This window comes from Megalops cyprinoides, chromosome 3 (genome assembly GCF_013368585.1).
Source record: "Megalops cyprinoides isolate fMegCyp1 chromosome 3, fMegCyp1.pri, whole genome shotgun sequence".
NCBI lineage: Eukaryota > Metazoa > Chordata > Actinopteri > Elopiformes > Megalopidae > Megalops > Megalops cyprinoides.
In genome coordinates this window covers 42,457,044-42,517,991 of record NC_050585.1, presented here as the reverse complement: position 1 = coordinate 42,517,991, position 60,948 = coordinate 42,457,044, and the positions used below count along the sequence as shown (strand labels likewise).

The window sequence follows — 60,948 nt, the reverse complement described above, 5'->3', positions numbered from 1 at the left end:
TATCATTAGAGAGTTATCTGAAGAAACAACCAAAGACATTGTAACTAAATAATGAACTACAGCTGGTTATTAGAGATGCTGGACGCCCTAGGGGTCCACTCAAGGGAAGCATCATGCGTGTGGATAAAACACAGCTATTGGCCTAACTGAAATGCACTGTAAGCATATGAAGGCTTGGTTTGGGCCATAGCTATTTGTCTCTGTGTAGTGAGGGCACATCAGTGGAGTTAATAGCTGCTACAAGCCTTAAACATAGTGCTTGCGAAAGGAGGCAAGCTCATCGATTGGAATTCGAGGCATATTGACAAAAGATCTTTTCACTGCTCGACACCCGAAATGCATCCATGTCCTCCCCTGTTTTACGTTATGTAATCTAATACAGACCTAAATATGTAGCGGAGGGCGAGAGCAGTCACCCCACCTGGCCTCGAACCCAGGTCGACAGGATACCAAATCTGCAGCTTGACCGCAACAGCAAAGAGCCAGGCTTGTTGGTATGGTAGTCATAGCGCATTCTCAGCAGTAGTGACAGCACTCTGTCACAGTACCTAATGAAAAACATTAAAACAAGCTTGCGTAGGCCTTCCTCTAAACAGTTGGAGGTTTCAAGATATAGGTTTTGAACATAGCATAGATAGAGACATAGCAGCTTCTATTGAAATAACCACATATTATAAACTGCATATCCATCAGTAAAGCACCTGAAATATTAAAAAACATTTTAATGAACCGTTTAATGTAGTTTAAAAAAAAGTACAATTTTAACAGACTTAAGACTGCAAAGATAAATGTCCTTTTTAGGAAACAGGCCTTTTTTGCCATTTTTATATTTCCATAAACTAATAGTGTTTTTAGCTAGGATCCCACCCTTACAACATACACTTGAGCTTCACAGAAAAATCATAAATCATATTCTATTTAACTAGTCTATATTGAAGAATATATATTTTTTTAAAAATCACTAAAGGATTTGGTCATTTTTAATGTATAATGCCTAAGAAGTGCGGTAACTCCTGACCTGCTAGTGTGCAGTCAGTGCATCTGGAGTACGCCAGCACGGCAGTTTGTTTGCAAGGGCCCAGGCACGCACCCCCTTTGGAGCAACCGGAGTTCTCCCCTCCATGTGCTCAGTCCCACTCGGAGTGATCTTTAAGCAGCAATGTGACCCAGTCCCCCAGCACACCACCCTCCTAGTTTCATTAGCAGTCCTCCTGTATCCCATCAGCCCCCTGGACTCCATTCATCACACTTCATATCCTTGCGTCTCTCACACACATGCACACAGACATACTATGTTAAATATAACCTGCATGCTCTGTAAGAAATACTGAATTACTGTAGTCTCCCTTCAGTTAATGTAATTCTCATGAAGAAAAAGGGAATGCCTTTCCCCATCAGTCAGGCACTCTCAGACCGACAGAAGAGACAGCCAGGAAAATTACATATGGATGAAAAACTTTTAACAAAAAAAAAAAAATAAAACCACCAAGATTGTCATCTGTGTTTAAAACACCCTTTCAGTCTTATATTTAATCATTTGTTTATTAAATTATTTTTCTAATATTAACAACCCACTTCAGGCAGCAGGATTTCAGTAGAAAGTATAAAGGCTATTTCACTTTAACACGGGCAAGCAGTAGAGGGCGGTTTCCCGAATGTGTCTCCAGCAGGATGTAATGGCAACAAACAGAAACCAAATGAGCCAAAAGCTCTTTTGCGGTCCTTGCTTCCTCCCCAGGTACTGTTCAAAAAACAGTCTTTAGTAATGCAATAATTTATTTCTCGCACATCAAAAGATATGTACACAGACCATCGCAGACCGTTACGCTTCTTCGAGTCACGGTGTTTAGTATGAACAGTGTGAGGTAATGTCAGGAGTTACATCTGCTAGGTTAAAAACAGGGAGGGATGGGGACCTGGAAGGCAAGAAAAGAGCAGTTTTTGTTAAAATTAATCACTCTTTCTCTGCAAGGTGGAAACGGCAAACCCCAGCAATGCAGGGGAGGAAACGGGAGAGCGTTTCTCTCTCCATCTTTTTTTTTTTTTTTTAATTCGCTCATTCACACTCAGTTCCTGCCAGTTACAGAATGCCCGCATACACCCCTCCCAACAGAAGAGAATATGTACGCATGTCTATACATACATACACATACATATGTATATAATGTAATATAAAAGGAACTGAAGGGTGATGGTATCATTCTCTGCTCTTCAAGTAGTCTGTGTGCAGCGCCTTTGGACTCATTCGCAGCTGCACCGTCTGGCAAGCTTCTCCCCCCACAGCTCCTCTCGCTGTCTTATTTGCCGAAGTTGCCGAAATTGGCGAAGGCGTCTTGTTTGGGATGCACCATGGCGGGGGTCATGCCCTGGCCCACGCCCACGCCCATCAGCGGCAGGCCCATGCCCATGTTGCCGGGGAGACCCATACCCGGCTGCATGCCCATATTCATGTTCATTCCCATAATCCCCTGTCCGAGCGGCCCTCCTCCGGCGGGGGCCGCGCCCATCCCCGCGGTGCCCGTCGCCATGGCGGCGGGCATCCCCATGGCCATCCCCGTGCCCGCCATCATGGGGTTGGCGGGCGGCCTGGCGGGCACGGTCGCAGGCGTAGGTGTCGGCTGGGTGCCGAGGTTCAGTCCGGCGAAGCTCTGGGCGACCATGTTCAGGGGAGGCTGGACACCTAGAGGGAGGGGACAGGCAGAAGAGGTGAATGAGGGCACAGGGAGAGGGGCGGAGAGAGGACAGCCTTCAGAGACACCCTGTCAAGCTGTGGCTTTTCCACTGAGCGCTTCCAGATGGGAGCACAAGGCCATTGAGACAGCCTCTTACAGCCATCTATGGCCCAGTCACTGGGGAGACATTCCGTGCCTGCACAAGATCCAGCACGGGCCCCCCTCTCGTAAAAAAGGCAGATCAGAGGACATGATTCCAGATGGCTTTTACTGGATGTGCTGGGTCCCAGAGTGGGGCCGAGTGAGGCTTCCTGTCAGAGAGACGGGTCAACAGCGCAAGGCCAGCAGGGACCAGCCTGGCAACTCCATTTAGAATAGCACAGACACCATGTCATGTGACCCGGGGGGGTGTTCAGGAAGCCAGCCCCAAGAGCCCAGTACACATGACCTTTAACCCATGCACGTGTACGTGTGTGTGTGTGTGTGTGTGTGTGTGTGTGTGTGTGTGTGTGTGTGTGTGTGTGTGTGTGTACTTGGGAGAAGAGAGTGACTGTGGGCAGGTGAGCTTACTGCTTGGATGAGAGTGATGATGGCGCTCACGTAGATGCTCACCTTGCTGCTGGATCATGGTGTTGAGGGTGGGCTGGGAGGGCTTGGGCGGCTGCATGCCCGGAGACAGGAAGTCCAGGCTGATGTTGACGCTGGGGTCCGACCACGTCGATGGCAGTGAGGCCTTCCCCACCGGCTTCTGCCCCCCCATCTGCTGGGCCAGTAATGGGCCCCCCAGGTTCGGCATAGGACCCCCGAAGTTCTGCAAGGGCTGATGAAGATAAGAGCATGTTCCTAACTGTTGTTAACATCAATGACATTTTACAATTGTTCCAAGATGAATGGTTTAGACAGCGCACTGCAAATGAACCCATCGCGTCCTCACAGTTTTGGGTAGTCCTGAAACGCTTTAAGTGCACTCAGATATGTCAGCCTTATAACGCACGTTGTAGAATGGTTTAAAGACAGGAAAGTGACACATGGAAAACCTTTTCCGGAAATTACACCTGAAATGGAATCACATTTGTTATATTTCAGTTAGAGAATGAAGGCAGCTTTTTCCCCAGTTATAACAACAAAAACTTTCAGATAAAAATAAAAAGAGTCCCACTTGCTGCATGCACACCTCAGTGACAACTCTCCCCAGTGGAGGATGATGGGGGGGGGAAAAAAAGTATGCGCCTTGGCTCATCATCCCTCTCTCCCACTGCTCCCAAACCTGAGTCACTACCTCTTTCCCTCTTATGGAAGCCCACAATGCATTGTAGTACCCACATTTCAGTAACAGGGACACAAGAAGCAAGATAAGTCAAGAGAAACATACAGGGATAAAGGAAATGAAGTTAGATTTTTAGTGTCAGTAGACACAGTAAACGCTACAATTGTCTATGACAAAAAGAATTTTCAACATTTTCAACATTCTGCAGCTGATCCCTAAAAACTCCTTGACACCACTTCCATACCACAGCAGACACTCTTGAAAGCAGAGACAGTAGAGCACGCGGTGTAATTTGTGTTTCTGGCTTGTGTTTCAGCGCCCTTTCGCACACCCCATGTTTTAGACCCCTGCGGTGAGTCGCACGCCGTACCTGTGATCTGGACATGGGCAGGCCCGAGCCGGCGCCCACGCTCTGTGTGCTACGCATGGCGAAGTTCAGACTTTGGGAGGCGGTGAGGGAGGTCTGGGAGGAACCGATCAGGTCGAAGAGGTCAGCCGAGGGCGGGGGGGACACCTGGGCGGGGGCGGGGGGCTGCTGCATGCTGGCGAAGAGGTCCGTCCCGCTGCCACCCAGGGGCTGGGACGCGGGGGCGGCCGGCTGGCAGGAGGGGAATGCCTTCCAGTCCCCAAACTCACCATTCCCGCTGGGCACTGAACCTGGGGTGAGAGAGAGGAGGGAGAGCAGGGGTCACCAACCAGAGAAGGGCAGGGGTTAAGGGTACTGGACCAAAACACACTGGTCCAAACCCTACTCTGGACTGTCTCCATTCTGTGACGCCAGAGAAGACAGTTTCCGCTGTGCTGTTCTGCACCTTCTCATATGGCTTGTGGTATTGCTTCTTTCTGAAGGCCTGACGCAGGGGCACGCACCTGTGCATGCTGGTTTTTTGCTTCATGATCCACTCTCATTTAATTACCGCAGTCAGTTCTTTTTCAGGTTTCAGTTCTAAAACTTTTTTCAAACAAAAGGTGAAGAAACATCCAATAAGTAGCATATTTAGGAAAAAAAAGTGTGAAACTTGCCATCCATCAAGTAAATGCTCTTCCTTTTACCATTATGTCACTCTACGCACTTCTGTAACATTGAATGCCATCCTGTCCACATTCAGACCTTTCAGTGGTCCAGAGTGGCTACAATACAATATCAGGAGTGCCTAGACTTTATCTCCATAATGCATCACCTCTCACCAAGTTTATGATGAGGTTACTGCATTCTGAGGAGCTAATGACTGACAGCAAGTAGACAGCAGGCCATACCTGAATATCCTGCACTGGACTGGGTTACTTCCAGTGAAAGTGCATATATTCCTTGTGTGCCACCTTTGGTATGACCGATCACCTAAAAGTTGTTCTCTGTGTAACTTCACCTCTCAATAAAACATGTGCTGTCTCGCCACCTGTTAGTCCACCCCCCCGGCGTTCTGCTTCTGCCTCAGAGCCCTCGCCCTCTCCACATGTCTGGTGTCAGAGCGCATTTCGCGTGGCCCGTCAGAGGGAGGCGGAGTCCCGAGGGCAGAGCCGGGGGGGTGTCTGAAGGAGACGCGGAGCGCCACTGATCCTGGCTGACAGGAGAGCCCGCACCCGCGCCCCCCCCCCCCTCCGCCGGACGGACCAACTCGGGCACGCCTCGCACAGGGGTTCTACTGCGCCCCTCCTCATCAACTTCCCAAATGATATACGTCTCTCATTCGCTTCCTTTTGTCCTGAATGCCTACGCTCCCTTACCACATACTGCATTTTAGTCCGTTTTCTTATTAGCGCTTCACACATGCTGTGTTTATGCAAATATCTGTCTTCTTCACAAAAAGTAAACCAATCAGAATTTCTCTCTGTCTGTCACAATGTGTGTGTGTGTGGGTGGTATGTTTTATATTAATTTATTATTATTTATTCTCTCACATATTCACACACACACACAAACTTTTTTATATATACATGTGTATATAATATGGAAAGCAAACACATCCGAGTCTAAAGTAAAATCCAGATTTAAAGTAATTTCCCTGACAGCTCTGCTCTGTCAGACTGTCACCCCTCTCTGTCAGTCACGCTCTCTCCCTCTCTGTCCCGCTCTCCTCACAGGACGAGGGGAGATGGATCGTGTCTAACGGGAGCTGAAACGTGTCTGTCCTCATTACCCTCAGAGAGTGGCGTCTCCATCTGGACCGCTCCCCCTCTCATTAATATTTCAGCGCTTTTTCGAGCGGCAGTCCCGTAAACAGCAGCGGGGCGGCCCAGAGCAGTGAGAGCGCCGTCCCTCCTGAAGTTTTCTCATGCTGCTGCTCTTACTGCCAGATCCTGGGCCACTTGTAATGCGGCAACTGGCTTTGATTGGCATTTTCCTCTCTCGCTTGTCTGGTTCAGGTATTAGGTGAATGCAAGGCTTGCTCTCCATCTGAGTCATGCGAGACAGCAGGTGTCTGTCTGAGTGGATGACAGTCTGGTGGTAAGAAACTGCTAGAGGAGGTTGTTTAGGTGAGGTGTGGGGCAGCAGGCCAGAGGACACTTACCGCCTCCAGTGGGGAAACTGGCAGAGGCAGCTGGAGATGAGAAATCCGCAAATCCACCAATCAGATCTGAGCTTCCACCTGGGGGGGAGAGAGAAAAGTGTGTTGGGAAAATAACACCAATCATCTTACTGATGGACACTGTCACCAGTGTCTGTTACCATGGGAATGCTGGAACCCCCCTAAATACGGCCTCTGAGATGCAGATGCCTTGCTAGAGTTAACATGTGCATGCACACGTACACGCACATGCACATACACACAAACATCCACTCCTGTGTGTACATACTTTCAAATACTATTATACACCCCTGTGCGTATGCACTCACACACCTCACCTACATACAAGTGCATGCTCTCACACACACACACACACACACACACACACACACGTCTGCAGTGTTCCAGGTGGACAGATGAGAACGTGGCTTTGGCCTGGTCCCCGTTCGCCCGGCCCCTGAGCTCAGGTCAATGCTGCTTCCTGGGCCTCGGCGAGCGTGTGGTGGCGGGGGACACGGCCCAGCTGTTCGGGGGACGTGACGAGAGGTGACAGCAGCATCTGCGCAGCACTCCGTTTCCACATCTGGCCCTACGGACGAGGGGCGCCAGAGCCACGACATGCCAGAGCCCACACGGGGCACTTAGCCCCCCTCGCCAGGGCCATTTTAGGGTCCCAGCCACTACGAGCATGTCAGATTCTCTACAGGGAATGACTGACTTATTCATCTACATATCCTAACGAGCTCAGGGCCGTGACGATGAGATGGGAAACCCAGGGGTGACATATGCTGTGACGTATGTTGCAAACTGCACAGCAGGGTGCAGAAGTGTGTAGAGCAAACTTTGCAATCCTCTTCAACACAAGTGGAAAGTCGCTTATTTATTAATAAATTATCATTTGTTATGCAACTTAAAAGTCATGCAATTTCCTTTTTGTTAATTTTATTACAATGTTAGGGTGTAAATCACCATGTTATTTTATGACTCACCATAAGTGCAGAAGTGGCAACAGGCAGCTAAAAGTCTGCTGTGGTACGATGTGTTTCACCTGAAGTACTAACACACTATCCCACAATGCCGTGCTACCGCGATAGAGACAACCAGGTAACCTCACAGAGTGATCTCACCTGCTGGTGCCGTCTGACTGGACCCGGAGTCCACCATCAGTAGGTCGGCAAGGCCACTGCTGGAGGTCTGGCTGACTCCAGAATCCGTTGTCTGGACCCGAGAACCAAAGGGTGAAGAGAGGGGGAAATGAACACACTTAGAGCCAAGAAACCTTAGGGTTTAGGTCAGGTTCCACACTGCAGTTCCAACAGCTGTCACCAGATGGCAGCATAAGCCTTAGAAGCAGCAACAGAAGACTCACTTTCCTGCCGGATTTAAAAACCACACACTCTGGTATTTTAACAACAGCCTTCTCTAAATGATTTGATCGCCTGAATGAGTGTGCAGCCAAAAAAACACCTTTTATAATGTCAACAGGGGTCTCTGAGAAATCATCCCATAAGCAGAACATTTCTAATTGCATTCTAAATGATTATAAAAACATTCCACTTAAAAAATATTTATGAAATTACTGAATCGATTTTCAGGTTTAATGGCATCTTTCCCTGCCGATGAAAGTGCCATTGTGAGACAGGGGACAAGGAACTGGATATGCGACCTGCGCCCTTTAGCAAACACCTTAGCCTGAGGCTTCAGTAAAACAGAAACTTTAACTGGCCCTGGATTAGTGCCTCTGGTACCCAGTCAAATGAACCTGAATAAAATCTGTTCTAACTGCAGGCCGTGAGTCTGAGTCAGAGCCAGCTGAGCTGGAGCATTCAGTGACCTCTGAAAGCAATGTCTCTCTGTGAATCATACGGACACGTCCAAACAGATGTTCTACACAGCGAAACAAAGCTCATTCTGACATGATACCCACAATTAGCATTCACACAGTGACAGTGTTACTTAGTGAGCTCTGTTACAGGAGACAGGCAGGTTTGTCTGCTATACTCTGACCAGCCCATTTCTAATCCAAATACAGTGAGCTGAGCTCTTGAAGTCTATTCAACTATGCCATTAATATGACCGATCAGTCTTTCTGCTGTTGTCTGATAATCAATAACTGACCTTGCAGTCATGGAAATGAAATTGTAGATATGTTTCAGAGCCCTGATGCTGGCTGTGTTAAGTAACATGGGGGCGGTAGTGTTGTATAGTGGTAAAGAGCAGGGCTTGTAACCAAAAGGTTGCTGGTTGGATTACTGCTCCCCTGGACACGGTATCCAACCCAGAACTGCCTCAGTAAACATCCAGCTGTATACATAGATGACATGTAAAAATGTACCCTATGTCATTCTGGATAAGAGCATTTGCTAAATGATAATGTCACGTAATAATGTAACGCTTCACAGAGAGCGGTGAGCGTCTTTTCTAACGCTTTTCAGTGGGAGTGATGGGGCGGGTGATGGGAGAGCCGGCCCACCTTGGTGTTTTCGGGGCTGCTCTTCTCCCCCGTGTAGTGCGCGGCCGCCCCCAGGTCTACAGTTTTGGTGGGGACGCCCCCACGTTTGCGCGTGGTGGTAGTGGTGGTGGTCTCTGTGGCGTGCGTGATGTGGATGCTCTTGGTGGTCACCGTCTCCTCCTCGTCCTTGAACTCTGACTTTGTGGTCCGACCATTCTGGGACACACGGTCGCGGTCCTCCTCGTTGTCGCTGCATTAAAAAAAACCCCAGAGATTTAACACAGGCCTGTGGAGACAACCGTTCAGAAAGGACTGGTCTGTGCAAGGACTGAAGCGAGTGGTTTTCTCACACTTTAGACCCTATTAAAACTAAAACAGGAATTCTAGTGGCTACATGATCTTCCTGAAACACACTCTATACCAACAGTGCCCTCTCGCAATCATTTAAAGCCATAATTCTCAGGTTCTCAATCTCTCAATTCTCAAATCTTAGAATTCTAGAATTCCACCTGTATTATGAATGTGTCTGAAGCTTGTGCATTGGAGGAGAGGAAATGATGTCATGTTTGCAGGGCTCAGCAGCGGTGTTTCCTCTGAAGCGTGAGCTTGTGCGTCAGGGCACAGGAAGTGAGAGGGAAGAGAATGCAGGACGCACACGTGCGCGCCCGGTCACTGGGTCCCCCCCCCTCACCTGCAGCGGTCCGGCGAGTCGTCGCGGTCCTTCTTGCGGAACTTGTTGATGGTGTCGTCGATGGTGCTGCCGATCTTGTCGCTGATCTCCCCCAGCTTCTCGCTGAAGGGGAAGGCGCCCTTGCTCTTGTCCCAGTCCTCGTCCCACTTCCCTTTGGAGTCCGAGTCGAAGCGGTCTCCCGCTGCAGAGGACAAGAAGCCAGAGGTTATGCACTCCGCCCAGCCCTGCTGGCACACAGAGTCTCTCTTTCCCCTAGAGCTACTCAGGTATGGTAGGCCACCGTGACGGACAGAGCAACCGTCATGACTGCCGTGTGTGCCAATATCAAGACACCATTAGAGACCAGTGGCTCATTTATCCTATCATCTTATAACCTATCATCACATATTCACCATAGCATTACATATTCACCACAGCATTACATATTCACCACAGCCCCACATATTCACCTGACCATTACATACTCATTCTACAATCACATATTCACACTAAGAATTCCGTATTCACCCTACCATTTCATTTACCCCACAGTATTACATATTCACCATATCATCACGTATTCACTCTACAATTACATCTTAACTGCACCCTTAGCAACTGGAACAGGATATCATACCTCAACACCCCCAATATCTCTAAATGTTCTCTTTCAAATAAAATTTTATGGAAAAGAATGCGGATTATCAGTTTTTGAACTTCATAATGCTTACAATGTGAAGTCACATCAACTGCTGAAGCATTTCAGATGGGACTCCTTGCCTCAAACTCAAGATGTTCAAATGCATAAATGTTAAAGGAATCTGTAGCTATAAATTGTGAAGTCAAAAATGATGCCAATGTGATATTTCATAACAAGGAAGGAAAATTCAGTCCAGAAAAGCCCCATTCCACAGTTTCAACCATGTGACACTGCTTCAAGCCCTGCCCTGCCATCAACTGTAAATCAGAACACTAAAGTAATTAAGCAAGAATCACAGCACCAGTATTAAAGATATGAACTCTTTCCTTTTTCCTTTTGATGATCAGATTCCTCAAAGGCAGACATGAATTATGCATGCCATAAAATGGTTGGGGCAAAGATTTTTGAGTGTTGCATAATGCTCAGTGTTAATGAAATAGCAGGGGACCTTCAATCCCCAAAGACAGGTGAGTTTCTCACCTCAAAGCACCCAATACAAAAAAAATAGTCACCAAAGTAGTATGATTTGTTTTGGGTAAATGAACACTGTGGACCCCGTTGAGGCCTTTGTGTAATTAAAGGGCAGTCTGAGTCCGGGGGTCAGAAGGGCCCCAATCCAAAGACCAGCCGCCCGAATGTGGAAACGTGAGTAATGAGAGGGGTTAAGGGGCAACACGCTGCAAGCTGCCAGAAATGGAAGCTTCTAGAGAGAGGAACCCCGTCCAAAGACCCGCTCAGGCTGAGAACGCAGTGACGAAGGTTTGCTCCAGCAACACAGCGAGACCGAAGCCCAGCTGACCCAGCGCACGGCGACCTGCTGAAGCACGGCCAGCCTGACCGAGAGAGAGAACGCCAAGCGCCTCAGCGATTCCCACTGCTGCAGAAACCAACCGATACCGACCTGCACGTATCTGATCATATTCTGCTACTGCCTATTCAGAACAGAGCTCCTGTATCTGTATGCTGTGCAATTTCACTGGAGAGCTCCTGCCAGTGTCCTGTTCATGTTTTAGGATTACTTCACATGCTGTAATTGAAGTCTTCGGCTTTCATGCAGGAAATACCAAAGGCCTCATCAAAAGAAAACCCTCCAAGTCACAGCTGTTTCAATATGAGCAGTGGCACCTATGGTTGATGTTCTGTCTGTACCCACCAGTAGCTGAATAGCATTGTATCACTGTAATACACAGTACAATGGAGTTGCTGTTATTACAGCGTAATGTGTGTGTTTGGGGCCTGGATGAAGGGCCGGCCCTCCTGTCCCTGATGCCACTCACTGTGCCTGTACCCTCCCACGCTGTCCGAGGACACCCCGATGTATTTGTCCTTGTTCTTCTTGGCCTTCTTCCTCTCCTCCCGGAGCCTGTCATCGTCCTGCACGAACTCCACCATCTCCTTCACCTTCTGCCGCACGTTGATGCCCTGGTCCTTCCCGTTCTCATCTGGGGGGGGGGGGGGGGGGAGGGGGAGGGAAGGGTTGAGAGGGGAGGGGGGGGGGAGAGTGACATCAACATGACATCACAGCAACCAGCTGCAAACAGTCTCAAATCAGCTTGCTTCACTGCATCGCTTCCTCTCAGCTCCAAAATTAACTTGTGCCCTTTTCAAGGCCCGGAGCCACTGGCTGTCCGTAATGGCAGCAGGATGGTGTAGTGGTAAGGGGCAGGTCTGGAAACTGAAAGGTTTCTGGATGAATTCCCCAGCTGGGGCATTGCTATTGTACCCTTGGGCAAAGTACTTTGCCCAGGAATTGCTTCAGTGTATGTATCCAGCTTTAACAATGGATAAAACTGTAAACTACGCAAGTTGCTCGGATTAAGAGTGTCTGCTAAATGACAATAACATAACGAAACGTAACGTAATACAAGGATAAAGGTACACTGGCACTATAAGCCCCCCCCACCCAGATTAACCCTTTCGCACAAGTTCTGAAATGTTTCCAACCCCCCCCCCCCCCCCCCCGTGTGACTTATTTTATACTATGTAGCGCATGTGTTATGTTACATGGGTTGTTATGTTTTCATTACTGTGATTAAGCATCTCATACTTTAAACTGCCTCATCTGCTATGCTTTCTAACTTTAAATCACTGTTCCCTCAAAGGTAACATTAGATAGAATTTCTTATGTGAATCTGCATTGAAAAAGAAATAATCATATCGCATTTGTGGAACGTTTTTATGTGAAAAAGCAGTGGGTTTAGAATGAATGTTGCTTTGTTGTGTCACTTGTAAACAGCCATTCTGATCTACTGTTCTAATCACACTGGCCACGGTACGGATAGAATAAGGGAGAGGAACGTCTGCATGTTCAGAGAGCACTGTGCCCTCTCCCCCGGCCTGCAGCTAGGAGCCTGTGCCCCTTCTTCAGCATGTGAACACTTTACTCCCCGCCACTCCACTGGGAACAGGCCTGGGTGCTGCTTCACACTCAAAGCTCACACATCTCACCAGCTCCCACCACCACAGCACAGCAAACTCAGCTGAAACGAACACAGACACACCGCTGCATCACAGAGGGTATTCCTCCTACTCAAGGCTCCTTTGAATTCTGACGCACACTTAGGTGTTACTGCGTGACTGCCAGGGCCGGTGGGTAACAAGCAGGGGTTTCTCCACAGCCGGATGTACGGATGTGTTTGTTTGGTGTTCCAGCCTATGTGTGGGGTGCGCATTTCATCAGCTCCGCCATACATCAACAATAAAGCGGCTCCTTCGGGCTGTTTTCACGGAGTCTTCAATTAGAACACTCCCACACCCACCCACCCGCCCGCAGTTCTCTGGTCCCTCACACATGGAGGGGGCCTTGGCTCTAATGAACTCCCTGGGGTCTCGCTCGGGGAATCCATGCGCTCACTATGGAGGAGGATGCGATCACGGCGTAATTGGCATGACAGGCAGGGGCACCCCCTCCTTCCCACAAGCCTTTGCTGCAGTGCTTATCGTAATCCACATCACTGTTTGCTCGGCGGATGCTCTCCTCCAGGGTAACTTACATTTTCACAATGCCCATTCATACAGCTGGATGGAGCCATTTATTTGAAGTCCCCTTGCTCAGGGGTGAAATGGCAATACAGGGAATTGAACATGCATCATTTTGGTTTTGAGCCCAGCTCCTAATCTGTTATCCGGTGCCGCACTTACCGATGAAGTGGTAGTTCTCCATGGAGCGCAGGTCGTAGATGTGTTCCCTGGCGCTGGTGACGACCCGTTCGGACCCGTTTCTGATGAGGTATGCCAGCAGCAGTAAGGCCTGGGGGGGGGGACAGACACACCGTGCAAACGTTTCAAACGGAGCAAACTCTCTCCCCTCCCTTCCTCACTCGCTCACAGAGGGACCCGCTCCAGCCCCCTCTCCTCCCTCCACTTCCATCCCCAGCGCAAACCGACAATGCTGCTTTCGCTGGCTGGCTGAAATGTCATAACTGGCACAGTCTTCCACAGCGAGGTGGTGTCTCTTTAAGGGCCAGCGGAAGGCCCCAGGATGTGTTGTGAGTAATTACATGCAGAAGCATCTTCAGTATGTGACTCGATTATCCACAGCAGAGCCGGGAAGGCCGCCCCTGCATTCTGAGCTCTCCCTGTGCCTCCGTGTGAGAGAAATACGCACAACCCCCACCTTCTCTGATACGAACAACACTCTGGGAAAGAGAGAGACCAGTGCAGTCTCATTAAATTACATTATTATCATTTAACTGTAATGTAATGCTCTTATCCAGAGTGACTTACATAGGTTACAGTTTTTACATGTTATCCATTTATACAGCTGGATATTTACTGAGGCAATTCAGGGTTAGGTACCTTCCCCAAGGGTACAGCAGCACTGTTCCAGAGGGGAATCAAACCAGCAATCCTTTGGTTACAAACCCTGCTCCCTACCACTATGCTACATTTCTACCCCTAGTTTCCTACACTAAAGCCTGCTTCCATCCCCACATAAACCACAGAGCACATAGAGGCTCATGGGTAAGGACTTCCACTACTCTGTGCTACATCAAACCATGCCACACCCACTTAGAGGGACAGACACGCCCCCTCAACACCCGCCCCCCCACACCAGTTAAGTCAGATTTACATAAAAACGCTCCAAGCCTGTCAGACAGTCTAGCTGTGCAAATGAGTAGCGTTTATTCATTTCTTTATGAAGTCATGAATTCCTCAGGGAAATGAAGGCACTAGATGCTGCAGAGGAGTCAGATCAAAGAAGGCCCTGTGAAGCCCTGACGTGCCACCGTAGCCTGCTTCACATTACAGGACAACCTCACTGGAAATGCAGCTGTTAACTTCTACCTTGCTGACTGCAATCGTCCATATAGAAGAGCACCTCTTCTGGAACTCAAACAAATTAGAAATACTTTCCCAGCCAACCACATGCTAGCTAACTCTCATACAAAGTCCAGAATACATTGGCCAGCCTCCCTTTCTCTCTGTAGAATGTAGATCATCTGAGCTGTTGGACTGTGTCATTCTGCTGAATCTGAATTTAAATCCATTTTTATCAGTGCAACAGTCTAAACAGGCAGGAAGGTGTCACCAGCCTCACAGTGCATTCTGGGTGCTGAAGGCAGACAAGTTCAAAGCAAAATGGAGCAAACTTAGCAGACTAAAATTTGAAGAAATGTATCCATTTCAATAAAGAGTGAATGGCTTAAACATTTCAGCCACCAGTACATGCTTTGAAGCTTCATACAGAGATCGGGAAAAATCTGACTTGTTAAGAGCGAGCAATAAATTAAGTGTGTATTAATTCATTCCTTCACACTGTAGAGAGCACGGCATTCCTGACAGGCAGCAACATCGATTAATAACTGGAAAGACATGCAAAATGAAACATGTTCCTTGCATTTCAATGCACATACCTACTACACTGTAAGGCCAGGAAGCATTTTCAGTTCTCAGTTAAAGTTAAAATCGATTGATTGTCTGCTTTTTAGATGCCCTTGATCCGTGCTGCCTTGCTAGACCAAGCTACTATTTCACATTAATTAATACATTGGAAGGCTTCACCTGTGCAACCACCGGGGAATCAAACCCACAACCTCCTGGCGAGAGGTCTAGTCCCCCGGACACCCCCAAGGCCACCCTGCCGCCACACTGACCTTGTAAACTCTTCTCCAGTTCTTCTTGTTGTCCTTCAGCATCCGGGACCACAGCATGTTCATCACCTCTGGGAACTGCTCATACATGAAGGTGGATCTGAGACACAGAGAGGCAAAATCAGTGACTCCTTCACCCAAGGCCATTCACAGAGCTTATAATTCCCCCCATATCATTCATTGGATTCCACCTCAATTCCAACCCCCTAAAACCTGCTACTTGTATTACTTGCTGTTTATGTTATGTGTAGCATCGCAATGTGTTACGGATTCTGTGATCCAGTGACTGTGGTGTATGGTAGTGTGTGTGCTTGGCTTTGCTTTCTTTCTAGGCTGTCTAGTCAGGTTGGCAAGTTAACTCATGGTATGACTTGAATGGTGCTGTGCTCACATGCGCTGGTGTGGGAGTGTTGTTAGCCTGGTCTGACACTGTTGCTCATTCAACTTGAATGGACACACTTCTGTTCTTTTGTGCTGGGAGCTGCTCTGGATAAGAGTGTCTGCTAAATGAATGCAATGTAATTTATACAGCTGGGTATTTCCTGCAGCAGCTGTGCTTTGCTCAAGAGTAAGACAGCAGTGAAAATCAAACCTCAGCATTCTGATTCCAGGCCCAGTTTCTGAACCACTACAACACACTGCCATCCCCCATACAAATGATTAACTCGAAGAAACAATTAACTAAATGAGCGAGCACTTGAAAAATATGCATTGGCAACACTGTCGATATGCATGAGTTACAGGCTGCTCAGAAATATCTATATCAATACAGAGTATATTATAGCAGTGCCAGACATCCATGACATCAATAACTGCTATAACAGTTGTCATGAAGCCAGCTGCTTGGCCAGGTTCCTGAGAGACAATACAGAGTCCCATGCTGGGAGGAAGCAGGACTGTATTAAATGTCACAGCGGGTACACGCACAGTAAAGATAGCCAGCCACCAGATGGACAGGGTACATGCAAACAGGATTGTGTAGGAAATAGCCGCCCCCCCCCCCCCAACCCACACACACACACACACACACACACACACACACACACACACACACACACACACACACACTCACACACTCAGTAAGGGAGACTCACTTGGCAATCTCTCCCATTAGCTGCCCAGAGGGCCCCCAGGGGTCGTCGTTGGTGGCCTCTCGAACCTTGGACTCGATCTCGGAGTAGTTCATCACCACATTGGTGCTGCAAGAGGAAGGAAGGAAGAAGAACTAATAAGCACACAAGTGACACAGGCAGGAAAGCACGTGCAGCGGTTAGAACAGCCCTCGTGATCACCGGGTGGCCGGGCTGGTGGTCTGTGGTGAGCAGGGCTCATCGCTGGAGGGGGGGTGGGGGTCCCAGAAACTCCCAGGTGTTTCATGCATTCTGCTCCTGGCCCAGCCCCCACCTGAGAGACAATGAGAGGTCTGGAGATCGTCCTCAGCTAAAACCGGGCAAGGGATTCTACAGCAAAATCACAGAGATTTTCAGGATCCCCACCAGGGCTCATATTCCCCCCATTCCGGTCCCCAGACCCGTCAATCAAACTGGGAGCGCTGGAACCAGCTGGACTGAGAGGTTTTTGTCAGAAATCCACAGTCCGAGGTTTTAAATGACAAGGATTTGCAAACCCTAATCCTTACATTACATTACGTTATTGTCATTTAGCAGACGCTCTTATCCAGAATAAATGTCAGACAAACCAAAATGCCTGGCAGTCTGCCCAAGCCACAGAGATCACGAGGTGCTGCTCTTCCTGTCCCGTGACTCACGCCGTGCGCCCCTCCTGCAACCCCCCTGACCCTGCACCCCTGCCCGAATTTCCCACATCCAGGATGAGAGCCAAGACCACACTGATTATGGGACAGAACTGGTTACAACTGGACTGTGGCCAGGGAATTGGGGGGAGCAGAAACGATAAGTACAAATAAAGCAGGTGTCACCAAGCTGACTCTCTATACAACAGTCACCCTCAGACCCTGCCAAACGGCAGTGTTTACTGTGACTCTCATTGTTTGATGAAAACCCAGAAATGTCAGGCCTTGACACCATTCACCTGTCTACAAGGACAAGCCAAACTACAAACACAGGACATGATCCAGCATGGCTGGAAAGTAAAAATTATTTGGTAATAAGCTTAAATAATATTAAGTATGACAGCAAACACTACACAAAATGTAACACTTAAAAATGGAAGAACAAAGGGACAACTTAAAACTTCAACCTGTCTGATTGGTCGAGTTGAACCTGAACATTGCCTAACCATGTATTTATCTCATCCGTGATGGCCAGACAAGCCTTAAAATTATGGCTTGCATTTTGCACATCTCAATTCATCTGATATTCTGAAACCCTACAGCTCTGAAGATCACTCGATAATGAACTGAGCCTGGCTCGTCTTTCCCCGAGCACCGCGCAAGACTCCGCTTCTGTGTAAATAATGAGTCACTGCGCTGACAGTCTGAACACTTTCAGGCAGGAAACTCATAAGATCAGTGCATTTCACGCAGCGTTCCGGGGCTCTAATTCATTAATATAGATGAGAAAGTAAATAAAACTGGCTATATCTGTCTCATGTTAATTAACAAACAGCCTACTTTAAATACTGTTCCAAGTACCTGATCACAGATCTCATTTCTGAGTGTATGAATCATCAAATTCCTGACAGCACACAGGAACGCACATTAGGTTCAACTGAAACAACACAAGTGCACCAATCATCACAAAGTAGAAAAACAGATAGAAAGACAGAGATACAGGCTCACAACAGACTTGGTTAAACTACTGTTCTGGATTACCATGGGGTTAACCATTTGTGTGCACAGGACCTCACTGCAGATGATGATATGTGGGCATGTGTTCCGCCTAGATTTGTGCTCCCTCATTAATGAAGAGCATTAAAAAATAAGCAGAGAGAGTAATGCTCTATGTATGAACGCATCCATTTTTAAGTGTTATTTTTGACCCTCCTGGGCTTCCATTTTGTCACACGGGATGGCCATGTCTCTTAAACATGCAGTGTAAGCGGGCGATGTAATCTGTCCCAGGCCAACACACAGGTCGATGTGGAGGCTGGCTCTCTGCCCCATAACACCAAGGCACGCAGCTGTGAGCACTTTCCCCGTCATCATTAACATTATTAAGACGGAGAGCCGGGCTCTCAGCAGCGCGAGATTCTGGGAGCCATCAGAGCTGGAGCGAGACAGGGCGAGGCCACGTCAGAACAAGGCCAGGAGCAACAGCCCAATCCCGGAGGGTCCGCTCCGGCACTAATCCCAGGACTCTGGGAGCCATTAGAGTCAGAGTTTAAAACTGGAAGGTTCCATCACTCACATGTGTGCACCACACACCACCACAATCACACGTGTTCCTTACTCACGCTGCAACTCGAACCTAGACTCCTCCTCACAGCCAGGTGCTTAGACTCCATACGAGACTGACAAAAGTACTGTCACGCCATTTTCTCTTTGCAAGTCAAATATCCGGGAAACGTGTAAGCAGCAGGTGTGGTTTAACGTGAGTGTGCATATTTTACTGAACTGCGTACCCTTAATCCACCCAGACACTCACATGTGTAGGATCGCTCTCCACAGGTTTCAAAGCCACAGATGCTGCATTGGGGCGGGGCCTGTGGCAGAGCTGCTGTTGGTGGGAGGTTTGCTTGCAATTCCGCTGAGCGCTCAGCGAGAGAGAGAGAGTCCCTCCTGCACACGGTGCATTCTCCGAGAGAACTGTGTGCTGTTTACGCGAAGAATACTCTGAATATCCATTCCAAAATGGATGTAAATTCAGATTCAGCAGAATGACACAGACCAACAGCTCAGCTGATTTTCAGTATTCTACAGAGAGAAAGAGGGGTGAGAAAATGTGTTCTGGGCTTTGCATGAGAGTTAACCAACATAGGACTGTTTGGGAAAGTATTTCAAATCTGCCTGTGTTCCTTATTAACTCAAAACACCTCTTCTATACGGCCGCTTGCAGTTGGAGAGATGAGACATTAACAGCCACATTTCCGGTGAGGCTGCCATTTAATGTGAGGCAGGCTACGGTGGCACGTCAGGGCTTCACATGGCCTTCTTTGATCTGACTCCTCTGCAGCATCTAGTGCCTTCATTTCCCTGAGGAATTCATAACTTCATAATGAAATGAATAAATGCCACTCATTTGCACAGAGACAGTGTCTGATGGGCTTGGAGCGTTTTTATGTAAATCTGACTTAACTGGTGTGAGGTTGGGGGGCGTGTCTATCCCTTGAACAGGCATGTGTGGGATGGTGTAGCACAGAGCCTCCCGCACCATAGACCCGCTGCAGTAGGAGTCCTTACCCATGAGCCTCTGCACACTTTGTGCTTTTAGTCCTCTGAGGGCTTCAGAGGTTTAGTGCAGGAGACTGGGGCAGCAGTGCACCACAGCAGTAAGCAGCAGGGCTCGTAACCGAAAGGCTGCAGGTTGGATTCCCCGCTGGGACACTGCTGCTGTACCCTTAGTCAAGGTACTTGTCCTACAATTGCCTCACAGGTCGCTCTGGAAGACAGCATCTGCTAAATGACAATAATGTAACGTAAAGTAATGAACAGACCAACCGTTGGCACCAGGTTCAAATCTCGGATTTGGACGCCGTCCCACCGACGCAAGTAGAGGGGTCAATCCTACCTTGGTAAACAAATTCAATCTGGAATGCTAAAGCCCTTGGCAGAACCGCCAGGTCCGCAGTGGCCTACACAGGTTAATTGACTTTTAGGCCCGTTTCCCGAGGTCTGGATTTTAGGCTGCTTACATCCCACAGAATGCAGGTCTGAGACTGCCTGGGGCAACTTGCACTGCCTGGGGTGTTAGAGACTGAATATTAAACCTGCACCTCAGTGTACAGATCCAAACCAGAGCACCATTACATTACATTACATTCATTTAGCAGACACTCTTATCCAGAGTGACTTCCAGCACAAAAGAACAGAAGTGTCTCCATTCAAGTTGAATGACCAACAGTCCCAGACCAGCAACAGTGAGCATAATACTATTCAAGCCCTACCACATGTTAATTTAGGCTGGCCTGACTAGACAAGGGAAGCCAAGTATAATACCACACATCAGTCACTAGATCACAGAATCCAAAACACATTGTGATACTAATCGTAACATAAACAACAAGTATGACATGTGACACAAACAGCAGGTGTCTGGGGGTGGGGACTGAGGTGGAAGCAAGATGCAGTCTGGACCTTTAGGAGGACCTCCCAACCTTCAGGGTTTTTCTGCTCAGTGGCACTGTGCATATGACCCTGAAGCCTCATGGGAAAACGCACAGATGGGAATTTGGCTAATCTAGCCCAAGCACAGCCATGGGGTCAGCACCTCGCAAGGTCAAGGGTCAAGTGATGGGGGTCTGACGGCGGCCAAGGACAGATGGGAGGACAATGGGCTGGTATCGGCACCATGCGGCAGGAAACTGGAGCTTATAAGCAATCGGATAGATGTGCCAACATTCAAACTGTCTATGTGTGTGTGCCTTTCTGTATGTTTTTTGTGTTTGCTCAGAGGCACACAAAGGCATACACCAAGACAGACAGACAGAGGCACATGTACAGACAGACACATGCAAAACCACACACAAAGGCACACACGAATGCACGCACACGCATGATCAAATCAAAGAACCAGCATTCAAACGGTCTGTGTGTGCGTGCGTGCGTGTGTGTGTTTGTGCGATTACACCTGTGCTCCGTGCTGTTCCTCTGAAAGAGCAGGGGGAGCGCAGCCACCCCTGCTGGGTTCAGACAGATAAGCCCTAGCAGCAGCGGAATGAGCCAAGGTCTGACGCTGCTCTCAGAACAGTGCTGTGGAGCAGGCAGGCTTATCTGCAGCACTGTTCAAAGCAGCGGTGTGTGTGTGTGTGTGTGTGTGTGTGTGTGTGTGTGTGTGTGTGTGTGTGTGTGTGTCTGGCCTGAGCTCCTTTCACAGCAGACAAAGCTCACACACATGCACACACGTACAGATACACACAAACAAAGAGTTAAAGATACAAATACATACATACACATATACAGTACACACACACACACACACACACACAGGTATCTATACACGCACGCACACATGCACACACAAAGAGTTACAGATACAGATACACACATACACACACGTATACAGACCCACACACCAGGAAAATGCAGGTCACAGTGTCATTTCCTGCTGACAGTGAAACTGTCGCAGTAACAAACCCTAACAAACAGACAAAAGGACGCTGCATGCATTTTGCACGATCTTTTGAACCCAGGCCAATGATGAACACCCACAGACTGATTTGTGGGGGTGGGGGGCAGGATTTAGATGGAATTCTGCACTAAACCCACAGGTTACAGTGGCTGAAAGCATGAGTGACCCCCTCGTTCACATGAGTGTGGCACACATGACCACGATCACATGTTCCCCGAGCTCACAGTGGAACTCTACCCTAGACTCCTCTTCACAGCCAGGTGCTACGATTATGAGACTGACGGTAAGCACTGTCACACCTCTTGCTCTTTGCACATCAAATATCCAGGAAATGAGTAAGCAGTAGCAAATGAGCAGTAGGTGTGATTTGATGCGAGCGTGCGTATTTTACTGAACTGCGTACCCTTAATCCACCTAGATGCTCACAGATGATCACTCTCCACAGGTTTCACTGCAGTAAGCTGTTCACACAGATCTCATTCACAGTAATTTCGTGACTCGCAACCAAGCTTTCAAAGCACCCTGACCGGGCTGCACGCCAGCCAACTATTATTTCACTCACTTATCTAACAATAACCATGAAAGCTCATGAGTACCTTTCCCACTAGACACATGCAAGTATGATTTGTGAAAATCAAAAGTGAGCAGAACATGTGGTGCGTGAATGAGAACATCCACAGAAGGCTTGTCAGTTTATTCTGTCCCTCCAAATACGCTGCCTTAGTGAACAGATGAGGCTTAGCATGCACACAGAGTCATCAGACTTTGGCATTTACCTGAAAGCGCCGGTCTGTTCACATTCTGCCCTTGCAAAATCGCAAAATGCAAAATCACGCCTGTGGTCGTTCAGATGGCTTTGCGCTTTTCTGCAGGGCGCTGGAACATCGAGTCTTGCTGCACCATGAAGGGCAGGGGGTATTTCCATAACACACGTTCAGTAATAACAATAACAGCAACAACAGTTCTGTGCTGCAGAAAGTGTCAGCACAACTGTGAGAGAAAGGAGCACCTCTCCACAGCAAGGAAGGGTAAGGCCGAGAGAACCACAGCCCCATGAATCACGCATGCTGGCGCTTTAAGGTGAGCATGCATGAACGTCGCGTGCAGGAATGCGCAGGGCTGCGTAGATTTCCAGCAGATGCGCATACACAGGCCGCAGTAGAGCTGCGCAGCTCAGGACATGTAATGCTGATTACACCGTGAAAGATTCACACAGAGGTAGGAAGCAGGTAGCTGGAAACAAGAAACTGCAAGCAGGAAGCGGGAGGCCGCTTCTGTGCTGCGGTGAGGCCCTGGGTTTCCCGGTCTGTGCCTGTCTGTTCCCCCTCTCCCTGTAGGAGTGGGACACTTCCGCATTCACACACGACACTGTCCCATAGAAGCCCGATTCTGGGGACGAAAGGCCCGTCCGCAGCTGCGGTCTTACAGCACCCACGAAAGCCAGCTGCCACCCCCGCGCAGCTGCCCCTGCGGGCACCCGCCTCCGTGCAGAGGAGGGGATGGGGACGGCGGTGACGGTGACGGAGAGGGGTACCGGAGCAGGAAATCACAGGGGCGATGGAGGTTACTGACAATCACGAGAAGCGAGAGTTCTGGGTGGGGGGGAAACCTTAAGGGAAGGCCTATAGGGACGCCCGCTGCCAGGCTGGTATCAGACATGCGCCCCTGATGCCGGGAGGAGTCGCTCACCGCACCGCTCATTACGAACGCATCCCCAGCACGGCTGGCAGGACCACACTGAAGGACCACAGAGCACTGAGCTTTGCAAGTGAAAACAGCAAACTCACCAGCTCCAAGGCCAGGGAAGGCATTAGGAGGGTGAGTCCATTTCAGGTCAACTGATTGACCAGGGAGGCCCGATTCCTGTAATCTCAAATTGACAAAATGTCCCGGTGACACAGGTCATCAGGCAGACTTACTCTGTAGGTGCACCTGCTCAAATCGGAGGTTTCCATTTTAGGTAGGTGTTACATTAAAGCTTGCTGTATGAACCAGTGAATGCACCTGTGTGGCAATCATCAGCACTGTACAGAGCTCTGGAATAGCCAGAGCCATGCTTTATAGCAGGGGTGGCCAACCCTCTCCTGGAGAGCCACATGTCCTGCATGTTTTAGATCTCTCCCTGCTCCAACACAGCTGATTCAAACGATCAGTTTGTTATTCAGCAGCTTCAGGAGTTCATAACGAGTTGATCATTTGAATCAGCTGTGTTGGAGCAGGGAGAGATCTAAAGCATGCAGGACATGTGGCTCTCCAGGAGAGGGTTGGCCACCCCTGCTTTATAGGAATGTGGATCAGCTATAGTCATAGATACAATATCTAGTACTGTGCACCTACAGGCAGAACCATTCAAATGCAGCAATAAGACTAATAATGATTTCTATCTGTGTTAATGAGGAATGAAATGACAAGTGACACTTTCTGCCTGTCGGTCTGACTGACAGAGTTTGTTTCACTTGGCCAGCGAGAAACTGAATCTGCAAGAGACTGATAATTACCAGCCAACGGGAAACTCTGCTGCCCGTCCGAGCCTACTGTGCGCGTCTGAAGCTAACATGTCTGGGGAGCAGCCATGGCTCCATGGGAAGTCATGGTTCTCCTTCAAAATCCCTCAATATCATTTGAATTCAGCCATGTATTACAACTTATTTTACACGTTACGTGTACAAATGGTCCTGGGCCTCATCCCTGGCTGTACGCTCGGCTGGGCCTGAGTGAGGTGGCAAAGCGATTAGCGCACACAGCATGGGGTAGCACGCTACAGGGAGGGAGGGGCACACGATCTGATCTCACTCTGGCAGTGTGGGCGGGGAGGGGAAGGGGGGGTGGGGCTGTCGCAGCTTTTGAGGGGCAGTATCAGCCGAACAGAGGCGAGGCTGATTTCCCACCCTTTGAGGAGCAGGGTAATGATAACGAGCAGGCGGAGAACTCTTTCAGCTGCCTGCTTTCAGATAAAGGAAGTCAGAGCAAAGGAGACGCAAGAGGATGTTTCTTGATCGGCCCCTTGCATGGCCTCCTCTCCGCTATCACCGAATGTGATCTGTGCATGCCCTTTCCAGCTGCACTGAATCAAGACAGACCTCCAAACAAAAGCCTTCAGTATCACTGAATAAGGTGGATCTCAGAACAAAAGCCCCCAGTATCACTGAATGGGGGAGATCTCAGAACAAATGTCCCCACTATCACTGAATGAGGCACATCTCCAAACAAAAACCACTAGTATCTCTGAATGTGATATATTTCTGAATAGTCCTTTATCCCAATTAACAGCTGGAGCTGTGCCAACTCTAAACTGAAGGCGTACTTTCATACACTCCCCTTACATCTATTTAACTCGGACTCCATTGCTATTGATCTACACTTTAATCATGTCTTCACATTCTTCCTAAGCAGGAATATCGATGCTTGTGTTAACTTGGCACGTCCATTCACTGAATCTTCTCTTGTTGCACACATTAATAAGATCATTCATTTCAAAGGGAGTCAGAGCTCCACAGAGGAAAAACAGAGCAAGGCAAAACATGCCATAAAAGTTTCCTTAAAAGTTTCTAACAAATACTGGACAAAATGCAGGAAATTGTACTGAGTGACCCACAAAAAGAACTTTCCAATAAACAGTGCTTTCTGCTGTAAAGGACACACAGCCATCCTCTCCTCTCCATCCAGTGGACTCCTTTCCAAGAGTGAACAGACTGGCGCTCTGAGAAGTTTGACCCTCCTGGGCTTCCATTGCGGACCCTGGCAGCTGAAGCCTGGCAGGCTAACTGCAGCTTCAGGTGTAAGATGGCTGCTGAACACAGAAGCACACCTGGCCACCTTACGGACACAGGTGGAGTGCAGGCCGCCACGCTGTCCCCGTGTGGGGCGTGTTTACCTGTGGAGGAACACAGGTGTGGTTCTGGCATGCACTATCTAAGGTGCAGAGGGTAGAGTGGGGGGGGCATGCCCGGGGGGTACGTTATCCAGGCAGGGCAGAGGCACCTCCCTGTAACGGTCTCAGGGCGAAGCACCTGCTGAGCAGGTCCCCCCCCCGGCTCCCTCCACTATGCCCAGGAGGCTCTGGATCATTTAAGGACAAAGCTGAAACTGTTACTGACGCAACAAAAGAGAGCCTACCAGTTTCATCCGCCTAAGTAGAGTGGGATACCACACAGAGCAAAAAATAAAAACAGTTCAAGCGGTATTTACACGCCAGCGCCAGACCCAAGCTCTGATAAACTACATTTGGCTGCAATACAAACTAGTAAAATACATGAGCCAGACTGAAAATAAAACAGATTAGTGATCGCTACGCTTTTAAAACTGTGGGGGGTGCTTCCTGTTCTCACGGGCTGGGTGCCAGCCACTAGCCCTCTGCAGCTCAGACAGCACAGCCAAACAGCTCCCGGCTTGGCCCTGGCCTGGACCACCTCAGCCTGCATCAGCCTACATCAGCCCACATAGGACCTCTTTAACCATGTGCACTCACTGTACCCCCAAAGGCAGCTGCCTTCTACCAAAGGATGGACACTTGGAAAAGCAGACGGACCCACAATTACATGCTTCTGGTTCCCTATCCTATTTCTGGCTGTGGCAAGATCCCTGACAACTTTCCACATGACAAGCCAAGAAAGTTCTACCTTTCAGCACACAAAGGGACAGCCTGAACAGGGCCTCACTGACTGGCGTAAAGCTGGACAGAGACAGCTTTCTTTGTAGGCTACTTGTGCCACTTAAGCACTGAGGGGGGGAAAGCAAGGGGATTTGGGGAACATTCTGTTCCTTTGGATTATTCTTTTTTTTACCTACCATACCGAAAGACAACAAACAGGAAGCAGAACTTATTTTATCTGTGTCATCTCTCTCGAGAAGCCGTAATCAAACAGTTCAAAGAGAAACCTCAGATCTTATCTCAAAACACAGCACAAAAAACAAGAGGTGTCAGCAGTCCTGTCTTCCTTCAGATTTCAAAAAGCAGCGTTTTTTTCCCCTTCCTATCAGAGGGAAATGGCACATATTGATTCATGGGGCAGAGCCGTGTTTATTAGTTTTGCTTGACATTAGCGCTTCCTGCACATGCCGCAAAGCGGTGGGATGAGTAGGGACTACTGATGCAACCTGCGTTTCTGCTCCGCATTCCTGGGGGGGGAGAAACATCCAAGACGACGACAGCTGGTCGGAGGAAGTCAGCTTTTGGCAGGTGGAGTTCAAAGGAAATGTCCCGTGAACCCTTAAGGCTGAAACCCATCTTAATGCTCGACTTGTTCCAATTCCTCAAGCGGGGCCACCTCGCCCGTGTAGGGGGGGGGTCTCTGTGGGGTGAGCGCACAGCTGGCTGAGGCCTACTTCTCCACTAATGACTGTGGTGGAAGTAAACATGATCTAGGCCTGCTTTTCACCTGCCTTTAGCTCAAATGGGTGATTCTACCGAGGTTTACTAAAACAGTGGTGTTCAACTACAGGCGATGGTATCCTCACCATCACCCGCACTGCTGCCACACAGCCCATTAATGGGCAACTCGGTGCAGCATTAGCCAAGCCCCATTACATTTTCTACCATACCACTGAATCAAAAAACAGCATCGACAACAAACCCGAACACCCACCCAAAACCACGTGTGCTACCTGATCTGGTACAGAGACACGGGCTATGGCTACCTTTAGGCAGCTGTAATGACCAAACTTCAATGCGGGATAGGAGTCACTGCAGAGCTACCCTTTTTGTCCAGCTCACTGGCTCACACCAGACAGAATGCCCAGCTCACTGGCTGCAACCAAATGGAATACCCAATTGGAGGACATGCATGGCCACAGAGGAGCAGGGTTCGGTCATGTGATAGTGGGATAAGTGACATGACTCACCTCAAAAGTTCCCTGCACCAGTTTAAAATCCTGGGAAGGAGGATCTGCGCAACACTGCTCTTGTACCTTGCTTGCTGTGGGCCAGTAAGGGTTTAGCAGGGATGAGAGCAGAGCGCTCAAATCGCCAACAGACACCTGACAGTCTTCTGATCACCGCTGACACATGCTCCCTGAGGCACGCCGATGTGATAACATTTCAGGCTGAGGCCTGTGAAAGCCGTGACATTACTCCTGTAAAAGTACAGTCCAGCAGTGACAACGGCCACCTCTTCTCAGCTCAAATCAGACTTGCTTATCCAATACTGTCAGCATCAGTATCCGAGCCCAAAGAGAGACAGAGAGAGGACTGATCACTATGCACAAAGCTGCATTGGGAAGCATGGAGCTTTGAAAAACACCTGGTGGTGACCAATTACATTCTGAACGGCAGACCTGTTTTGTGCAGGAAGGAAAAAAGTCATCTCCCAGCTATTAATCCCCAGAATGTTGTTGTAAAATGGGTATGTTCTGAGCACGGGCGGCAGTGCAGCACAGCAATAAGGTGCAGGACTTGTAACCGAAAGGCTGCTGGTTCGATTCCTCGCTGGGGCACTGCTGTTGTACCCTTGGGCAAGGTACTTTTAACCCAGAATTGCCTCAGTAAAATATTCAGCTGTATAAATTGATTACATGAAAAAAACTGGAATCTATGTAAGTCGCTCTTTTTAAGAGCTAAATAAGAGTACTGTAATGTCTCTGTGACAGTGAGAGGGAGCAGGTTCTTTGTAGAGTTATGGAAAGCACTTTAGAAACGCTGACACAAGTGACGCTCAGCTTCCAGCACAACCCTCCAAGCCGCCGACAGCATCCGGGGTAGAGTGTGCCAGAGCCAAGGCAGAGCGACTCCACAGCTTTGAAGAACGTCTTGTGGAGCGCCCGTCCTTGAACATGCTGTCCTTAGGTGCCTCAGAGTCACAGCGGCAGGGGAGCATCAAAGGCTTGTTTGGGCGGGAGGAGAAGGCTCACATTACGGTGACGCACTCATTATAGCCACGCCCCTCTCCTCCAGCCCGACTGGCCGCCTTTCTGCTACGGGCCCTTTCAGGGGTCACCTGTCATTCCACTCTACTGTGGGCCCTAAAACAAACGCGACCCTGTGTGAGAGTGTGTGTGGGTGGGTGGGTGCTGCTGACACCAGTTGAAAAGTGAGACAACCTCCTGCTTGACACGGATCCTTTCAGCAAGACTGGCGCCCACCCACTCGCTCTCCACTTTGGTGGACTCTGTACAGCGTTTTTGCTCAAACTCACAAAAAGTTGAGTCATCTTTCCATAAAAGATTGTTAGTCCTTAGTCCGTAGAATGGATGACGAATGCACAAGAAAGCATGTACAGGAACTCAAAAAAAAAAGACGGTCTTCCTTACAACCAGCAGGGATACTGTGTCCGAAGTGAAATGGGATAGCACAGCGCAGTGTGCCAAAGCTTACGGACTCAGAAGGGTGTTATTGTATCAGTGGAGCTACACACCCTAGTGCTGGAAGGGGGGTGTATGTTGCCCTGCAAGGTGGCAGTCTTTCTGCCACCTAATCTAGGCAACCCAGAGCAGAACTGTTGCACACAAATGACACTCCAACTTTGACCCCTTGCTTGCCATGGTGTTGCATTATGTTGGAGGGAATGACACAAATCCAGCAATACTTGGGTTTCTATGAGGTTTTCAGGAGAGCTCTCTGCAGCAAGCAGCTGTTGTTCTATACCTGTGGTTTACACAGGAAGTCCTCAAAACACTTTAAAACAAGGGACTGGGTCAGTAAAGTTGTGTTCTGGTTATCTTATGTGATTATCAAGAAATTTAAATAGGACAGGAAAAAATAACCCCACAGACTTGTGTGCTTTCAACTGCCACAACTCTGCAAAAATCTACAATGGTCATATAAATTTTGATTTAGCAGACAGGACTTGTATATGACCTTTTTGTGTTGCAACAGGACACACTCTGGCATTTCAAAGCTATAAGTTTACATTTACCTTCACTGAAAGAGTGCTCTCAGAGACCGTAAGGGCTAGCTGGAGCATTTCCGTACAAACAAAGGGGTTTTTTTGTTTTTACCCCACCACCTCTCACTCCATGTACCGGCCATCTGGCACCACTCTACCGACCTTGCAACCGTACACCACAGTATCCGCCGAAAGGTTTCCAAGACAAGAAATCAGTGTGCCGGAGGCTTTCATCTGAAACAAGGAAAAGTCACACAGCAACACTGTGTGCCTGGAAAAAAGCTAAGCATCTGTTCTGTCGCCTCTTGGGAGAAATGTGGCATGAACGCTATGAAATACGCAGCGAAAAATCACACATTAGCGTCAGCGTCTATCACAGGAGCTTAAAAACTTCTGTGATACCGAACGTGTTTTCTACTCATGTGGAAAGATGAACTTAATTACCACGTCAAATTCCACTCAAAGACAAGGCAAATCACCTACTAGGCAAATCTTACCTTACCGTTATTAGTTATGCTATTCAGTGTTAGTAATTAATGCAATCATACCTATATAATGTTAGAGTACCCTAAATTGAGCCCTATAAGAGCAGTCAAAGTTTATACAGACGCAGCTATTTTTTCCCCGATCAATTAACCACACAATAAGTATCCACTCCAGACGCAATTCAGAAGAATAGCTCTTAACTTCTGGCTGAACTAACTAGCTGGCAAATTAACTACCACCTCAGCCTTCAATGACGGGTAAATGGTTTACCCGGCTCAAGAATATTATTTTAGTCCGGCTGAGCGGGAATGCGTAGGCATGGCAGCCAGCCACACTAAGTAGCTAGCCGGTCAGCTAATTATCCTGCTAACTGGCGTATTTAACAGAATTTGACAGTTGTTATTCGAGCCGTTACGTTCTTATTCACATTTTGCACGATTTCTGCTTTTAGCCTGCGAAAAGGCTAACCCCACTGATCTGGTACTCCTGCAACTGGCTAGTGTAGATTTCTAAAGTTAAACAATGTTGGATGCTGATATGCCAGTTTAAAACCCGTTAGGTAGGTACACCGTTACATTGCGTAAGCACATCTTCAAAAGCGACGATGTGCGATACAAACAACGCCTGGTAAAGCACTGATCGAAACTAGATCGATATCTATACTAAGAAAACAAAGCCGTACATCGCAAGCTAGCTGGCCATTCTCAATAGCAAAATTATTCAGGGCCTAGATGACAGGTTAGCTAGAAAGCTAAATGGCTAGTTTACAAAATAGCCTCGCTGTAGAGCCAATGAAGTAAAAACGGGCGTTTTCTGATAATTTTCCACAAACAGTAAGACAAGGACTATATCGGTCTAACGTATGATATGATTTTTGCACAGAAACCCAGACAACCGGTGCGCGTAGCTAGGAAGCCTAATTGGCTAGTACACACGACCAGGAGAAAGCATGCTAGCCAGCTAGAAGTGCTTTTTCCTCCCTTGCATCTGAGTGACTATAGGGGTCCACAGGGAAGGGAGCAGAGGTAATATGAAATGAGTGTGCTGATCTATTGCACAAATTATTTAATTCATAAACTGATTCCCACTTATAACAGTCAGGGTATAGCCATGATGGGCTTGTATCAGCTGAGACCACGGCGTGACGTCACGGACTGGATGCGCGTCTCCTTGCTGACAGGTACTACCTGGGGCCTCTCAATAACACAAAAAAATCCCACTACGCATGGAAATACTGCAAGAATACTCACGCTTTATCCACCAGTTCCCTGACTTTCCACATATTCAGCATCTTGGCTCTCTATCAGGGGCGCTCCGCCTCGGTCGCACGGCGTCCAGTCCGTTTACGCCAACAGATGGACTTGGATTTCTGTCACCAGCACCCAAAACCCCCAGCTCCTTTCCACTCCTCCGGCTTTCTCAGCGGCAGCGGGACCGGGCAGGTTACTACGGAGACGTCCTTGAAACGTCATCCATACGCACGGAGACGCGGAGTTGCGTGTCGGTTATTGTAGTGTGAAAGAACTACAGGAATTGTAGTTCGGCAGAGGAGATCTGTCTCGCAGGTCGATGTTCTTGCGATGTTTTTTTTTTATTATTATCTGTCTGTATTGTCTATTTCCTGTTGACGGTATTTCGGCGTCACGACTTCAAAATCTAGATAAACAGAACACCAATTAGCGTTTGCAGTTTTTTTTAATTGTTACTGTTCAGTCAGTGTACTATTGGCATTTTAGATATGCAGAGTATCACGTCATCGCTACACGTTTGTGTACAATTTGGCTGACGCATACATAATATAGATGCAAGTGAAATAACTGGCACAGACGCTCCATAACGGCAAGAGAGGCTACAAACTCTTCCATTACATTACGTTATTGTCATTTAGCGGATGGTCTTACATAAGTTACAATTTTTATGTAATTCACTTACATAGCTGGATATTTACTGAGACATTTATGGGTTAGTTATGTTGCCCCCCTAGGCTGGTTACAGCAGCAGTAGCCCAGCAGGGAATCAAACCAGCAACCTTTCAGTTATGAGCCCTGCCCTCTACCACTATGCTACACTGCTGCCCCTTCCAAAGCCTATTGATTGCCTATTATGTGTGAATTTTGTTTTCTAAATGTCACTGTACTGTTCATTGTATCAAACTGATAATTCTGACTCTGAAAAAGTTTTATGTTCAATCTATGGTCACTAAATCCATGACTAGGCAAAGAAATGCATGATTACTTCACAAAATTCCAGAATTAAGAATTTCACCAGATTTTAAGTGTAAAGAAAATCAATTTGTTGATCAACACATTGACAGTTTCAGGGCTTATGTTGTCCAAAAAGCTAACCATATTCAGTGTGAATTCTACAGACAATTTATTATTCTGTATGTCCTGTCAGATTCTGCAGAACCATTTACCTTAAGGCAAAATTATATTTCCTCATAATGTGTGTGGTGCAGGTTAAGATGAAATACACTTGTTCATAGAATATATTCATCACAGAGATTAGATATTAAGTTTAATTAAAAATAATGTGGGTAGATGATTAAGTGATACAGTATTCTTTAAGCACCTCAGCATTTGGAGTGCCTAAAATAAAAGTTACAACCACTACAATCTCTCTGTATCAAATGGGACATTCCTTCTGGGTTATTTTTGAAGTCCCCAATCACATGTGTGACACCTGAGGACAGAAAGACACTGAAACTTCGGATTTTTCCTTTTCTGCAGAGTCCAATCTGCATTCTGGAGTCTCACAGTCAAAATCACTTGAGAACATTTCAAATTAATCTCAAAATTTTCTCAATTGTTCCCTGATTTTTCTCATATTACTCTCACTCTCATTATTTACATACATACTGCATGGATTTGAATGACCTAGTGAAACCATATGAATTGATGGCTAAATCACAATTGATGATTACCAGTCCTCTTGTCATTAAACACAGCAGTCTTCCACCATAGTTGAAAGGTAAGGACTGTTGCAGTGGGAATCTAAAACATTGCTTTTCAGGAGGTCAAGATGAAGCAGGGATTTTTGACACAACTGACAAGGAAAGAGCATAGAAATCTTGAGTGATGCCTTAAAACAACAACAAAAAAACATCTCTATTCTTCTCTTATAAATTCATAATGGTAGACGAATGAAGCCTCCATTGAAAACATGTTGATGGCAAGCAGGACACATTGTCAGCTTGATTCAATCATGCATGTCTGCATACAGACAGTTTACATCAGTTAGGGACATGCAAAGGGACTTTCAGATGTCAGCTCCTATTCCTTGCCCATGTTTCAGGGTTCATGCTGCCCTGATTCAGCTTCTAAAGTCCAGTTTAGGTTCTGGGTGTGGGGGTTGAAGTCCTCCACTCCAGCCTTTAAGAAGGAGTGAAAATAGAAGCCTATCACAGCTTGATGGCTTTCCCCATGGGAGTAAGCGGAAAAAAATCAAGTGACGGCCCAGTTGCACATACAACCGCAAGATAAATAAATAAAAGAAAAATAACAATAGGGAAAAAAACACCCACCCCCCAAATCTCCCTGCCTCCCCCATCCACTTGAACAAAAAAAGAATAACAAGAGATAACACTTAACACCCCCAAATGCATGACCCCCGAAGGGAGTCAACTTAATTATCCTTGCACGTCCAATGAAGCGACAGAGTGATGGTTTAGACAGAAAAGGGGCTGAGGTGGAGAGCACGTGGCAATCAGACCCTTCAGAAAAGATCTGGCTTTCAGAGACATGGCAGAATGGCAGTGATTGACTTGTGCTTCCCTTAAAAACAGTCTCGGGCCTTCAGTAAACTACCTGAAAGTGTTGTGGTTATCAGGAGAAGCTTTAAGTAGCAAACAATGTCTCTCAGACACACTTGAACAGGAGAGTCCCAGGCAGAGTGCTGTCAGTTGTAACTGGACTGAGATGGGCTTTCTGCTGCCATTGCTCCTCTGTTATCCACAGTGACTGCATATCCACTTTTCCTCTGGAAGATGCACTGCATGTTTTCCCTTTCAGATTCTAGTTGTAATGATCATAATGATACTACTGTTATGACTTCTACTGCCACTACTACTAATAATGATCATAACAATAATGTACTTCCTATTTGTATGACTTACACACACATACACACCCACATGCAGACACACAGATTCAAATCTTAATGAATGAAAAACCAAACATAAAAATGATTTATAGAGGCATTAATCAATACACAAAAATATAATCCCAGATGTTTCATAATCTTAACATGTAGGCAATGTGGATAATAAAATACAGGAGATGTAATTAGAATAGGCTGGGGCGTTTTGTGAATATGCATTTTAAAAATGTATAAAACACCATTACATAAATTATTTGTACCATATTTCTTTGACCTAAATTGCTCAAAATGTTGCCCTGTAAACATTTATTTACAATGGTCCAAGATGTAGAGGAACTGAATGTGAGATAATGAAACAGTAGCAAAGCTTGCATTTCCCATGTAATTTACTAAATATAATGTGCCAGACATCAAAGTAAGCTCTGTAACAGGAGTCACTTCCCATCAGAAATGGCTCATTCCTCAAAGCTTTCATCACACGCAAAAATCAAGGCTACTACTTTGATATATGAACTGGTGGAAATATCCTTAAATCTGTGGTCAGAATCTCTATTGCAATCAAAGCAAAACAACGTAACTGACATGTTTATCAGAGTGTATGAGAGAAACAAATCCTGTTATATAGCAAGTAGGTTTCTAGGTCTACACAACTCCCTGTTGGAATGTGTAGTCTTGGGAAAGGGCCTACAAAGTCCTACAAAGCGCTGTAGTTTTTTGGATATTACCCCCATGGAATACAAACAGAAGTATTTACCTCAAAAATGCTGTGTCAACAACTCAACCAGCAGTTTCAGAGACCCGAAGCACAGTACTAAATTCAGGAGTATAAATGTCATTTCCTATACCTGTCCTAAATTCTGGAAATCTGAATTTTCCCATGAGGTGAAATTATCACAGCTGTTACATGCCCTCTGTGGGTTAGAACTGGTAATTACAGTTCAAAATCAGGTAGCTCCAAATCACAAATTTGTTTCTCTCTGAAACAGAAATCTGTCTCACAAATATAGTCTTACATTTGGCATGTTTTAAGTATACCAATCACAGGTAATTTTGTACCTCAGAGTTTTACTTTTCAGTTGGCTTAAAGCAACACATGAATTGTCATATTTATTTTGCACTCAGAGGGGGGCACTGTGTCCCTGTGTAATGTGTGAATTGTAGTGTCATTCCAGGAAAACAGGAATAAAACTGTAGCAAAAGGAAGCAGAGTCCATATTTCACCACTCTTTACAGTTGTCTGAATAGCCTCTAAAACCAAATTATTTCTCCCTTGTTTAAGAGCCAATCATGCTATAGTGTCATCCAAAACCATCCATAACTTTTTCATTTACCCTATTTAGTCTCCACTCCATATACCCATAGCAGAAGTAATGAACTCAGAGCGCACTTTATTTAGCAGTATATGCTCAACTGGGATTTTATTTGATGTTCACACACATAAATGGTAAAAGAAATAAAATGCTAAACTTTCAGAAACCAATGATTTTGGAATGTAGCTGTTATTATTTTTTTTTCCCATTGCGTGGTTTGCTTGCATGGTTCCCCTTTTTGTTTGTGGTGCTAGCTTGCTGGTTCCCTCTCAGTTTGTGGTACGAGATTTCCAGTTCCCACTTTGGTTGTAGCACAAGATTGCCGGATCCCTCTCCACGGGGCACAGCTGTTTCAGGTGGAGAGGGAGAGGAATCGGGATATGGGAGCAACGCTGCTGATGGTTTGGGGGGGGGGGTTATCAGATGATATAATGCTTGTGGGTGGTTATCTCTGTTGGGAAAAGCATCCAGCTTCAGGACCAAGGACTGTGCATGCGCCAACAACAACCTCCTCAAAATAGAACAGGGTGGAGAGGGAGACACTGCGGCCTGACCGTGTCATTACAAACCTGAGAACCGAGCCGTGGGCATGGGTCTGGCATGCTGTAAAATTACAGCTAATTCTGCAAACAAAGAACCAGAACATTGTATTCTAATGGCAATGTAAAAAAAAAAAAAAAAGCTTCACAGTGCCGCACAAATTGTAACCACATGCCGCAAAAAAGAAAGAATAATGGCAAATTTAGACTGTTTTATTTATTTGTTTGTTTTATTTCGGTCTTTACTTTTTTCAGGGATCTCACAATTGGAGTGGGGTTGTGTTATTGACCGCAAAATGACAATCTGATCACATTTGCCATGGGAAGCTGGACTACACAAAACAAGGCATCTGCATGGAAATGGAGGCAACGGCTATTTCCCCTCATTGGCCTGGGTCGTGGGAGCTTCTGGGTCTGCTCTCCTGCTCTGAGTCACTGCTGAGCTGGCAGGGGGTTCCTGACTGCTGCACATGTCCCCAGGTGAGAGGCAGGGTGTACGGCAGGTATGCTGTGATTTTAGGTGTGACTGACTTCCCTCTGTTCCAGGCCACAACGGCATCAGAAAATCAATCAGCATCAGGATCTGGAGAACATTTTTTATTACCTAGCAGATGCCCATGTGCAAGGTTACATTGCATTGCTTATATTCTGCCGATATCCCTTTAATTAACCCAGCTGGGGATATCTACCGAAGCGATTCAGCTGCTCAATAGGTAACACCACAGGGCCCACAACAGGATTCAAACCTGCAATGTTCTGGATAAAAGCTCAGCTTCTTAGCCGCCGTGCTGCGGTGTGTCACAGAGAAGATCTTTGGATTTTGCACATCCATGGGATTTAGTTCTTAACAGATGACACCAACTCCAGCTTCCCAGCCCCCTCCCCCCATCCAATGCTGTACATTCCCAAATTCTTGGGATTTGTAGCCTGTAACCTTATGGTTATGAATCCTGTGCCTTGCTGGGCTGACAGCCCATCAGTTATTTTCAGTAAAATAGGAATTGCTCCCACTTGCATTGAAAATCAGATCTTGATGCCACTTTTAAATTCACAATCTTTATGTTCACATACATTTACTCTGATGTTTTATTTTTTTCATCCTTTGTAAATCATGCTTTGCCTTTTGTTTTTTGTTTTTTTGCATTCACCCACAACAAAGGGATTTTTTTTTTGCATTCCCCCACATTCCAGGGAATAAACAGCGTTGTGAGCTCTTTTCACTTGCTGTGGCTGTGGTCAAGTCTGACATTCATCAGGGAAGGAGGGGTGAGGGAAGGATACGTAAGAGAAAACCTGTCTTCGCTGGCAGAGCTGGCCCACAACAAAGAGGGGGACCTCGAAGACCATATCACTTCACAGTGGGGTTGATTTCGCCGTTCTCGGTCGAGCATCAAGCCGCGGTTCCTTTTCGTCGGCCGGGACTGTTTATTGCGACACCCTCGTTAAGAGTTATAATCAAACCCTCATTTCACTTTCAGCGCAAACAGAAAACAAAGGCATTCCGGAGCCGAGACAAAACAAGCCAAGCCTTAAAAAAAGTTGCCTTGTCATTAGCACATGTTTGGGATGCGAAAGCACTGGGAGACAAATACGAAACAGAGACACAAGCTCCGGGGGAGATGCCTGCGCAGTTGAATTTTGTTTGTTCACTCATCATATCCCAGATTCAAACAAACCGCAATGCGGTCTGTCTTTAAATTGGACCAACAAATCTGAAAGAAGCGAAACTTTTTCAATTCAGTCACAATGTTTTTTTGGGATAATTGAATACTTGCCCTCTTGTGTAGCCGAGAAAACACTAACACTTTCCTAAATTGCGGAAATTAAGTTAAGTTAAAGACAAGGCGCATTGCAGTTACAATGAATCCTGGCACTTAATAGAAACAGGGAGGTGTCTGGGGACAGGGTGTGCATTCAGTGACATTTTATTCCAACATTTAAAGGTTGTCAGTAAGAAGACTAAAGGCTGAGTTTCAGTTAAAGATTTTTTCAGTGAAGAAGTTCAGGCATCAGCTTGGACACCTCTCCTTTAAAGCAGGACCTTCCTCCTCTTGCCTCCCCTCTCTGGGACACAGCTCTCTGGGCTTGGAAACATCTGCTTTTTTATGGCCAGATTCAATTAACAATTTAGCTCAATAGAGAGGGAAGAAACAGAACATCTGGAGCCATTAACAGTCAACGTGGGAGACGAAGGCGGGAAAAGGGTGAAACTCAGCCAATGAGAGGCTGGCAAGGACAGAGGGTCAAGCAGAAGTTGTGTGCTACAGCTGTGGGTATGCCACGGCAGTGCTTGCATGTGCAACTCAAGAAAATTTGCTTGAAACATGCATTAAAAACAAAAAACATGAATCTTGGGATCATCTCTACAGTGACCATGGGCTGATACTGTTTTCATACACACATTGTTTTCATAGGTTTCTTTAGGAGTTCAGTGCATTACATTACATTATTGTCATTTAGCAGATGCTCTTATCCAGAGTGACTTGCGTACAGTAGGTTACAATTTTTTTCCTTTTATACAACTGGGTATTTGCTGAAGCAACTGTACATTAAGTACCTTGTCTAAGGGTACAACAGCAGTGGCCAAGTGGGGAATCAAACCAGAAACCTTTCGGTTACAAGCCCTGCTCTTTACCACTACACCACACTGCTTTCCCCAAAGTTTATATTGCATTATATAATTACGTTGCATTATTATGCTACTGTAATACGTGTTACATTCTGCTGTAAAGAATGCATAACGTTGATGTTATTATAATGAATATCACATTCTACTGCGGCGCATGTGTAATTTATGAGCCACTGTAATATGAAATCAATGACATAGAGGGACAAAAAAACCTTTTAAGAAAAATATGTTTCATCCATTCTTTCCTTTATTTCGGGAAGTCAAGTAGCGCTCAAGGAGAGAAGATGCTTCCGCAGAAACAAGCTGTGTCAAAGAAAGAAGAAGAGAAGAGGGTAAGAGAAAGACAGACAGGAGGAGTGTGACTGTGTGTTCCAGCACTCTCAGCCCACGAATGTATTGATTTCCCTCAGGATTTATTGCAAAGCCAAAAATTTATTTTGCAGACATCAGCATTATGTTAGCACCATGTGAAAAAAAACCCCAGTATTGTTGTAATTGCACTTGAAAAACAACAAAGCTAAGGAGGCTGCCAGCCCTGCTATGGCAGGTGCTGCCAAGAGCTCAGTCCGGAGATGCTGTTTTCAGTAATCCTCTCTCAGGGAGCAGAACCGTTACGGGAGCCCTTTCCTCCATCACCGGACCGCATTGAGCAATCCTGGAAATCCAAACAGAACTGAAATGAATGTGGGAAAATGAAGGTAGCAGAACAACAGACTGAGCTTTGCCCAGATGTGTGGGCTCTCTGGTTTCCTGGGAGGGCTCATCTTCCTCAGTGAGAGGCAGGTTTACATTACGTTACATTACATTAATTTAGCAGGCGCTCTTATCCAGAATGACTTCCAGCACAATAGAACATTGTTACATATATTACAGTGTATGCAGTCCAGCTGAATGAGCAACAGTGTCAGATCAAACTAATAACACTCCCAAACCAGTGAGTGTGAGCATAACACTATTCAAGTCCTGCCACAATTTAACTTGTGCAATCTGACTAGACAAGGGAAACCAAAAATACTACCATATATCAGTCACGGAATCCAAAACACATGGCAACACTACATGTAAAATAAATAGCAAGTACTACAAGTAGCAGGTGTTAGGGGGCAGTGGTTGAGGTGGAAACGAGATGCAGTCTGAAGAGGTGGTTCTTTAGCCTGTGTCCTGACCTCCATGGGGGGGGGTTTCTGACTCTTCTTCCTCATCCTCCCACCTTCAGACCCATTCTAATCTCTCCCACAGTTAGGAGGCTCTTGTCATGAAACTGAAGCTCTTGGCTGTTGCAGCCTCTGTAAACGCAGGCCAAAATACGCTGTAAAAAACATGTTGAAACTCCTACGTATCGATTCTCTTAAATGGTATGCCATTTCCTTACCACAGTCCCTTACTGAGGAGAACTACAATCTGTGACTATATTATTAAATGGAAGCACAAGTGCCTAATTACACAGAGAGAATATGAGAGATATATACAGCGACATATGGATTAAAGAATAAGCAGACATTAGGTACACATTTTTTATGATTGGAAGTAATTAAAAATAAGATATAAAATATCTGGAAAATGCGCTTTACCTCCTAACATACATTAAACAGAGGTAGTATAATTCTTAAAAAAAGTAAAACAAAGAAAAGTAATCAGCGCACGCACACGCACACACACTCACACACACACACACACACACACACTGCATTCCACATTAGGCCATTAAAAAAACAGGAGTGTTTTGCATTGTCATGTCTTAATGGGAGTTTGTGCTGTTTTTTTCTGTAATCATGGTGCAAATATGTGATTCAGATGCAGTAACAGGACTGTAATATAAAGTTTAGCTTTTGTGGTGAGCACATGAATGCCATGTCCTTAAAACATTTCTCATCTTGTTAAATAAACACACAAAAAATGCTGACTCTTGGCCGCAGATGGCTGAGAAAACCACAGTATAATTCAAAGGCAGTAACAAGGAAGGTTAAATTTGTTTCATTGGCGGGCTGCAAGTATTAGGCCATTCAAGAGCTATTCCTTAATGCCCGGCATATATCATTTCATGGCCAGTACCAAAGCACACTCTCAGTGCCTGAGATTTACTCCAGGAAGGCTGTCTTACAGCCCTGGGAATTTCTCTGGGACAGAATGAAACAGGCTGCCGCAACGTGGGGAATATTCTTCCCTAAATCAACACAGTGTTGTCAAGCTGTTCCCCAACCATGAATGTCAGGTGTTGAAACGCCATTTCGCCGGCGGAGTAAACTCTCCGATGTTTCGCGTGACCTGTGACATTCAAGGCAAAACAAATATTATTGCAGTTTGAGCGAGAGGGGAAAGCAAGACAAGGCTGAGAGGAGGTGATAATTATTTTCAGGATGTCATCCTTAAAGCATTTAAGTGCTTACATTTATGTACTTTTAAATCAAAGCAGGCTTAAGGGAGACTCACGGGCTGGATGCCTTTGTGAAGAATTGTATAAACTTTGACATTACAATAGCGAAATAACTTGAACAAGCAGCTAGGATGTTTATCCTCTCCTCTCCTCCCCTTTTTTAAAGAAAAGCAGAGTGAAACAAAGACGCAATGAAAGAGCAGAAGAAAGAGAGACAGAAAGAGAGACAGAGGGACAGAGGAGGAGAGCAAGAGCCACCGTTTGCCGCCTCAGTGGTGGTTGTTGTATTGTATATTTCGCCTTTGTGCTTGTAAAAGGACAGTGTTCCACTTTCTCTCTCTGTTTGTACTGGTCTCAGTTTTCAGGTCGCTGTTGAATCCACTGTGCATTTCCTACACTGCTCTGTAAACAGCACTGTGATATATGTGACAGTTGCCTCCTTTGTTCTATGTTTTGTGAATGTTCTGAGGCGGACCGCGAACCACACCCCTGTAGGGACGTTGGAAGCGTTAGTTTCTCTCCTGCTCTTTTCAAAAAGAGTTTAAAGCGTGCAGTGCTCCAAGGACTGGCTGAAAGCCTTGAATAACAGGTTGAGAAAGATGATGTGGTGTTTCGTGATCAAAGGCCGGGAAAGATGCCGCATCTCGGAAAATGGGCAAGGGGCGTTGGAAGTGCAATGAAGGGTAGACACCACCAGGGGGCAATCATCTCCTCAGGCTCAGAACCTCCGCTCGGGCTGCGCTGTAGCGTTCCTCGTTTTTGATCATATGGCAAGTCAACTCTCGGATATTGGCTGAAAGTAACAGAGTTCCTCCCTCAGGGTGGCTGGGCCGACAAACACAGCATTACGACAGTGTATCCCAGAATCCTTTCTGCTCTGTGACAAGGTTGTGAGTGTCTAATAGCTGTCTGCTGCTGCAAAGGGAACAGTATAGTTGATATGCCCGGATTTCCCCCTGCTATCTTCATAAGCTGCTGCCCGGGTTTATTTCAAAAAGTTACCCAATATCTAATGCCTGTGAGAAGTGAAGCTTCAAAGGAGGGGGTATGCACAACTGGGAATGCACAAACCCCCACCCCTCCTCTTTCAGGCCACAGAAAAGATACAGCTGCTGGAGTTAAGGATACAGGAGGACAGGCTGCTAAGACACACCCACTAATGCAGTACTCAAGCATGCAGTGCCCCATGGCATGCTGTGCAAGAGAGCTAAACAGGTACAGTTCAGTGGCCTGAAAAACTTCACTGCCCTTTTCACCCTCTTTTGGCAGAAAATTGTTACTGCGGGAGCTGACCACTCAGCAAGTCGGTCAGTGGGAGAGTTGGGTGGTAGGCAGAGACACCATGAGTTCCAGAGTTGCTTCCTCCAATCACTGCCAAGAATTCTTCACACAGATGGGAATATCATGTTTCTAGACGCACAACAGTTTTGAGCAGACAGACATGGCACCTGGGTGTGGCTGGAAATCCCTTTCTCCTACATGGCTGGAACCGAAGCACCAGGAGATGAAAGCTTTTCAACGCCAAAGACAAACGTCCTTGAATACAAAGCGACTTCATTTCCCTTCTGCATATCGCTGTTGACAGCGTGGAGACCAAACAGCTCAACAACGCCTCCAGGCCAGCGAGTACAGGCCCCCATCCTGGCTGTCTCTTCGACATAGACACATACACAGTGAGGGTAGACATAGACGAATGTGTGTTGGGTGCTAGCTACACATGGTTATGTTTAGGGATTTGCATACAGCGGGACAGTGTGTTGGTGGAGAAAGGAAAACACAGACAGCTCAAATTTAAGCGTAACCAAACACCCGATACCACCCCCGCCACCCTTCAAAGCTCTCCAACTTGATGGAAAAGCCAAAGCAATTAAAAGAAAGCCACCTTCAGAACTAGATGGTGATTGTTGTTCCTTTTGATTGATTCTGAGGTTGTTGGGATGTGCGTGGACCTTTTTCTCTCTGGCCCTCGGCAATGTGTAACAATATTCCACTGGTCCAACATCATGTGTCCTCTTTAAGAAATCAGGCCACTCCGTACAGATGGACTTCAAGTAATGTATTTGAAGAGAAAATTTCAGACAATTACTATGGCACCAGTGTCTGACATGAAACATGCTCCAGCTTTATTATGGTCTTACCCCATATTTTTGAATGTCTGCTATTGTTTTCTGCTTAATTCTTAATCTTTTGAGTGTGAGGACTGTCACATAAACCATTCATTCTGCATAGGTAGAGGAATCGTGTATTAATATTGCACTATAAAAATGTACATATCCAACTAGATAATCTAACAGTAATAACTCAACAAAGGCTAACTAACCAAAAGAAGCCTGACTGTAAAATGCAAAATATGAACATATGAGAAAAAATAAGTTTTCCAGTGACTTCTTCACACTGTTAGACTTAACTGTTCACACACACGTGCAATCAAAGCCTCAACACTATGCAAGGTGTCATGCAGCTACTTCCTGTTCAGCTCGTTGTACATTTTTCTGCTAAAGCAAATATTTTCATCAGAGAGTAACATAATATTTTTCTATGGAAATAAACCCAAACCCAATGATGCTGGGTTACAAATGAGTTTCATGTGGGCTGAAGAAACAGCACAAATAGTGTTTTAGTGATCAATCTTTTATATGCTAAAGAAAGCATAAAAACCAGAGGCTGTCTTTGAAGGAAATAAAGTCACAAATGTTAAGACATCTGTTTCCTCCATTAAGAGTAATATGTATGAATCCAGTGTTGTTTGTGTTTAGTCTAAGAGGAACACATTTTCCCGTGACGGATGTAATTGTAGCTGTGGCGGGTCATATCGGCAATGTGTGGAACGACACTCCATCAGCCAGAAACGGGAAATGGCTTGGTGTTGTTTTTTCTTGAATTACATAATGCCCTCACACGATATCTGTCGGCATTTCAGGAGTGTCACTCCAAGTGTGAGAACGCACACAAAGAAAGTCAGTTTCACTAAGAGTAATGAAAAGCAGACCAAAGGGAGACGTCAAAAAGTATTTTACTGTGTATGGAATTTTCTCACACAGTGGACAGATGGGCTAGTCTCAGAGAGCGCTCTGGAAATAATCCGCTCAGTTAATCCAGGTGCCATTCAAGCTAATGTATTACTAAAAGGTTTGTTAAAAGGCTTTGATTTCAATAAATTTATTACAGGGTGGCGTCAGCAATCTTGTTCCGATGGTCCAATGCAATCCTTTCCTCAGGATCCATGCATGAGATAACAGTACCTATTCCTTCTGAATGTACCTCATTTATGTATTATCTCTTTTCTAAAGTCTTAAATACCACTCCAGCAAATATCACAATACTATACTTTGTCTCGAGATGTCTGACAATTTCTATTGAGTGCCATGACCATATGAACAGCTTTTATGATATCCTGAAAAGGTCGATCTTCCAAATGTTATTATTTTGAGGAGAGGTGAGTAATTCTGTTAATTTTTAAATGACAGATAAATCATATTCAAGCTTTTAGAACTGTGACATAACTTAGTTGTATATGTAAGTCTGTACTGTTATGTGGTACCCACGTAGCCATTGAATGATTATTAGCTGCCAATAGCATTTTGAGAGACTCATTTTGAGAGGCTAAAAACAAGCCTTTATAATTGTGGGTGGCGACACTGCACTGCAGTATAACTCAGATATGAACTCACATTCTCTGCAGTTGTGAAGGTGGAGTAAATAAACACATTTCTCTTCTGCCTCTTATGCATCTTAAGGAGTGTTGTGAATATTAAAGAAAGCTTACTGGCATGCTATAAGTTTCTACCCACAGGGAGTAAGGCCTGAATAATATATATAAAATATTTCAAACACCTGTCTGCTTTCAAACTGCAAGTATGATTGGAACAGTAGGTTTTACCAACATGCAAACAGCTTATTGGGAGCAGTAGCCTGGAATTCAAATATTCCCATCATTTAATGCATTCTGAGTGTCTCCTGCTTGCAAACATTATTAATGGCAGAGAATCGTGATATTTCAGAACCACACCAACAGCATAAATGTACCTAATTATGACTGGAGATCACACAGGAAAATATAGAAAATGTATCCCCAAGCCACAAAACATGCATATTTTATTCAGCATTAGCATAATCTGTCTTAGCCAATCATCACGCCTGTGTACTATGGGGAGTACTGTCTTAGCCAATCACAGTGCCTGTATATTGAGTGCAGAGTACGACGTCAACCTGTCTCAAGCTCTCCGCACACCAACATGGGTATTACTTTCACAGAGGGCTACTGCCCAGGGCACCATCAACAGTTATTACTGTTAATTATTAGAAGGAAACAATCAAAGCCAACCCAGTAGACCCACTGCCTCATAGTGAGAGTTTTTCCCCTTTTTAATGCTGAATGGTAGAAACTATGACATCACCGCTGACTGATGCCACTCTGATGCCATTATGACATCGCTGATGACTCATGGCAACCTGTATATGACCCCTCCTACCCCTCCCCCCATCCACCTCTTTCACCTCATACCAAAGAACAATTACTTGCCAGACTCTGGACTGGCAGTCTGGTTTAATTACAAGGGCTATCATTACAGGAGATTTCATTACGTGTTTCCCCAGTGCCGAATCTCGCACTCTCAGGATCACTACTCTCCACACTGAGGGAGCACAGCACCGACACAGCTGCCCAAACGCAGACAAAGGCAGGAAGCGTGTTGGGGTGGAGTCTGGGAGGTGTGGGATAAAGGCAGAGTGATATATGTGTTTTGGCCACCGACTGGCTTAGATGATGTGGAATGCAGGTCCGCTTGCTCAACTGTCCTTTTATATGTCATCCATTCATACAGCAGGACAGAAGGGCGCTGGGCCTACCTGGGTTTCAGGTGAGGGCCCTTGTTCCTGCACCGCTCTGCAATGCTTCCACTTGTGCAGATGCAGTAGAGCTGAAAGTAGTAGCTTGTGTGAGTCTTTCTGGTAGCAGGTAGCAGAGTACTTTCAGCGGTGACGTCACTCCCAGAGTCTTCGTTAGCTAGCGTCTTTGCCCATGAAGCTAGGGGTAAATTGCCTGTAGCTCCACCAATGGCATTGGTCATTTGAGTTCAGTAGTGTGACGAGAAGGTTTGGATCTCATCTGGGGAGGTGCGGGCCTCTTTCTCATTTTTTACACAGAAATAGAAGGTCGGGGTGAGAGGGAAAGGCTAAAATCGCAGGTGGTGAAACCCCCCTTTCACCCTCGCAGTGATCAAACAGTAGACAGGCATAGGTGTAGGAGCAAAAACAGTATTTTTACCCATTTTTTAGCATTTGGATTGTCCGGTTGTCTTGCAGCTCCTTTCAGGAAGGCTAAAGAAGATACAGTGGACATTGCAGCACACGCAGATACACTAGCAGTGGAAATTCACACAGAGTGGTGCAGAGCCCAAAGCTCCCCAGAGCTGAGACTGCGCAGCTGGATTGCACAGCTGGACAGCAGGACAAGGACACCTGTCATTGCTGGACCAATGGGCCGCGGTGCAGCAGAGAGTACAGCCTGTCTCAGCACATTGGCACAGTGACGCAGTCTCAGTGGTGTCAGACGGGACAGGAATAAGGTGGGGGAAGGAGGTAAATTTAATTTCACATTTAATTTCGCATTTCACAGTGTGTGTGTGTGTGTGTATGTATATATATATATATATATATATATATATATATACACCTTTTTAAAGATATACAATCTAATCCTTAGAAGCAGCTCAAAAACTATGCTATAAATAGATGTGCATCTTATTCCATGCATTATATGTGGACGCTTTACTTCAGGGTAGGTGTTGGAATGGTACGCGCTTGCCGGGTGCACATTTGTTGATCTCAGCTTTGTATGTCTGACACGCCTCTTGTTCGTGCCGTTCCATGCTGTTTTGTTGGACGTCCTTTGCGCTTGACTTTGGCAGTCGCTCTGGGTAAAAGCATCTGCTGGATGTCAAAAATGTAGATGTCGCATCAAATATAGTCGCCTCATGTCACTCTGGATGAGAGAATCTGCCGTGTGACAAAAGGTAAATGTGCAGATAAAATACGTATAGATGTTTTTTGTTTTTGTAAAAAAGTGACATTTTTCTCCCATTATTTAAATATGTATTCAATTACGAGCAAATGATTGTGTAGAGGCATTTCTGGTGTATGAAAATGTGTTTTGATGATCGAATCTAAACAAGGACAATGAGGGGGTGGTAAGCACAATGAAGCAAAAACAGCATTTAGAAAGGAAAAAATTATTATTGACATAACATTGGTCTGAATTATTTTTTATATTACTGTCATAGAATTATTATCCTCTGTTCATCATCTTCAGATACATCGTCTAGATCATCGGCTTATGAACACGCTGATTCCTCATCTATATCAGGAGTGCTCTCTTCTAATAACTACAAAACCATTTCTCTCCCATATATAGCAGCATTCTGTTTTGCCATGTTGATAGCTCAGAAACAATAGTATTTAGTCTATATTTGTGCTGTATATTATGTATATTATAACATACTATGAACTCTAACAATCGTATTGTGTTGGTTATGCATTTTCTGATGTACGAATTACTTCACAGAAATCTTATCGCAATCCCCAGAATGTTGGTGAATAACCTAGCGAGGTGTTACTCAGGTCTTTGTGTTAGGGTCAGACATACTGTATCTTCCCTCCCTCACAGAGCCAAAACAGCTGTCAGTCTCCACGCACTCTTTCAAAAGAAAACTCAGGAACAGAGGTGTTCCTAGCGGTGGAACTGATTGTCCTTCCGTAGGGCCACCAGCCGACCCCTTGCCCCCAGGCTCATGAATAAGTCAAGACAGCAGTGTTATGTCCCACCCAGGTGCTCTGTACCAGCTGGCTGGAGTGGGGGAATGAACCACAGCACTGGCAGATCACTTATTTACTAGGGAAAAATAACAGATTTTGCATTGCTTAGCCCCCCCATCTGCTGCCGCGGTGCGAAAGGGACTCCGCCAAGCACACATTATACAGCACGCCTCTTTTGATGCGAGAATCTCTCAGCGTCGGTTGAGCGGTAACCTTTTTTTCTTTAAGAACACTGAGGGAATAAAGAATGGACTGGCAGGAGTCTGAACACGGGCGGGGCTTTGGAGCTGTTTCTCTGTGCTGTGTCGGGCGTATTGATTCTGTGTGGAGTAATACTGGGGAGAATAGAATCAGCCTGACTCACGTAAGGATGAGACCGTTTGAAACTGTCCCTGTCAGCCATCTGGGACCGAGAGCGAGGATGTTTTCACATTGATTCTTCTGTCACAGAGGATATTGGTTTCACTCTGTACAGGTAGCTTGCTTCAGTTTTCTGAAGTAAAGAAATGCTTCCCTTGCTGAGAGTATGCTGCTCAGCGCTTAGTGCCATTTCTTTTTCAAATATTTTGAAAATGCACTGATGGACCTTATATTTGATCTTACATCAGAACTTTTATAAACTTATATTTAAGCCAAAATCATGCATAGCACAAACACACAATGATGTGAAAAAGAAGTGCTGAAATTTACTTTATGAAAGTATTGTCAAGGTTTTCATGCACATTTTTCATGCACAGAATGAAAATGTCACAATATTTTTAATCTTGATGGAAAAGGTTTTTTTTTTCTTCAGAGAAAGATTCCTTGGAGCCATTTTCAATACACAGAACTATATTATATTCCTCCACCAATGAATGACTCATTTCACTTCTGCTGAGACTAATAATCAGTTACATGAACAGAATCCAGCAGGCCATCTGGAAAAAATAAGTCAAATATTTAAATAATAATAACCAAAAATGTAATATATAAAATATTTCCCCAATGGGATTTAGTTTTTTTTATTTTATGGACACTATAAAATGCTAATCATCTGACATTTTAACTCTTCTCAAAACAAACTGAACATAATTTTTTTTTTGAGCTTTGATCAGTGTCTAGTTTTAATGTTAAATCAAATGGAAAATGACCATGATGGCATCTTAAAAATAGTTGCATAACTCCCTGGTGTGCTTTGAACAGACAGAGGAAATAGCGATGATGTGGAATGAAATTAGGGACCTGCTTTTGACAGTGGTTCATACAGCAAGCACAAATAACAAGCCACGCAGTGCAGGCTATGCTCTGATCACACACACCAAGCTGTGATGGCTTTATTCTGGGAGAGCTGTACCCCTGACACCCATAAACAAGCCCCCAGGCCCTACTACATAAACAGGCTTCCACCACACAAACAACCCCTCTCTGCTGCAAGTTCCCAAAAGGGACGTCACTTTTTCCACGCCATAAGAGGACACGTAATCTAATGAGATGGTTACATTTTAGCAGGATGCAAGTATCATTTTTCTCTCCTGGGAATGTCTCGGCATGTGCGCGGTGTGAGAGCACTGAGCTCATGAGCGTTTGCATGCTCCCGAGATCCACAGTGTCCAGGGACTTCCTGCTCCGTCTCCCACAATGCACTGCAGTAGCAGGGCCATGGCCAAGAGGACACCTTTTTTCGCAGTGAAACACTTTTGGTAAAAGGTGTCTTTAAAAAAAAAGGCTTACTGTGTGTAAACATTCACAGTTTAATTTGTAAATTGATAATACAATTAATAAGTTTATCTTTATCCTAAAAAAAAACATTTTAATGAAGAATTTATGAAAACATCTGTGACAACTCCATAGATTATACAGTGCACTAATTATTATCTTAGATCCACCTCTGCTAGGACAACTGGTGGGAGTACGCAGTTGGGTTGGTGCAGAGTGCCGTGTCCTGACCATTCTGTCAATCACTGAATGAGAGGGGGCAGTAGAACATGGTGACAGGGGGATGGAGGTGATGGGGGGTGACGGGGGCAAGGGGTGACGGGTGAGGCGTGGGGGCAGTGTGTTGCTGTTTTGGGCACCCGCAAGGGACCATGCTTAATGGACTCTGTGGGTCCTATGCCATCCTTAATGCACATTCAAGAGTCTGACAAGACACCGTGACGACAGGGTGACTCGTTCTACCACTGAGTCACTGAGCATGTGCAGGAACCGGCATCAGTCCTCGTGCCACTTACTTCAGTTGAGAAGACAAGCAGGATGATCAACCATCCCTTCCTGGAAATGAAATAGTCTGGTCTGTAAGCTGACAATTACGAGAAAGGAGACAAAAACTGCTACAATTTAGCTATCATAGAGAAGATGGACCAGCTGAAAAGGAAATTACAGTGATTTTCCTGTTTTCTTTTTTCCTCATGTCTGGATAGCTATTTCAAGTTTTGTGTGTGCGTGTGTGTGTGTGTGTGTGTTTGGGGGGGGGGGGGGGGGTGAGAGAGTGTATGAGAGATTTTTAGTATTGCTTTTTGATTTTTGCATTAGGTTACAACAGTGTCTGTGCATTATACCATGAAAGGTGTCTCTTTACATGTGAACATATTATTCCCTGGCATCTCTTACCCACAATGCCTGGCCTCGTGGCATCTGCTTATAACATCAGATTCACAGCCCAGCAGAGGTCTGTGTCAGCTGGAATACAGTTTAAGCCACCCACAGACTATTCAGTGATGGAAATATTTCCATCTGACCATTTCAGAGGATTCACAGTGGGGGTAAACCTTCCTTTATTTCCGAAAACCGAAGCGAGTTACTGCCGTAAAAATGAACAACATAAATGTAAAATGTGCAAATGTTCCATGACGCACAAGAATGGGTGATGGACGAGAATGAGTCTGTTTTTGGCTCTTCTGCCCTTTCACCTCTGAGAGTGCCTGGGAGAAGCCATAAATAGGTGAAAGGAGAGCCAGTGGGTTTAGAGGTATTTTATGGGAGCTCATATCGGAGGGAAGCAGTGACATTACCATCCACTGAGACAAGGAATTCACAGAGACAGTTAGGGAGGTAAAGACATCCTAACTCGCCTTTGCTTTTCATTTCATGATCCATGATGGCTTTTATAGGAAGTTGAGGTGATTCGAGACGGAGGTGCTACATTTTGACGCAGGCAGGCACAGTGCCACGGTAACAGCGGGCGCAGCACCGTGCTGCACGGTTGAGCTGACACCATGCATTCTGCCAGCCTGCAGGTACAGTACATTTCATTGAAGGGCTTTTCCGTCCACAGATGGCGCTGTTCTCCCAGGAAAGAGGTGCGCGCACGCCGTGAGGCTCCTGTCTTTTACACTTGCACTGCAACAAACAGGGACATCTGTCCTGTCTTTTTTTCTTCCCCAGGTTGAAAATGTCTCAGTTTGGGACCTCTCCTGGGACCCCCCCCCCCCCAACACATACACCACCACCTTTTTAAAAAGGCCCTGGCTCACATCAGGGCACTTCACTGCTTCAGAGCCTAACTATGAGGGACAGACTTCGTGCATAACAGCCCAGTGTAATCTGCAGCTCTCTGTCTCTGAGATGGAGCAGCTCAGAGGAGCCAGGGGAGGAAACCAAGCCATTTCCCAGATGAGCCCAGTGATTTTCCTGATGTGATCTCTCAGAGAGGATCCCTCCATTTCTGAACAAAGTTAGTCTGACCACAGAAAAATACACATGCACAGCTCATCAGACAAGCTCACCCCGACAGCTTACTGCAAGTGGTGGTAGACAACCTGAGGGAATGGCAAGCATGTATGTGAGGCACCACGTGGGAGAGTTACAAACTCAACAGAATAAAAACCAGTAAGTCAAGATTTTAATGCGCTCTCCTGAAATCTACAATGTCACTTTTTAAAAATTCCATAAAAACTACCTCATTGGTATTTTGGTACAGGCTATAAAGTCAAAAAGTCAATACCAATCCCAGTAATATTCTCACCTGAAACCTGAAATAGTTGTTAACAATTATTTTTATTTGCATATTTAAATGTCTTAAATGATTCAAAAAAGTATAAATAATGCTCAACATTTTCAACACAAATAAAAAACAGGAGAGAAAGAGAAATGCGGAAAGAGACAGAGAGACAGAGAGACAGAGAGAGAGAGAGAGAGAGAGAGAGAGAGAGAAAGAGAGAGAGAGACAGCACAGTCTACTCAATCAGTATTCAAAATGCTCTTTTGAGGTCTTAGGCCTCCTCTCACTGAGACCCGTTCTTCCTTTTTACCCCTCATATTTGCAAAATTCAGCTTGTTTCAGAGTTCACTTTGCATTCAAAAGAGAGTTGTTGCTGGACTGTGACAGAAAGTTTCCCCGTCAGTAACAATGGGGGAGCCAGAGGACTTTCATGTGGAGTGTAATTTCGCGTTCCTCTCCTCCCAGCCTCTCTCTCTCCCGGGACGCCAGACATCAAAATCACGGGAACTCTGCTCAGATGAATTTTTCACGCGGCATTCAAAGGCTTTGTATTTCAAAACTGTCGATCTGTCTGTTTATTGGTCAACCAGTACATCTGTTTTTGAGTGGGTCTGTATAAAAAATAAATATATACATCACAAAGGAATTTTAAGAATTTATGTCTGTAATGAAGATCGTGTTTTTTACAGATTGCCGGATAATGTTTTATTGCTGATTATGTGGAATCTCTCCCCCTACCTTACCTGGGTTACACAGAGCTTCAAAGGTGTCAGTCAAAAATGTATAAATCTTTGTCTGTCTCATGAGATTTAATTATTAAAATTGAAACAGGGGTACACAAAATGTACAACATTTTGGTCATGACTACTCAGGAGTTTCATGATGCATGTGTGTGTGTGTGTGCCTGTGTGCATCTATGTGTGCTATTATGGCTATACAGAATCAAATAAATGAACAAGTGACAGTCACATATAAAATTTTACACCTCTCTACCCCTTGATCACTCTCTCACATGCACCCCATCACATGTTCACACACACACACACACACACACACACACTCACTCCGACACACATGCTCTCTCACACACAGACACACACACACTTGCACATGCACACACACACACAGAAACACACACGTAAACACATGCAGGCATACCAGACATGTGTGTTTGGACTCAGGATCACAGCCCTGCTGAAACATTGATGAAGGATTGACACAAATCATCTGACAAACAAACACAGATACACACACATGAACACACTTATACAGGCTCAGACACACACACACACACATACACACATATACGTGAACACACTTATACAGGCTCAGACACACACACACACACACACACACACACACACATGCACATACACACATATACATACACACACTTACACATGCTCAGACACACACACATGCACATATACACATATACATGCACATGCTTACACACCCTCAGACACACACACACGCACACACATACACACATATACATGCACACGTTTACACACCCTCAGACACACACACACACACACACACATATACATGCACATGCTTACACATCCTCAGACACACACACCCTCAGACACACACACACACACACACACACTCACACACAGCTGTCACACCTGGCAATAAGCAGTGAAGTAGGCAGATTCCCCCCAGGCCAGCTCTTCAAATGACTTATTTATGAACTAATGAACTGGGGGGGCACCTACAGAGCGCACAGGGCACTCCGTACAGCACTCCAGCCCATCAAAAAATCCCAAACCAATTACGTTCCCCTGATTCCCCATCCTAATTGCCCTTATCAATTTCGAAAACCCTGCCCCTAACCCAGATGTTGGCTTTTTCTTAATTAACGCAAACATTCAGCGGCGAATTAGAGCTCATTTTCCTGATGGTGTTTGCCGTAACTCCAGCATGTCTGCCAGCTACTTAGCCCTCTCCCCTCTTAATGGCCCCTTTTTCTGTGCAAAGAGGCTGTTCCTCGCCAAATTAAGGACTTTCTGCGACAGCACAGCACTCATACCTCACAGACCGCAGGGGTGAAGGCTGGAATTCGGACGATTCCATTCTACGAAAGACCGGCAAATATATTTAAGTTTCAGTTTTTCGCTAGCAAGTTAGTTTAGAATTAGAATTAGTGCTCTACTCCTAAAAAACAACAACAAAAGGCATTAACCTCTTTCTGGGTTGCAGTGTAGCGTAGTGGTAAGGAGCAGGAGTTGTAACCGAAAGATTGCTTGTTCAGTTCCCTACTGGGGCACTACTGTTGTATGCTTGGTGAAAGTACTTATCCCAGAATTGTCTCAGTAAATATACAGCTGTATAAATGAGTAACATGTAAAAAAATTGTGATCTATGCAAGTTGCTCTGTATGAAAGCATCTGCTAAATGTTAAAAATGTTTCTTGATTACTTTGAGGAATTGCAGGGGAAAAAAATACTTGGTGTCCCGTGATATAATGCATATATCCACAAAAACATACCTATAAACGTCAAAAATACACTCATACATACATCTACAAAAACATGAATGCATACATAAAACATACATGTTTGCACACAAACATGCACAATTGTATCTATAAATAGATACGTGCACATGCACACGTATGTGGGTATGTGCATACATGCATATACAATGCACATACACATAAAATATCTTTCTTACAAACACACATGCATGCATTCATAAAAAGATAGATGCAAAATAATGAAGATTTGTGCACAAAAACGAAAACATACAAACTTGCACCTTACAAAAAGCAAAAAAGCCCCATTTGAATTACAGATTTAATTGCACAATATTGTACAATAATAATTCTCAAAATCATCAAAGATTGTCTTGAGCATTGACATTTATTTGCAGTGGCTTTGTGAAGTTGTTTCAATGAACTCCTCTTGCCAGATGACTGTCAAAGTTTACAGTCTTGAGATCACAGCTTCAAGTGCCTGTTCACACAGACAGACCTCAGACGGATCTCTGAGGAATCCAGCAAAGATCTTCAAGAAGAGAAGAGAGTGACCGGACAAAAGTGCGGGTCAGGGCTTCTAAGCATCCACTCCATGAGCGAAAGCAATGGGATGAGGACCTTATGGAGAGGACACATCTGAAGAGGTCAGGCCAGCCCTTTCCCTCGCCGCTGTCTGAGCTATGGAACGGATGCGACAGGCATAACGGTCTATCCACCGACCCACAACAACGAGCTCCTTCTGTCCAGGGCAACCTCTCCCTCTGAGAGCGGCGCGTTTTAAGAGCAGTAGGTTCTGCTCATTTCCGGCTATGTGGCGTAGTGGTAAGGAGCTGGACTTATAACGAAAGGTTGCTGGCTCGAGTCTCCAATGGGGCACTGCTGTTGTACCCTTGGGCAAGGTACGTAGCCCACAGTTGCCACAGTAAATGTCCAGCTGTGTAAATGGATAAAACTGTAACCTATGTAAGTTGCACAGGATAAGAGCATCTGGTACGTGACAATAAAGCAATGCAATGCCTTTCGGACTCAAGACTGGGCATCTTTTCCGCTATGAATGACAGGAAAAACAAACAAACAAGGTGTTGCTGTTGACGAGATGGTTAAGCTACTGGACAAGTATGTAAAAGTGTTAAAATACATGGCAGAAATCTTACTCTTTTGTGAGGACTATACATACCTTTATCCTAAACGACAGTAATGTACAGTGTAGGCCTTATGAAGGTAATTTTTTCGGGGAGGTAAGGGGGGGGGGTCGGGAGGTGAGGTGGGGTGATCATATCGCTGGTCTGTGTGTCTCATAATTATTCAACATCCTCTGCATCCGCGAGAAGTCGGATTCGTTTCGCGCAGATCATACCTCTGCTCTTCATATTCATATTAAAACCACGCAGGGGACGGCATTAGCATGAGAAAGGGGAATACAATCCCTTTAAATTTTAACAAGGCATTCCGAACGAGCCCACAAAAGAATCCCGCAGTTGACAGAGCCCGAAATTATGCGCAGTATTAAAGGCGCGTTATGTTAATGTGGTGCTGACATCAATCAAATGAAAATGTAAAGACAAGAAAAGGAGGACATCCGCGTTTTTTTTTTCTTTTTTTCGATAGAAATGAAATTAAAGCGATCCTGCCATGAATCTTGCATATTGATCGGGGTCTGCGTGAGGAATGAATAGTGAGCTGAAATCCGTGTATCAAACAATCATAAATAAATAAACGGCTAAACATTTTACTAAATTCAGACTGGAGTCAATGCCTTATTAGCATTGGAATCTACACACACTGTTCTTCAGGTCTTCAGACATGGATATACTGCATACGGACAAAAGAGCACTCACTGAAATGTCTATCATCATTATCGTTTGTTTTTAAATATGACTTTTTAAATCTTACTTATAACCAGTTATGCTCTGATACCGACAGTGCCACTGATATTTGAGGCAGGAGTACGGCTAGCAGTAGTAGCAGTAATTGCAGTAGTAGAATTTGTACTAGCAGTGGCAATAACGTGTGCAGCAGCAGCAGGAGAAGTACTGTAGTAGCAGAGATTAGGGAATAGGCCTTGTTACAAGGAGGTTGCAGTTTCAAATCCCAAGTGGGACATTGCTGTTGTTCTTTTGAGCACAGCATGTGACCTGAAATGCTTCAACATTTAGCTGCATACGGATAACAATTATTTCTAAACTCTGTAAGTTACCGTGGTTAAAGGCATCAGCCAAGCAAATAGTTATAGTAGTAATATAAAGAGTTGGAAAAAATGTTCCTTCATCTTTAGTGTGTCAGTTCTTTTCCAATGTCATAGTTCAAGATTGTGATCCTCCACATGTCTGGTGTGTGTGTGTGTGTGTGTGTGTGTGTGTGTGTGTGTGTGTGTGTGTGTGTGTGTGTGTGTATGTATGTGTGTGTGAGAGTCGGTGTATGCGTGTGTGTGTGTGTGTGTGTGTGTGTGTGTGTGTGTGTGTGTGTGTGTGTGTCAGTGTGTGTGTGTGTGTGTGTGTATGTATGTGTGTGTGAGAGTCGGTGTATGCGTGTGTGTCAGTGTGTGTGTGTGTGTGTGTGTGTGAGTTTGTGTGTCAGTGTGTGTGTGTGTGCGCGTGCGTGTGTGTGTGTGTGCACGCTTGTGTGAGCACGTGCAAGTGTGAGTGTGTGTCAGGTCACCTTGTATTCAGCTGGCTGTGTGAGAAGTGTCAGAGCCGGAGAAGAGACAGGGCTGTTAAGAGGGCCTCAGTGATGGGGGTGATCCAGCCACTTGATTAATGGGAGGAGACAGCTTTGTATCTGTGGTGATGGCTTGAATGATGCTTGCACGGTGAGGTGCTTTTTTAAGAGCGAGCCGTGCTTGGCTCACTCTCTTACAAGCCTGGATTCCTGTGAAGCTCAGCACAGCACAGAGGCAATAATTATTATGTTTACAGGATGCTCACAACCAAAATATGTCATGTTTAATTTAGTGGTGCTGGGCACGGAGGTGTGGAAAAAATTACCTTAAAAAAGTAACAGCAAAAATAGTTTACAAACTAACAGTGCACTCACACAACCCTGCCCCTGATGAAGTAGTGTTTTTTTCCCTGCAAAGTCCCTTTTGCATTATTAATTTGCTTGACATCTCCTTATTCAGGGCAACTTACAAAGTTTATATTATTAATTGTTGTTATTACTATTATGCATCTGCATAGCTGGGTACTTACTAAAGCAATCTGGGTTGAGTGTCTTGCTCAAGGGCATAGAACAACCGCAGAATGGCTAAATAACTATGTTTTCAGCTGTGTTTTTTTAATCATTGCACCACAGTGCCACCAGTACTTCTCAAGGGGTTTGAGGTTTAAGATGCCCGAAAGGAGCAGCCCACCGAGATGTACAAGATGTACAACTTCCTCTGTCAGTGACCTTGCAGGTGACCTTAAGGTCAAGACGCATGGTGGTGAACATCAGATGAGGGAGATTACTCCTCTGAGTGACATGGCAAGAGATCCCCTGTCGCGCTGTGATTATAGGGCATAGGAGGTGCTCCATGGTCCATCAGGTAAGTGTGAATGGTCTAACCCTCCAGGACTGTGAGGGGACCAGGGTGAGGGTTGCCATCAGGGAAGCCATCATACAGCCACTGCTTTCCCCTGGTATATGAGTAGGGGATTTATATTTTTTATTTTGTTTTTACATTATGCATATTTATATTTATTTGCCTGCCAGGTAGCCTCTATCCATCCAAGGAGAATAGCATGGCTAACATATGACACATTGATACATCTGACACAAGATACCACTGGATATAGATGGATTTAAAATTCTTCACTTATACAGAACAACTCAGATGACAATGAATTGAACAATACATCTGAAGCTTTCTGCTCCATGCATTTGTTCACGTTTACCTTTCTATTCCTCTGCTGACAAAGAGAAGAAGGTCAACGTGGTTGACGTGTGAAACTATTCGCGAGGGTAATTCTCAATGTATTATGAATAACAGAAACAGTAGTTCAAAGTTTTGGACAATCTGTTTTTTCCGTCTCTGTCATGTCCAACTCGCGCTCTTTACAGAACCCTTTGCATGGAAGTCCGAATAACGCCTAACCGTGACCTCCTCGTGTTTATTCGCCTTTTTAATCTTTTCTTTATAGCGACACACAGTTACCCTAGAGATCGGCTCTAGGGCAACGCAGTTGCAAAAGCGACAAGCTGCGGTGTGGAAAACCTAATGAAATTGTCATCGAGTCCAACAAATTCCCGGGCAGCCTTTGGTTTACAAGCTTAATAAAACCCAGCGTTACGGGACCAGCCAACCAACATTAACTGCCCGAATCCTGTACTACAAATGTAATGGTACATGACTGCGTGGTTTATAGAGACTGCAGTCTTCCATGATGCCAGCAGCTAATTGGAACTTCAGTTATGTGTGTAAGGCAGAAAAACTGTACAAACTGGTGTATAAAACACTTTGTATGATTTGTACTTTTTAAAACTACTTCCCGAGGGATCCAAACACTGGGGTTACTTTGTACAGCGTGCAATTTTCTTCTTGCACTGAACATTAGACCAGGCATGTGATTGTAATGAGATCAGATCTCTCCTTTTGTGCCAATTCAAACATCTTTACACAGCAGCCTTCCTCTGTCCCTCAAGTGATTAAATGCGCTCAAATGCAGAACCATTGGATTTCAAGTTTTGCATGTTTTGTAACTTTTTAACACAACAAAAATATACATGTAATATATATACTTATAAATATAATATATATTTTTTTAAAATATACTTATATGTTTTTGAGGTAACTGTGTCAAGTTATGGATCCCATCGGAGGTGGCAAAAAGCGTTGAGGTAGTTCAATCCACTGATCATTTACAGCGCGTGCGCTCAGACCGCACTAGTTCCAGACTTTCCGCCTCTCGTGCACCGTTTGGGGCGGGAGGAGGGGGGCAGCGAGAGCGCTAAAGGGAAAAACTAACCCCGTGGCAGCCCTCTGAGGGAAGCACTCATTGCCGTCTCTTAACATCTTGATACAGAAATGTAATTTGTATCCATTACCTGGGTCCCCCCCGTTTCCACACCCCTGGCGCTTCTTCCCGGCTGCCCTGCCCCCGCCCTCACCGACCCTCACTTGCAGTGGCACTCTCAGCGCGTGCCTCGGGTGCTCGATGTAGAGATGCTAAGTAGCCTCTCTGCACAGTTAGCCCGCAGAGACCTGACTCTCCGTGCCATGCGCCGCCGCCACGCCTCTAATCAGTTTCTCAAAAAGGGTAATAGTCTCAGCGGAGATGCCCGTCTTGATATTCCGTTACCTGATGTTATGAAAAAAGCGAAACGGGAGCGGTGTTAAGTGGTAGAATTAATCAAGACTAATTTCTGTTTGCCACCCATTAGAACTCCGGTGCTGCTGTCGGGTGTCAGGTAAAATAATGAACCCCGCAGAGTCGGGAGAAATTAACCTCGGATTCATCGGCGTTATCAGATGTTTGCATCAATCCGCATGGAAGGAGAAGGGGTTCCGTTAACTGCACCAGACGCGTTCCCTGGGCGCGGCGACAACGCCGTTCCCCTAATGTAGCGTGGAATCACTATCTTGTTATTTATGACATCTGCCATAATCTGTGAGATTGCTTTCTGCTCCGGTAATTAGCAAGAAATACATCACAAACAATTACGCAGCCTCGTTCTGTCCTGACAGGTCAACTATTCTGACACCCCCTCCCGCGATCCCGCGGAATACTCGGTCAGGTGACTCAGGTCTGCGCGCTTCTGGGAGTTTATTAACACTTAGCATATGAAAAGAGCATCCGTGGTTGACTGACCACCAAAATAAAGGCTCAAAGATACATTTACATTTATTCATTTAGCAGACGCTTTTATTCAAAGCGACGTACAAAAGTGCATATAGGGGGCAAACAGACACAAGGGCAAGATGTGTACAGGTCATATAATGCAGATAGAGCTGAAGCTGAGCACAGGGTTGGTGTAGCGAGCCAGAACTAATCTGATCTAAGGTTACATATATCAAATACAATCACTGGGACAGATGCGAGTGCTTGTTTGCAATTCCCATTTCAAATTTTTTTTTCAAGGAGTCCACGACACTGTGAAAAAAAAAAACTGTGCTTTTCATAATTTATCAAATAATTTCCTTTAGTTTATTCTGGAATGCTTGACTGCATCTGTATTTTCACGGAGGTTTTTACTGCATCTTTTAGCCTATTGTTTATTGCATGTATGATTTATTGTTCATTGCGTATATAGCTATCTTCCTTTCCTTTCTCTTTAATTATTTGTCTTCTCTGATGTGTTTAATTGAAACCTTAGACACACAAACACAAAAATGGATGAAAATATATTTATGTTTATGTTATTTCATTCTGTGGTGCTTTCTGTATTCGGCTCATAATTATGGCAAGCACCGCTTCCAGTAGTTAGCCATTTTAAGCCCTGCCACGGATGGATAAGTAACGTGTATACATATATAGTCATTATTCTGAATAACAATTTGTAATAACGTAGTATGAGGAATCGGATATTTCGGGGTTCCATGGTGGTTCACGTGCAGCTGGCTGTCACTGTAACTCAGACTGTTCGGTTCTGTCGCTGAAAGACTGCGCTGAGTGAGGCAGACCAGGTCTGGCAGACTGTAATATTACTGTCACTGAGGCCATTATGGGGAACCCGCCATATTTTACTGAACATTTATTAAACGTTAAGGACAGACCACAAACAGGGGTTTGTGAGTTTTGGATTCTTGCCCAAGTTTTGGAAAAAATCACAGAAAAATCAAATGTGATCTTTCCTCCCCCAAGAGGCTGAATGTTTTGGTTTGCTTAATAAACACTTTTTGTTAAAACATACATCGACCGTTTCATGGATGTAGAAATGCGCGTCTAACCCGGTTCTTATATCATATCAGTAAATTTCTAAACTGCAGACAA

General features: G+C 45.5%; 1 protein-coding gene across 1 annotated transcript; it reads right to left on the bottom strand.

Moving 5' to 3' along the window:
• Window positions 1-1,632: 1,632 nt before the first annotated feature.
• On the bottom strand, window positions 1,633-31,282 carry LOC118774922 (clathrin interactor 1-like). Its single transcript, XM_036524525.1, has 12 exons — window positions 31,127-31,282; window positions 16,456-16,560; window positions 15,365-15,461; window positions 13,410-13,518; window positions 11,546-11,710; window positions 9,590-9,770; window positions 8,920-9,148; window positions 7,574-7,664; window positions 6,450-6,527; window positions 4,310-4,596; window positions 3,286-3,492; window positions 1,633-2,693 (listed from the first exon to the last, which is right to left on the bottom strand). Exons 1-12 carry the CDS (start codon window positions 31,165-31,167, stop codon window positions 2,298-2,300), a joined length of 1,986 nt encoding a protein of 661 aa, XP_036380418.1. The 5' UTR covers window positions 31,168-31,282; the 3' UTR covers window positions 1,633-2,297.
• Window positions 31,283-60,948: the final 29,666 nt, after the last annotated feature.

Coding starts and splice junctions, on each gene's coding strand:
- LOC118774922 (XM_036524525.1), bottom strand. CDS start 31,167: ATGCTGAATATGTGGAAAGTCAGGGAACTGGTGGATAAAGC. Junction 7,665..8,919: donor GCAGCCCCGAAAACACCAAG/GTGGGCCGGCTC, acceptor TCTCGGGTCCAG/ACAACGGATTCTGGAGTCAG. Junction 4,597..6,449: donor CAGTTTCCCCACTGGAGGCG/GTAAGTGTCCTC, acceptor CTCTCACCCCAG/GTTCAGTGCCCAGCGGGAAT.